A 71,689-nucleotide genomic window follows, 5' to 3' on the forward strand; every position below is an offset into this window, starting at 1 on the left:
TTAGCTCCAGTATGCATGAATGGATTGAGGTGAGATCTTACCGGTGACCACTGAAGAGCGTACGTCCTGGTGCGGCTGCAGGAGAGGGACGTTCGTCTGGACTCCGGAGGGTGGAGGCTGGCTGATCTCCGGCTCTGGTTTGGAACACGAAGGAAGCTGGAGTAGCAGTCTAGCAGAATGAAGGTGGAGGGGGAGGCCTCTCTCTTTGTGCCCTACACTAAACTACACTGCGCAGGTCAATAATTGGAACCGAAACTCTGTTTCAGCATTGCCACTGTTTTAGCGTGGCCCAGCAACCAGCATTCAGACTCGTTTCTAAACAACAAGAATAATGTTATCAACCTACTGTTACGATAAGATCCGTTGTCCCACACGGATCTACCTACTGTTAATCAGCTCGGCTCCTAGCTCCACAATGATATTTATAAGAAATAATGTTATCAACCTACTGTTACGATAAGATCCGTTGTCCCAGGCACCTAGGCACCATGCAGGTAAGGCCCATACGATTGATCACTTTCCAAATATTGTTGAATACCATACCTGCCATAATAATGCATGTTATTATAATACCTTGCAATTTATTTCCATCTATAAAATGGCATCCTAGTTTCCTTATAAATATGTACGCATTATAATACCTTGTCTATGCTCTCTTGCTTTTGCCTTGTATTCGTAACCGGAATACAACGCGCACACACATATGCTGCACCCATCTTTATATTTTGGCTACTAAAAATAAAAAGATACTGCCATGCATGTAGAAAGATTTTTGTCCTAGGTATCATATACCTAACACTAAGAATTTGTGTACATATAATAGTAGGTATATAACAGAAACATATAAATGATATACCCAAGGTACGATTGAGAGAAATGATACCTAAGAAATATATATCCAAAAAACATATACCCCTGAATGATAATTAAAGTATGACAATGATAAATATATTTTTAAGTGCAAACTCAAGTCCCCGAAAAAAATATATATGTGCAAAAAAAAGTATATACCCATAAGTACATACTCAAGTCCTCGTAAAATATTTTTAAGTGTATATACCCATAAATGTACGTACCCCAACGTGAAATTCATGTGTATATACCCATAAATGTACGTACCCCAACGTGAAATTTATGTGATATACCAAAATGTAAAATTTATTTGTACATACCCAACGTGAAATATATGTGTACATATCCCGGCGTAAAATTTATACGTAAATACCTGACAGAGATGTATCCAAGGTATGATACTCGAGGAATATGATACTCGATAAATTATTCTACCATGAATTATGATATGTTGTTCATTGTCTTTGTTTCGGCGGCGACAATGACAGCGCTGAATAAAGATTCTTCGGATCCTTCCTTGACATGGCCATCGGTCCTATGGTTGGGGATGGATTTGGAAACCAGTCTGTTGAAGCAAGGATGGCGTGGCGGCGGCGGCATCCTCGTGGTGGACCTGTGTCCTCGGGCTCCGCCGTTGCGACGACGTTTGCTCCAGCATCGGCGCGGAGCTTGGGAGGTAGTCCAGGAGCGGATGCAGATTGTGGTCTGCATCGACGACATCTGGAAGACGGAACATGTGCTAGGTTCGTGGTTCGTGAATGGCAGGTATGGTTTCCTTCTGCGACGTCTTAGTCGCGGTGGGGTGCCATATCTGGAGTTCGATGGCGTGTCCGGAGTGTTGCCCCGGTCTGATTCGTTCAACGGTAAGGGCTTCACTTTTGGTGAGCCACCTTGGAGGTCCGCAAAGCTGCATATTAGCGATGAAGCCGCGTCGAGCTCGGGTGAGGAGGTGATCCATCATTCTTTTCTTCGGTGGCTGCTGTCGTGGTGCCGGAGGCAGGTGATGGGCGTTGGTGTCAAGCTCAGATATGTTCTGCTATCTTTTTAGTTTTGGCATGTCGGTCCTTTCGTGACTTGTACTTTAATCTTTATGATATGAATGAGACACGTATTACCATGCAAAAAAAATATTAATAGGCCAATAATTATTAAGTATTTCTCACATACCTTACTACACGTTCATGCTTTGAAATTAGGAAGATTTAATGCATTGATGACTATCCATTAATTTAAACTATAAATGGTTGCTCCAATCTATATTACTTGTCGCAGCTTTACTTTACTACAACTTTCTACCAAAGCTGAACTAAAGTTAAGACAAGTATATGGAATGGAGGGATTACTATTTTTTGCAACTAAACAATAATTTTACCTCAAAAATTGATCCTTATACTATGAAAATTTATGTACGCTCACTTGGGGATTAAGCCATTGACTTTCGCGGTAAGGAATGCCGAAAGCAAGAAGTGTCACAAACATGGGGCAAGTGGCCCAAGGTACCCTGGCTGCTGGGCTGATGCGTGGCAGGGACGCGTTGAAGGTGTGTTGCCAGTTATGAGAAGAACATTATGGCATCATAGTCAAAGAACTCGGGGATGCAAAACTCGTAGGAGTGGTACATTTGCAAGTCTTGCGCTCTTCATTGCAGTTCAGCTCAAGAGATGTGTCATTTCAATTTTATTTGAAGAGCAACAAGAGACCTTGGCAGAAAGACTTTCATGCCAAGGACATTGGTAAAATTCAACTAGCAAAAGTATTGTTAATCGAACACTCAAAAGATAAAAGATGCATTCTATCATTGTTCATCTGCACAAGGCTCCTTCTGACCCTCCACAGAGCACATTATGGCATCGTCACCAAAGGCATATATTTACACATAACATTAGCCTCTGCTTAATTAACCCTCGGGTGAGCCGAGAGCTTACAGAGATACTGTACAGACAGCCATGGCACACAATGCAGACAAATAGTTGCTGCTTTATTATCTTGCTACGGTTGATCTGATGGTTTTAGGAAATTGTGGCATTCCAGCTGCTGCATTTCTCCTCCATTGACTGGGTCAAACTGGCACCGGTAGAAGCTGCAAGCCAAAAAAAATAGATACAAAGACCAATTGTTGGAAATCTAATCTTTTATTTCCAGAATTAGAGTTTAATTTCATGTATGTACCTTCCGTCCATGCCAACAACTGCCACGGTATTCTTCTCATGGCCAAATGCGACGATGTATTGCTCACCCTCATGGAGCCTGAATTGAGCAACAGACCACTCCGAGTGGAAATATTTAGGTAGCACACCTGCCATCAATGAAATAGACATGCTTTAGTAATAGATGAAAAACTGAAAAGTGTCTTCAGCACTTCAATCTCAAGATCCAGGTCAACTTCATGCAATCCCACTCGCACCTAAACATGCACTCAAGACCCAAAAAATATTTAGTTTGTGCATGCTCTAAACCATCAAAATACAGAACATAACCAAATGCAAGACACCAACAAGTGCAGACCAATCATGCTATGCTCATTTCCAAGCTTCAAGCAAAAGAACATATCAAAAGATATGTAAAGCAGTAACTTGGAGAAAGATAAGGAGTACGGGGCAAAAATTATCATGGGAACTAGAACCTAAAGAACATTTATGTATACTAACTACACAGTAAACCAATCAAGCATTATACGCAGTGTCAAACATGCTCAGAGAAACAGCTAACCAAAACGTTTTTCAGTACCCTTCATTTAAGTAGAAAATGCCACAAACAAATCTGAAAAGCTAAAAAGCTTGTTGTAATGGGGAAACTCCGCCAAAAAAAAGTGTATTTCATTATTGGACGTCAACAGTTCTTTAGTCTTACTTGCAATAGAAAGAAAGGAAATACATAGTATGCAGCAGTGAATACGGTTGATACAGCATTTGCTACAATTTAATTCATAACAGGAGCAACTCACCATTTATACGTTAACTATAAAAGCTTAGTTCTTGGTTTGTAAGTTATGAAGATGATTTTTTCAAGCGAATTACATGTAATGACATTAAACACACAAGAAGCTGAGAATAACTTCATTATTGCAAACAAGAAGATGTATGCAACTCAAGATATCTGAATGATTAGGAATTTACCTTTAATAAAGGAGAATGATGGACTCATGTGGGGAACATCAGCGTCTGGAGCTGGCAGAGGCTTATCATTTGTGGTCAAACCAACATTTATCTTTAAATTGAACACATGAATTGTTCCTTTATCACTAGATACAGCCAAATACTGTAAATTATTTGAGAAAGCCAAGCTATATATCTCTGCTCTGTCAGCACCTCTCCTTACCTGCAACAGAACAAAGCAGACAATAATTAAATGCTATATCCCCAGCAGCAAAAGGTAAGGTCATGTGAGAGACTTCATGCATCATAAGTTTCCCACTAATTAGGAGTTCGCAAATTATAACTTGATATGTGGTTACCAACTCAGTGTCCTTCGTCATCATAATTTGGCAGTAATTTCAGAGTTCCACAGCCACAGGCACAACTTTGGTAAGTTAAATATTTTTAGATCAAAATGTGGGAAATCCGGTGGTTCTTTTTATCTGACTGATCTCGGTACTTGCTTCAATTATTTGAGCAATTTGGTGCTTGCAATACATGATTGCAACACCGGTTAAGTAATGATATATTACAAACAAGCAATGAAATCAAATCACCCAAATCATCGAATGCTCTGAAATCTTTACAAAGCAACAATTAATAGAAACAACAAGAAATAGCTTTAACATGAGGCCTGGTGTGTTTACAAGGCAACTTCATGATGGTGCGAAGAAAAACAAAAAAATGGATATTGGGGTGGACGGCGGGTGATGGTGCTATATTTTTTTTTCTCTAATACAAAAAGGAAGAGCATTTCCGATCATAAAACCGTCCTATATGACAATAAGTTGCATACTACATTTTTTTATTAATCTATGGCCAACAGATTATACCAAGTTAACAACCCTTCAAAGATACACAAGAATGTACAGATCTTCACACCACCAAATAATGGGTACGGTTTCCCCAGTTGATGTGGAATCTGTACTGCAGACCCTCCAACCTCAACAATGCTAATTGTCCAAGGTTTCTAAGGAGAATTATGAGAAATTGACTACAGAGCATCCAATGTCGAGAATGTTTTTTGTGACCAAGATATCCAAGGGCATTATGAGAGACGGTCATGTTCAAAACCAGGGAATTCGCTTATTAGGTATCTTCCAGTTTTCAATACTAATCATGACAAATGAGTATAAGCAAAGCAAACCAAATGGTGTATGAAAGCGACATTATAGAGTACTGACCATGATGGACAAACAAAGAAGGATCACAATGTAACACTTCCAACGATGTTAACTTCCTATTAAACATTTCCTTCATTGAGAATTTCAAGGATTCATCATACATCAGTGCTAACATTTGATCCCAAGTGTCAGCAGCGATGTATGAGATGTACGTATTTACTTTACTAAGCAGATGGTTGGCATCATACTGCCAGATAAATGTTACACCCATAATTATAGGACAAATACCATTTCTGGTGTCAGTTCACAAATGGTAGTTGAATCGGTATGGGATAAAACTGGAAAGCACAATAAGGAATAAAGATCATCACTCTTGAACTAGAAAAGTATCAAGAGTTACTTTCCTTCTTTTAAGATGATCTTTATTATGAAGTCCCTGATGGGTCAATCAATCAGGTCCAGGTTGTTTAAGGTATACTCCCTCCGTTCCTAAATATAAGTCTTTGGGGAGATTCCACTATGAACCACATACAGATGTATGTAGATGCATTTCAGAGTGTAGATTCATCCATTTTGCTCCGTATGTAGTCCATAGTGGAATCTCTACAAAGACTTATATTTAGGAACGGAGGGAGTAGAAAAATCCACCAAAAATTCTAGGGAAGAAGTTCGATTTATCCCATATTCAATTTTGTTTCAATTAAAAAACGACACTGGATTTTGAAGAACAAAGGAAAAAAAAACATCAATAAGGGCTGATTGCTAACCAAGCAAGACTAATAAAGATCATGAAAACAACCAAACTAACTATCCAAAATATATAGTCCTACTACTAAGGCAACGGAGTACTAAACTTCTGCTCTGTCACATTAAATGCGGTGTAGAAAACGTAACGACACATGGTTTAATTTGTACTAATATCTTCTTCACTGTAAGTTTGACTGCACAAAAAATGTTAAGCTTACAAAGCTTCAATTTGGATGCTCATTGAAATCCTTCTAAACTGAAAGCTGTAAATTTCATAAACTCAGTTTGGGGAGCTTCCTTGTGTAAGATATCAGTAGAAGTAATCACTAATGCAATTTCAAACTTTCAATAATTGCAATTGCCGAACAAAATGCAGCATTGGCAGAATAGGTAGCACTTTATTGTTCAGTTGAAAAACTAACCAATGTTACAACATGTATTCCACCAAGAACGAAAAGAAAAGTTAAGCCTGTGATTGTTGTTCTAACAACTTAAGTCACATGGTAAGTGCAAAGCCAAACCTTTTTATAGCATAGTTGCCGCGTACTAGCACAATTAATCACAGACTAGTCCTACAGCTCTTACAATAATCATCCAGAAAATTCTCAAAGTAGCAGGGTGAACCGAACATCTGATTGCATCAGTCAAATATAAGACTCCCCATCATTTATCAACTTGTATCCTACGCTAAACACCGATGTATCATGGTTCAATTTGGACAACTATATTCTACGCTAAACACCGATGCGGCCATGCATCATGCATTACAAAACTTCAATCTGGATGCTCATTCAAATCCTTCTAACCTGAGAGTTGTAATTTTCGTAAACTCTGTTTGGGGGGCTTCCCTATGTAAGATATCAGTACAAGTAATCACTAAATGTGGTTTCAAACTTTTAGATTATCATCCAAAAAGTTTCTCAAGTCAGCAGGGTTTTTCCTTTTTCAGTTAACCCAACATTTGAATGCATCAGTTAAATATATTACTCCCCTATAATGTATCACTTGAATGAATGTATGTTGAGAAAACTTACTTCCTGGAGAAGGTTGCCCTCGGCAGCATTAAAGATCCTCACAAGTGTCCCCTTGGTGCTTGCGGTGGCAATGAGCCTCCCATCCTGGGACAACGCGAAGCACGCGACACGGGAGGCATGCGCATTGATAAACTTGGTCTTCCTGGCACCATAGTGCTCGACCCTGATCTGCCCCTTCTGCGCACCAGGGCAAACCAACACAATGGACCCAGGCTGCTGCGACACAGAGCACAGGCCCTTGGGGTTGGGCGCTGTCTCAATCTGCTGCACCAGCTTGAGGTCGGCGAAGTTGTAGACGAAGATCTTGTTCTCGAGCACGACGACGATGCGGTCGCGGCGGAGGCGGACGCCGCGCACGGGGGACTTGAAGGAGAGCTCCCCGATGCAGCGGCTCTGGTGGTCGTCCCAGATCATGACCTTGTTGGGCGGGTAGTGGGGCGCGTCCCCGCCCCCGACGAGCGCCAGTATGTTGCAGCGGAAGAGCATCTCCACCACGCCGATGCCGCCGCCGCCCCCGCCGCCCGCGACGGGGGGCTGGTGGAGGGCCTGGGCGGCCTCGGGTTCGTTGGCGGCGGCGGGGGAGGGGCCGAGGTCGCGGCGGAAGATCTCGCGGAAGGGGTCGCAGTTGTAGATGCGGAAGCCCGTCTTGGTCCCCGCCGCGAAGCAGCCGTAGTCCTGGTTGTAGGAGATGTGGAGCAGGTCCGTGGCCGCCGGGAACGGCCTCTCCGTCTTGCCCCCCGTGGCGGCCGCGGCGGCGGAGGCGTCGGTGGCGGCGGTGGCGGAGGAGACCGAGGAGGTGTCGTCGGTGTCCTCCTCGCCGCCGGACGGGGTGGGCTCGATCGCGTCGGTGGGGAGGGGCGGCGGCTCCGGGCCCTCGTCCTGCTCGGGCTCGGGCTCCTCGGGCGCGTCTTCCTCCGGATCCTGCGCGGCCGCCGCCGGCTCCCGCGCGTCCGGGTCCCGGACCTTGGGCTTCCACACCTTGGTCTCCCGGCGCGGCTTGGGCTCGGGCGGCAGCGGGTGGTCGAGGAGCGGGCTAGGGTTTGGTAGGGCGGGCGTCGCCATGGGAGCGGATTGGAGGGGAGAGGGGAGAGTCGGGGGACGGAGAGAGGAGAGTCGGGGCGGCACGATAACTCTACCTCGCCTGGTCTGTTCTGGTCTGGCCCGCGGGGGTCGGAAGGAATAGTTACACAACTAGGAGGAAGCAGCCTAGGTCACTGGCAAGCGGGGCCCGCCGTGCCATTTGGGCCCTGGGCGCGAGCCCGCACCCGGCAGCGTAGCTTGTGCAGTGACGGTACCGGCGGGTCTGGGTTGGATGGCGTGGAGGGGGAGGCAAGGCAGCGCGTGCCTTTCGTGCCGTCCGGGCTATACTGTCTCGTGTACACGTACACCTGAGGGCCGTCTTCAACGCTGAACTGCAAATTTGCTTGCGCAGACAGATGACCAGCCTATCGACACGGACGCCGAAGATCGCCATCTAACGCTGTCCGCATACATTTCTATTTTTTTTTAACTAACCAGACGAAATTCATGCAAACACGAGTATTTCATAAAAATCGGACGAGAGTCATGCAAATACGACGAATTTTCATTGCATTTCGAACATTTAGAAATAAAAAAGCGTTCGACCATAAACTCATCCTACGGCGATGGTCGTCGTCCACTTTCTTTGTATTCCGCACCGACAACCAAGTCATGCATCTGTCCTCTTCATGAACGGCGACGGGGTTCATGATCCGTGAAGTGAAGGTGCGGTCTCCGGCGAGGAAGAGTATAACATGGGAGACGGACCTGCCCGCTTGGGACACAATGCCCTGCCACCTCTCATGCCTTTCCTTCGCATCCTTGGAGGAGTATGCGACATGTCCGTCGTTGCACTGATGGACGTGAGGTCGATGATGGATATGGACGGTCCATCACTGTCCACCTGCAAGGGCGGCCACCTCATGTTTCATCTTCGGCGACAGACTATCCCACATAGTGTGTCCGCTCACGGTCATGGCAGATGTGGAGCAAAGGAGGATGTGTTGCGGTGTGAAGTTAGCCGGGTATGACCGCCTTTAAATAGCGGATTCCAATGAGCCCAAGAGTCTGGGTGCGTCAACACGTGGCGTCAGAGTTGGCTCCTCCGTAGGCGAGCCTGCTTATTGGCGGCATACGGACAAACGGGTATTGAACGGGCGGGATAGATATACATCATGTCCCATGCAGCAAACATCACTCTGGCTTTGAACAGACGTTGACACTGGGGACACGGCGCAAGCGGCTCTCTAGGCCAAGGCGACGCTTCAATGCCGACGCTAGTGAGAGGTCGGTCTGCTATGGGTCCGCGTCATTGCGGAGCGGCCGCTCTACATCGGCATGAATGCAAGTAGCGAGGGAGGAGTGTTTTGGATGGGTCAGGACGGTCAGAAGCGGGCATGGCAGCGGTCGAGACGCCCACAAAGCCCACTCCTCCCATTTATGGGACAAAGCACATCTGCCCGTTGAGCGAACCGATATAAGACCGTGTTAGATGACATAACATTGCAAGAACCGTACAATTCGAATATATACATGCGGTTTGAGGGTTCGCTTGAAGATGCATGAGGAGAGAAAGATAAACGGGCGTGCACGAGCATCGTCGCGGTTCAGCAAGTGTGGACGATGTCCGCAGAGAACAACCGAACAAGTCTGAAAGTAAGAGCAGCTGAACAAGTGTGAAAGGTTGTCCCCCGTGGAGGCCTGGACACCGACCCGGCAGTGGCCGGAGCACGCAAACGTGCACGCACGGTGTGTTCCACTTCCGCGTCGGCTCTCTTGTTCCGAGGTGGGTAGTGCTCCGACACATCCGACGAGACAGCCAACAACCCCACCGCCACCCTATGCTATGTGCTATGCTGATGGTTTGCCCACGTCGCCGCCGCGAGTCAATCAGTGCGTGATTGCTTTGCTTCCATCCCGTCGTCGGCCTTCTCTCCCAAGAAACAATCGGGTGGTGGCTGCCAACATGGTGGGAACACGGCTCGCCGCCCGGCCGGCGACAGAGATAATGGCGTGGGCCGGGCACCACCTCGCATGTCCACGTTGTTGGGCTTGCTACATTTTTGGATCCATACAAGTCATTCGTTCCTTCACATCGTTTCGGTCATGCATGTGGATGCAACGACCACGAAAATGAATCACATTTATGCTTCAAAAATCTTCTTATAATTATATTTATACCTAATAATAAAGCAAATTGGGTTTCCTTCGTCCGTCATGGCATGTTTCAGAAAAGTCCCTCTATTTTAGAGAATTCAACCCGCAGTCCTGTTTTAAGTTAAAACGAATTGTTATTTTTGTATTTTACATAAAAGTCCCTGCCTTTTTTCGAAATCAACCCGCCGTCCGGATTTAAGTCACAACCGAACCGTTATTTTACATTTTTTGAAACCCCCCTGATGTTTTAGGTAATTCATCCGCGGATCATATTTAAGTCAAACAAATGCTTTTTAAAATCATCCATATCTTTTAAACCGTAACTCCGATTTGAACATGTTATATATGAAATTTAATTAGAAAAATATGTTGAATATGAATATGAGATTATTTTTACCTGTTAAGTATTTTAAATATTATTTTGGAATATATTTGAGTCAACCAAATGACTTTCTAAATTATCTGTATCTTTTAAACCCTAACTTCGATTTTAACATATTATATATGAAATTTTATTAGAAAAATGTGTGGAACCTAAATATGATGTTAATTTTACATGTTAAATATTTTTTAAATATTGTTATGGAAGCAAACTTATAATTTATAGCGCAACATTCGTTTTTTTTCATACCGGCGGCGATCCGGATTGCAAATAAACACCCCACTATAACCATATACGGAAAAGAAAACATCGATAACTACATCCCGCACATCGAGGATGCATCACTTATGGCTGAGAAAGAGAGCTGGATGTCGAGAAGACTATAGGCAGGCGGTTTCCTTGACGCGTTGTTTGTTCTACAATGTTTCTTGGCGATTTATTATATCGAGGGTTTTGTGTTTCTTCATTATATTTTTCGTGGGACGATCCATGTATTTGTTATTTTTGTCTGGTTTCATCTTTCTTGCTACCAACCAACAAACATAGCTTGTACTCACTCTGTAAAGAAATATAAAAGCATTTAGATCACTAAAAAAACATTATATACTTTAGTGATGTAAATGCTCTTATATTTCCTTACAAAGCGCAGAATAAAAAGCCTATGTGAATTAGACTGGCCCAAATAGAAAAGGCAAGAAAAATAACATAAGACACAGTGAACAAAACTATCACCCAAAGGCCAACCATAGAGCGAGGAAGCAACCACGGACCGAGACACCATCAAGATTAGGTGGTGGCTAGCACATGCACCTGCGTCGGAACATGGCTCACCAACCAGCGAAAAATTAATGTGTGGGAATATTGTGGTGCATGTTGTTTCCGGATATTGCAATACCTCACACCCAAATAGTTCTACATCTGTATATTTTATAGTTCAGCCCAGAAGGAGGTCAAAAAAAAGTTCAGATCAGAAGGCCCTTCAGAGGTTTATCACTACTATTTTGTTAACTACCTTAGGGAGTACTATGTGTTATTTTTCTTTTATTTAGGACTCATGGTGTTGCACGTGCAACACACCATTTCCTTAGTGTACAATATTCAAACTAAACCTTTCCACTCCGTAAAATAGAAGTATATCCACAATGATAAAACAAAGTATCATCGCGGAACAGGAAGTGCCATCTTGCAAGCTGAACAACATATCTACTAGAAAAAGCCTTCAACAGTTGTCTTGTTACCAAACCACCATTCTAATTGAATTACCGTCATGTTATTTTCACCCGATTTAAATTTAAGAGAAACTCATGCTTGAAAAATTACCAAACTACACAATGGTTTATAGAAAGGAGCCCTTGCTTTGCTTGAAATCTGTTTACTTTGTTTAGAATCAATCAGCGAATCTGTTGTCAAATTTTGTGTGATTTGACATTGAACTGACAATTCAAACATTATAAAAACTAATTATATACTTAATGTCTTCCAAATTTAGACATCGTGGCGAGCCATTAATGGAGATCAACGCGGCGATTTTATTCCCCGATCAGCTTTGCTTTCATTCTCTTCTATCCTGACTGATTTAGCTTATAGGTCAAGCCACCTACATTCATAGTGAGATATATCTAGGTGACTTTGTTTCCTTTGTTGACCATTTTTACCCAACTTTTTTGGTGACATTTCTTCTTGAAAGTATATTACTCTGATAGTGATGAAAGGAAGATAAATAACGAATCGATGAAATGGTAGAATCCCCAAAGGGATTAATTGATAAATTTTCCGGATCTAGTACTCTTTCGAGGGATTTGCTATAATTGTCCATAGTAAATGGTTGTATTTCTCTTGATCGGTAAATAGTTTGTAGTGTTAGTTTTAAAATCCTAAGATGAACGACCTATGCTATGTATTTGATATTTACTCTTTTTTTAGATACAAAATTTTGTGTGTCAACAAGGCCCCTTTCTCTCGTCCAACCCTTGCCCCGTATATTTCTTGGCAAGCAATATTATATTTTGATTTATTTTCATGGGGTCATCTTTTTTTTTGGAACTTTATTTCTCTAGCTATCGACCAACAAAACTAGCTGGCAACACCAAAAAATTCTACCTAAAGTAGGCGAACCAAAATAGAAAAATATAACAGACAAACATAAAATTCACAACTGGTAGCAGGACACCTATGGGAGATAAACCGCGATCTCTTCTGACACCCTTCTAGCGAGCCAAAAGCACTAGAGCACACTACCAACCCTTATCAAACACAACAAAAAAGGACCACATATAAACAAAAAGAGGAGCACACATTAACAAAGAACACACACATGTCAGAAAGGAAAGGACAGTATAAGCAAAAATACAATTCATTCACTTATTTTCTCTAAAAGAGCAGGGAGCCCTAGTAATTCACACATATCCATCGTTTGTAGCCATGTGATTCTTTTTATACGGATACTAGGACCATTGAATTGAACACATTTACACTTCCATCTTTTTATTAAAAGGTAGTACTCCAGCAATGTACAGTGACAAGGAACGAGGAGACATGCAGATGCTGCAATGAATATAATATATTCTCAAAGAGAGAATCAGCACAGTCCAGAAATTAGATATAAAAGACATTAATAACGTTTCAACAGAAATATCATAATATCCATAACTCAGAGTAGCTGGGTGCTGCAACTGCATGGGCTGCTAAGTGTCATGAATATATACAAGTACAAAGACACGAGCGCTGTCACGAACATAACTGCAATATCCAGGATATGAGTGTGCTCAAGCTACAACAAAACTATCGCAACTTCATGAACATCTACCCAAGTCAATGCTGCCCAAATCCAAGAATATCCAAAACATTAACATGTGCATCATGGGCGTTCACTGGCTGCATCCACGTCGGATTAGCTACAGTAGAAGACAAAGAGGTTTACTTCGAGAAGAAAGAGAGAGAGCGATTGGCCAGCGATGAGAGAAAGGGATTGGCCCCCAGTCCCCATTCCCCGATTTCTCTCCCTCTCCCTCTCCCTGCAGCCGCCGCCGCCACCGGCGACCTCCCTGCAGCCGCTGCCATCAGCCACGCCCTCCCCAACGCCTGACTCTCCCACCACTTTTCTCCTCCCCTTAGCTTCTCCTCACCATCGGCGACCTCTCCTTCCCTCGCACCAGATCGAGCAGCATCTCGGGCAGGGCAGAGCGGAGCGGCGATGGGAGGAGACGAGCAGACGGCGGCGGCGGCGCCCTCCTCGCCCATCGGCGCGCGACACCTGTCAGAGCCCCGTCGGCTCCGTCGATCTGCCAGACCTAGGTCGCCGGCGTGGCTGCTGTCTCAGGCGAGAAGAGGAGTGGTCGCGTTAAGACGCCGGGAGGGGAAACAGCCAACCGTGCTCAACGCCGTCCGCGGCAGCTGCAAATCGAGGCGGCGGCTGCAAATCGAAGGTCAGTGCGCGGCGGCCCTCTCTCCTTATCATCCCCTCTCGCTCGAGCCAGAGAAGGGGAGAGGAGGGCGAGATGAAGAGAGGAGGGAGATGGTGAGTCCATGGAGAAGGGCCACCGGGAGCAGATCCGGCCATCAGCGGCAAGAAGGCCACGCCCCCCTCTACCTCCGTGCCGTCACCCAGGTACTCATCCATCTTCCTTCTCTACCTGCTAATGGTTGTTTAAGTGTGTTTCATATACGCGTGTTCTGGTGTCATGTGGTATTAGGTTCAGGCATAGCATACTGATGCAATTGAGGTGCATCCGCTGGTGCCGAACAAACAACATAAAAGCCATCTTCAGCACCAAACTATCTATGCATCGATTGGTTAACTGAGAATGGATTTTCAACACCCGTGTGCCTAGGCACCCGGTTATTGTTAGTGTTATAATATAAGTCATGTACCCCTTTGTATTTATCCCGTTGTATAAGGAGTTTCCTGCATATGTTCCACACCTGTACATGTATATATATCGGCCTATGGCCTCATGGGAATATAAGTTGCTTATTCCTAACATGGTATTAGAGCCCTAGGGTTTTTTTCGCACGCGCAACTCGTGCTCTTCGATCCAATTTCCGGCGTCGATTGCCGCTGCTCCTCTCTCCGGCCGACTGCTGCTGCTCATCTGTGTACGCACAACCACAACTCTCTTGATCGCTGTTGTGTTCGTCCGCACCCGATTCTCCGCTGGCCGCTGCTGCCCCGATCCATCGGCCTGTCCGGATCGGGTCGCGCCCTCCAAATCGGGTCGCCTTGATCCACTCCCCGCCTGCTGGGTCACCCGCCGCAGCCCAAGACGTGCAGTCTGAGGTGTTCGTCCGCTGCTGCCGTTCATAGCCTCCAGCCCCAGCTCTTTTCTTCGTAAAAAACAAAGGAGCGTACTGCTCCTACCTGGTGCTGCTACGTGCTACTTGCTGCTACGTGTTGTCTCCTCAGTTCCTCTCGATCTGGTGGTTTACGTGCTCCTACGCGGTGCTACTACTGCTCCTTGGTGCTGTGTGGTGCCTCAGCTGCCGATTGTCAGTGCTACTAGGGTTCCGATCGGTTGCCTGCCGCTTCCGGATCCCGTCCCGATTGGAAGCTCTCTCGTCAGATTCTGTTAAAAAAATGTCTGCTGCATCGGGCTATGTTGCTGTCCCTCGCTGTCCGGTGATCTTCGATGGTACTATCTACACCGAGTTCGCTGGCTTCATGCGCATTCACATGCGTGGCATCCGTCTCTGGGGTGTTCTTTCTGGCGAGGTCTGCTGTCCGCCACGTCCGGTTCCTCCGGTGGCCCCTACTCCGCCGACTCCACCGGTTCTTCCTACGGACGCTAATCAGGCCGCCAAGGATGCGGCTAAGCTTGCTGATGAGGCTACTGATCGTGCTTATGATGAGAGGGTTTTGGCTTATGAGGAGGCTCTTCAGATGTATCATGGTGCTTTGTCTGTTTACACCCAATGGCTTGATGATGATGCTCGTGCTGCAGCTGTTCTCACTGCTAGTGTTCTGCCTCAGTTTGCTTCTGAGTTTCTGGGTCTTCCTACTGTCTTTCAGATGTGGACCTGTCTTCGTCACCGCTATGAGCCCTCTGGTGATGCCTTATACCTTTCTGTGGTTCGTCAGGAGCATGCTCTTCAGCAGGGTGACTCTACTATTGATGACTTCTATGCACAGAGTTCTGCTATCTGGCGTCAGCTTGATTCTCTCCGCAGTGCTGGTTGTCGTACTTGCCCCTGTTGCCAGGCTGTCCAGACCAATTTGGAGTTTCATCGCGTCTACGAGTTCCTGTCTCGGCTCCGTAAGGAGTTTGAGCCCCGGCGTGCTCAGTTGTTTGCTCGTGGCCGTATTTCTCTCATGGAGGCGCTTTCAGAGATTCGTGCTGAGGAGACTCGCTTACGTGGTGCTGGTTTGCTGGAGGTTCCCTCTGTGCTCGCTACTCGGGCTTCTTCCACTCCACCTGCTGCACCGACCCATTCTCGCTCGAGTGCTCCGCCGCTCTTGCCCACTCCTTCTGGAGGCTCAGGTCGCCCCCGTCCACATTGTGACTACTGCAACAATGATGGTCACATTGAGTCCCAGTGCTACACAAAGCGGAAACACCTGCGCAAGGCGCGATCATCATCCTCAGGGACTTCGTCATCTCCCTCGACAGCTTCAGCCATTGCTTTGACTGAGCAGGATATTCTGAGACTTAAGCGTCTGCTCGCGGCTTCAGGTTCTTCCTCGACGGGTACTGCTGGTTCTGTGACTGATGCTTCCCGCACTAAGCAACCGCCCTCTACACAGTCAGGTACATCCCCATGGGTTCTGGACTCTGGAGCTTCTTTTCATATGTCTTCTCATTCTTCCACTTTGTCGTCTCTTCGATCGCTGGATTCTCCTGTTCATGTCTTCACTGCTGATGGTACTCCACTTTCTGTTGCTAGTAGAGGCAATCTTTCCACTCCTTATTCTGTTCCTGATGTTGCTCATGTTCCCCGCCTTACCATGAATCTGTTTTCTGCTGGTCAACTTACTGATTTTGGTTGTCGTGTCATCCTTGACGTCGACTCTTGTTCTGTCCAGGACCGTCGCACGCACACTCTGGTTGGGGCTGGCCCTCGCCGCCGTGATTCTCAGGGTCTTTGGGAGTTGGACTGGCTTCATGTTCCTTCCGCTGCCACCACCATCGCCAGTTCCTCCGCTTCTGTCGCCTCTGTTACTGGTTCCTTCAAGCAGTGGCATCATCGACTTGGTCATCTGTGTGGTTCTCGGTTGTCGTCTTTAGTTCGTCGAGGTCTTCTGGGGTCTGTCTCAGGAGATGTCTCTTTAGAGTGTTAGGGTTGTCGTCTTGGCAAGCAGATTCAGTTGCCATATTCACATAGTGAGTCAGTGTCTAAGCGTCCTTTCGATTTAGTTCATTCTGATGTATGGGGTCCGGCTCCTTTCGCTTCGAAAGGTGGTCATAAATACTATATTATTTTCATAGATGATTTCTCTCGTTATACATGGCTTTATTTCATGACTTGTCGTAGTGAGGTGTTGTCTATTTATAAGCGTTTTGCTGCCATGGTTCATACTCAGTTCTCTTCACCCATTCGTGTTTTTCGTGCTGACTCCGCTGGCGAGTATATCTCTAAGATGTTGCGTGGTGTTCTTGCTGAGCAAGGAACTCTCTCTCAATTCTCTTGTCCTGGTGCTCATGCTCAGAATGGTGTGGCTGAGCGAAAGCATCGACATCTTCTTGAGACGGCTCGTGCATTGATGATTGCTGCCTCTCTCCCGCCTCATTTTTGGGCTGAGGCCGTCTCCACCTCCACCTATCTTATCAATATAACCTTCCGCTGCTCTACAGGGTGGTGTTCCTTTCGAGCGTCTTTTTGATCGTTCTCCCGATTATTCGATGCTTCGCTTGTTTGGTTGTGTTTGCTATGTTCTTCTTGCCCCTCGCGAACGCACCAAACTGACCGCCCAGTCTGTTGAGTGTGTCTTCTTAGGCTACAGTGATGAGCATAAGGGCTATCGTTGTTGGGATCCTATCGGTCGTCGGATGCGTATCTCTCGAGACGTGACTTTTGATGAGTCTCGTCCCTTCTATCCATGCCCATCTTCCTCGATTTTTTCAGTGGAGGATATCTCTTTCCTCACTTTTCCTGACTCACCTCTCACCCCCGTCGCGACTGTGCCTATTCGTTCCACTCCATCTGCTTCTCCACCTCTAGTCGATTTGCAGCCACCCTCTTCTCCGGTCTCCTCGCCTAGCATGTCACCGGATTCTACACCTTCATCTCCGGTGACTTCTTCGTCGCCACCCCCCGATTCTCCCTTGGCGATTCCTCCTTCTATTGTACCCTCTTTTCCTCAGCATTACACTCGTCGTTCACGACCTGTGGATGCCTCATTGGATGAGTCGTCCTCTTCTTCTCAGCCTACCTATGGCTTGCGTTCTCGTCCTCGTCCGCCCGTTGATCGCTTTGGATTTCCCATCGCTGGTGCTGCTGTTCTTGAGCCGACTTCTTACCGTCAGGCTGTTGTTCATCCTGAATGGCAGTTTGCGATGGCAGAGGAGATTGCTGCTCTTGAATGCACTGGTACCTGGGATCTTGTTTCTCTTCCTCCCGGAGTCCGTCCCATCACTTGTAAGTGGGTCTACAAGGTTAAGACTCGCTCCGATGGTTCTCTTGAGCGTCACAAAGCTCGTCTTGTGGCTCGTGGTTTTCAGCAGGAGCATGGTCGTGATTATGACGAGACTTTTGCTCTTATGGCCCATATGACCACTATTCGTACACTTCTTGCCGTTGCCTCTGCACGCCACTGGTCTATATCTCAGCTTGATGTTAAGAATGCCTTTCTTAATGGTGAGCTGCGTGAGGAGGTGTACATGCAGCCACCACCTGGGTATTCTGTTCCTGATGGCATGGTATGTCGTCTTCGTCGCTCTCTCTATGGCCTTAAGCAAGCCCCTCGCGCCTGGTTTGAGCGTTTTGCCTCTGTGGTCACTACTGCTGGTTTTTCAGCAAGTGCTCATGATTCAGCATTGTTTATTCACCTTTCTCCTCGTGGTCGGACTCTTCTTCTTCTCTATGTTGATGACATGATCATCACTGGGGATGACCCCGAGTATATTGCCTTTGTAAAGGCCCGTCTTAGTGAGCAGTTTCTTATGTCTGATCTTGGACCTCTTCGCTACTTTATTGGGATTGAAGTCTCTTCTAACTCTGATGGCTTTTTTATATCTCAGGAAAAGTATATCCAGGATCTTCTTGCTCGTGCTGCTCTTACTGACGAGCGCATTGTTGAGACTCCCATGGAGCTCAATGTTCACACTACTAGGAAAAGGGCTATAGATGGAATGGCCACTAATGGCGCACCAGACAAACGGTGCGCCATTAGTAACAAATTTTATTTATTTTTATTTTGCCAGACATACTAATGGCGCACCAGGACATAGTGCGCCATTACTAGTTGTAACTAGTAATGGCGCACCAGCAACATAGTGCGCCACTAAAATATTTTTTTTATTTTTTACTTTTTTGCAAAACTACTAATGGCGCACCTGGTGCAGTGCGCCATTACTAGTTGAAGCTAGTAATGGCGCACTGCTCCCCGTGCGCCATTAGTGTATATTTCATGGACACTTGATCTCGATCCCCCTCCATCTCGCGATCGCTATCCCACCTCGCCAGATCCGGTCCCCCTCGCCGCCGAGCACCCCCTGCACCCTCTACCCCGCTCCACCGGGCGCCGCCGCCGACCCCCCGCACCCTCCCCCGCTCCACCGCCGCCGACGACCCACCGCACCCTTCCCTGCTCCACCGCCGCCGCCGACGACCCACCGCACCATCCCCCGCTCCACCGCCGCCGACGACCCACCGCACCCTAGCTCCCCTGCTCCACCGCCGCCGATGACCCACCGCACCCTCCCCGGCCCGCTCCACCGCCGCCGACGACCCCCTGCACCCTCTCTGGCCTGCTCCACCGTCACAAATGAATGCTATAGCTAATTCCTCCCTCTCCCTCGCCAGTCCCCCTTCGTCCCTCTCCCCCGCGCCAGTTCCTCTCCGTCCGCTCCCAATCCGCGCCCCCGCCGCCTCCCTCTCCCCATCCTCCCCTCTGACCCTACCCCACTCTCGCTGGAGCAGCGCCGCAGGGCCGACACCAACCTCGCCCTCGCCCGCGCGCGCCGCAACCTCCGCCTCGCATTCAACAGCTACATATTCTACACCAAGGACAAGGACATGAAGAGCGATGGTTATCAGAACTCCGGGGTAACGATGGAATCCTACACCGGTAACGACAAGGACAGAGCACCCCCCCGCAACCCCCGACGACCCACCGCACCCTCCCCCGCTCCACCGCCGCCGAGCACCCCCCGCACCCTGTTTTTATAAAAATTATTACTGTTTTTATAAAAAAATATTACTGTTATGATTTAAACAAGTTTCAACATATTTAAACACAAATAAATATCAAACAGCATTTTAAATGCATTTTTTATAAAAATTATTACTGTTTTTATAAAAAAATATTACTGTTATGATTTAAACAAGTTTGAACATATTTAAACACAAATAAATATCAAACAGCATTTTAAATGCATAAAAAAATTGGGAAGCCTAGGAATCGAACCCAGGACCTCCTAGTGTGTGTGCTGCGTGCTGACCAGTCGGGCTAGTGGGCGTGTTCTGATGGAGGTAGGGTTAGGTGGGATATAACCTGACCAGTCGGGCAGTAAGTAAAACAAAATTCTAATGGCGCACCAGGGGGAGGTGCGCCATTAGAATCGACGTACTTATGGCGCACCAGGGGGAGGTGCGCCATTAGAATTTTTATACTTGTTCCCCTCGCACTGTCGCCTCCCTCCCTCCCTCGCTCGCCAGATCCCCCACTCCTCGACCCCAACCGTACGCCGCCGCCCCCTTGCTCCGCCCCCTCCGTCCGCCGAGCCTGCACGCCGGCGAGCGCGGCCCCGACGCGCCCATCCCGCCTGCCCCTGCCGTGCTCCGCCACCGGCCCCTGCTCTCCTTCGACCGCGGCGAGCGAGGACCCGGAAGAGCTCGGATCCCGACCGCGACCCCTTCGCCGACCCCAACCCCGACCCCTCCGGCGACCAGGTACCTCTCCTCCTTCCTCCTTCCTCCCTCTCTCCACCATTCCCCATTCCCTCCCACCTGTCCAGCGCCGACTCCATCACCATGGACTGACTCCCTCGCAGTCGAGATCCGCCCCGTCGACGTCTAGCAGCCCAGCTCGACCTCCAGCCACTCCAGCTCCCTGGTGCGCCAAAAAGGTGGCAGCTCGTAGGTAATAACACAGAAGCTCAAGGTGACCAGGGCTCAAGGTACTAACACAGAAGCTGACAATGGCCCATGCTCTAGTTCTGTCCATTCTCTACCACTTCGAGGGTAACTTTGAATTTCAGAAATTTCTGAAGAAACAAAATATGAACTGTATGATACAATATAGAGCAGACTTGGTGAGTCAAGTTTTAGCTCCTTTCTCCGAACTTCATCTCGTAGCTGACAGTAATCCAAGGCCTGAAATGTCGAATAATATTTTTCAGATAAGTTAAGAAGATCATAGGGCCTCTGTATTTGAGAAATGCACACACCCATATTGTGAAGACATATCAAACTAAAAAACAATTGCGAGCACTTTAAAAGAGGGTCCTCTGTTTCTGTTATTTTCTAATTCACTATGACCACTTTGCACACACGCAGATGTAATCAACATAACAACATCTGTATTCATCAACCTCTGATATGGATATCATACTCGTGTATTCAGTGATGGCCTAGTGTACACAAAAGTCAGTCACACACCAAACATTGGGAATGCATAGCCTATTGGAGTATTCCTTCTTGAGCCAGGCTCGTAGCCTCGTACATTGCTTTCAGTATGGGTGTAGAATGTCTAGCAGATAGTTCACTAGTATAACAACAATGGTCATTGTTTAGTATTTGGCACTTCTGTTTAGGTTAAAACAATGTTATTTTTTTGTTCTTTTGCAAAGATTAGAGTGCAGCAGCCTTGTAGATTGTGATTAATTACTATATGATTCAGTTCTAAATATTTTGTTTTATGATCCCAGTGCAAAGGAATTCATATTTTAGTTTACATCTGTCTATGTAGTGTGTTGTGAAGGCCAAGTTTGAGAAGTGGTGGTGTCGCAGAGCAATCCTCTCCCTTGACAGGTACAATGTCCACTCTTCCACATGTCTTAGTTTTTTGAATGCAATTGCTTCATTGCCATATTACATCATTAACTGTTATATATTCCAAATCGTGCAAAACTTCAATAGGGCAAACCTTATGTGATGATACACGTTGTTAGTTGCTACTAGAAAGTGTTGAGAGATATTAAAGCGGTGTAACAATTGCTGTCGGGTTTAGCAACTGATATCTTCTTCATCTCCTTTTGCACTGCTTACATGTAAGGTATTGTAGTTTAGGTGCTTCTTTCACCAGCTGCAAAACAATGCAGCTGGTGCTTGATGCATGTGTTAATGCATGCATAATGCTAGTAAGCTCCTGTTATGGGTCTCAAGCATGAATGTACCCCAAGATTTCTATTGGAACTGGACATGTGTTAATGCAATTAGGTGCTTCTTTCACCAGCTGCAAAACAATGCAATTTCATACGTTTTCACCAGCTGCAAAACATCATAAAAATACCATTAGGTACTTCCGTAAACACAAAAATAGAAACAATGCAAGACATGGCTTGTCTCTGATCCTCTGTTTTCTTTTTTCATTGGTTGCATTTTGATCCTAAATGTCAATCAATAAGTCTATTATTAGGAATCAGCAAAGTTGATTATCTATTCTACATAATTTCTAATCTGATGTTTGCATTTCCTAACTGTAGCATTTTTTTCTCAGACCAAGGCAAATGAAATCGACTAAAGAAAGAAATAGCATTTACCAATTACCACTAACCATGGCACTATTGTTTCACCTTAGATCATATGTTTGTTCTCTGATACACATGTGGGAAACCTTCTAAACAACAACCTATTAATGGTAGTTGTTCTTTGTATTGTGGAATACATCACATGTTTTATAAATGGGGTCAGATGTATAATTAGTCGATGTATAATCCTGGTACTAATTGGTCTCTTCTGCTGCTTATCAGAGATGGGGGGAAGCAGCCACCGCCGCTCTGCCTCACCGGAGTACGAGTTAGATGCTTTCGAGTTCTCCAGTATCATACTTGGGACTTCAGTATCAGCCACGAGGCAGGTATATAAAACGAGAGATCTCCCCTTCACCCATCTCATTATGATAACTCTGTTGTTTGCTACATCACTCCTTGTCCCAAATTGCAGAGGCTGCCTGACACTTTTATGAACATGCTGGGTGAAGATCCGCCACATAATGTGAAGCTCCGACAGGCCGGCAGCGGGGTTCGCAGGCTGTGAGACGTGGAGTTGGTGATCGAGGAGGGCCACATGTACCTGTGCCGTGGCTGGGAGAAGTTCTACAGTGCCTACGACCTACGGACCAGGTACTTTCTTCTCTTCAGGTACGACGATGACGCCACAATGCTCATCGTGAAGGTTTTCAACACGACTATGTGTCGCATGCGCTACACTGACGACGAAGATGCCAGTGCGTTCTGCCTCTTCTTATTCCTCTACATTTGGCTTTGTCTCACATCGATTGTTAACGACCATTGTTGCATTTGGACAGGCAATGGGAGCAGCAGCAGCGATTATGGTTGTAGCAAAAGCAACAGCGATTCTGGCTTTAGCGAAAGCAGCAGCGATTCTGGCAGCAGCAAAGACAGCAAGAAGGATGATCCGGACTAGAGTGGGGGAGAAGAGGAGCAGAGTGGGCCGCTGCAGGATGACGATGGGCATCAGGCTGAGGATGACCTAGCGCTGGTGGTGGCTGACCAAGGGCAAGAGATGGTGGTGGCTGACCATGGGCAAGAGATGGTGGTGGCTTACCATGGGCAAGAGATGGTGCTGGCTGACCATGGGCAAGAGATGGTGGTGGCTGAGGATGACCTAGCGATGGTCGTGCCCGTCCTGCCTGAAGGTGGCCTCGCGATGGTGGTGGTGCCTGACAATGACCACGCACCGGTGGTGGCGCCGGCGATCCCACAGCTGGGCGACATGACCACGCCAATTGTGGTAGAAGACTACATCCCACAGCTGCCTCCACCGCCTCGCCGCTCTTGGCGCATCAGGCTGAGGAAGGAGAAGGAGAAGAACAATGAGAACTGAACTATGTGAAACTTTTGTAATATGGTGTTGGATGGATAACGATGTTGGATGAACAATGTGAAACTTTTGTAATATGTAACGATGGAACTATGTGTTGGCTATGTATGTATATATGATGAAACTTGTGTGTTGGATATGATTGTTATATGGATGCTTGTTGTATATATAGGTGTTGGATATCTCATATGTGAAATAGTGACCTGAGATTAAGAAAAAAATGATTTTTTTTTAAAAAATGCTACTAATGGCGCACTTCCATCTGGTGCGCCATTAGTATACCAGTTACTAATGACGCACCTGTGGGATACTAATGGCGCACCCGTGGTGCGCCATTAGTATACCAGATACTAATGGCGCACCTGTGGTGCGCCATTACTAAAATATTCTAGTGGCGTGGTGCTAGTGGCGCACCAGTAGTGCGCCATTAGTAGGCAAAACTGGTGCGCCACTAGTAAGCCTTTTTCTAGTAGTGTCACCTCCGTGCTACTGATGGTGATCCTCTCCCTGACCCGACGCGTTATCGTCATCTCGTTGGCAGTCTTGTCTATCTAGCTGTCACTCGTCCGGACATCTCTTATCCGGTTCATATTCTGAGTCAGTTTGTCTCTGCTCCCACATCGGTTCACTATAGTCATCTCCTTCGTGTTCTCTGATATCTTCGGGGCACGATCTCTCACCGTCTATTCTTTTCTAGCTCCAGTTCTTTACAGCTTCAGGCCTATTCGGATGCTACGTGGGCTAGTGATCCTTCTGATAGCCGTTCCCTTTCTGCTTACTGTGCTTTTCTTGGCGGTTCTCTCATTGACTGGAAGACGAAGAAACAGATTGCAGTTTCCCGTTCGAGTGCTGAGGCTGAGTTGCGAGCCATGGCTCTTTTGACGGCAGAGGTGACTTGGTTACGGTGGTTACTTCAGGATTTTGGTGTTTCTGTCACTACACCGACTCTGCTTTTGTCTGACAGTACAGGTGCTATTAGCATTGCGCGTGATCCTGTGAAGCATGAGCTCACCAAGCATATTGGTGTTGATGCTTTCTATGTGCGTGCTGGTGTGCAGGATCAGGTTATTGCTCTTCTGTATGTGCCTTCCGAGTTACAGTTGGCGGATTTCCTGACGAAGGCCCAGACTAGAGAACAACATGGCTTTTATCTCTCCAAACTCAGTGTTGTTCATCCACCATAACTTTGAGGGGGGGGGGGTGTTAGAGTTATAATATAAGTCATGTACTCCTTTGTATTTATCCCATTGTATAAGGGGTTTCCTGCATATGTTCCACACATGTACATGTATATATATCGGCCTATGGCCTCATGGGAATATAAGTTGCTTATTCCTAACAGTTATCACCCCCGTCTGTCAAGAGAACAACAACTCGAGATCTGGACCAGGCCCTGTACCACTAGTTGTATTAGCAGGTCTAGGAATTCGTTAAGCGCGGACTGCAAATATTTGGAAGGAAACTGGGCCTAGGTGCCTAGCTGCTCGTGAAAGCTGAATAAAACTATTGCTTATTGATTGATTTGGTGCGGCATACAAGAGTATATAAGAGGGTACAAACCGACTTGGGGTAGGGGTACAAAACTGACTTGGATTAGAAGTCGTATACCATAATGACTACTCTAACATCCCCCCGCAGTATCAACGGCAGGCTCGACGACGTTGAGACTGAAACAGATATCTTGAAACGGCTTAGTAGGCAGTGCCTTGGTGAAAATGTCAGCAAACTGAGCCGTAGAGGGAACATGAAGCACCCGAACCTGACCAAGAGCAACCTTTTCACGAACAAAATAAATATCAATCTCAATGTGCTTTGTGCGTCGGTGTTGAACTGGATTGCTGGTCATGTAGACTGTTGATATGTTGTCACAGTAGACAATAGTGGCCTGCTCAATAGGCCTGTGTAGCTCGGAGAGTAACTGCCGAATCCAGATTGTATCTGCAACGGCATGTGCCACAGCGCGATACTCAGCCTCGACCGACGAACGTGAGACTGTAACCTATCTTTTCGAAGACCAATAAATCAAATTGTTACCAAGAAAAACACAAAAACCGGAAGTAGACCTTCGAGTGTCAGGACAACCAGCCCAGTCTGCATCAGAGTATGCGGTAAGCGAGTTTGGAGAAGAATTATTGAGGTGGAGACCATGATTGAGAGTTCCTTTTAAATACCGAAGAATGCGTTTAACATGATTATAGTGAGGAACCCAGGGATCATGCATATAGAGACATGCTTGTTGAACAGCAAAAGAGATTTCAGGACGAGTAATGGTGAGATATTGGAGAGCACCTGTTAGGCTACGATAGAGAGTAGGATCGGAAAAGGGTTCACCGGTAGCCGAAAGTTTAAAACTAGTATCGACAGGAGTGCGAGATGATTGACAGTCAAGCATACCAGCACGATTAAGAAGATCAAGAATATACTGGCGTTGGGAAAGAAAAAGGCTGGAGGAATCTCGAACAACAGCAATGCCTAAGAAATGATGAAGGAGTCCTAGGTCAGTCATAGAAAATTCAGATCGAAGAAGAGAGACAATATGATCTAAGAACTTTTGAGAGGAGGCGGTAAGAATGATATCATCCTCATAGAGAAGTAAATAGGCAGTGTCAGAAGTTTGATGATACACAAAAAGAGAGGTGTCGGAGAGAGATGGAGTGAAGCCTATTGTTTGAATGAAGGAGGAGAAGCGTTGAAACCAAGCTCGTGGGGCCTGTTTAAGACTGTAGAGAGATTTCTGAAGAAGACATACATGAGTTGGAAAGGATGGATTTTCAAAACCCAGAGGTTGCTGGCAGTAGACAGTTTCCTGAAGGGAACCATGGAGGAAAGCATTTTTAACATCAAGTTGGTGAATGGGCCATGAAGAGGAGACAACAACACTAAGAACGGTGCGAATGGTGCTGGGTTTAACAACAGGAGAGAAGGTTTCTTCGTAATCAATTCCTTGTTGCTGAGAAAAGCCACGACAAACCCACCTGGCTTTATATCGTGAGAGGCTCCCATCGGAGTGGAACTTTTGGCGAAAAATCCATTTGCCAGAAACAATATTTGTATTGGGAGGACGAGGAACAAGTTGCCAGGTGTTGTTTTGAAGTAAAGCATTATATTCTTCTTGCATGGCAGCGGCCCAATTGGGATCAAGTAGAGCAGTTTTGTAATTCTTTGGAAGAGAAGTGAGAGATACGAAGGTATGAAGGTTTAGGCGATCTTGGGGTTGATGAAATCCTGATTTGGCCCTAGTACGCATGCGATGATCATTAATCGGGGCTGCTGTAGGAATAGCACGAGGGGGTAAGGTGGGTACTGGTGAGTCCGGCGCAGCGGAAGAGTCGGACGAAGGAGTAGGGCTGGGTGGTGGTGTGGGAGCAGGGCTGGGTGGTGGAGTGGGAGTAGGGGCCGGGGGTGTTGGGGAGGGAGCAGGGGTCGGGGGTGTTGGGGACGTCTCGGGTGGGGTGAGTGTATGGTTGGGATTGGCTATGGTGGGTGTTAATGGTGGTGGTGAGAAGTTGTGTTCGGCAGGTAGGGGAGTATATAGTTGGAAAGGACGAGGAGAGGGGGTGTTTGCGGAGCTAGGGGTGTTGGATGGTGTAGTAGTGCGTTGTGAGAAAGGAAAAATGTGCTCAGCAAACGTGACATGACGAGAGACATGAACGTGTCCGGTGTGAAGGTCGAGACAGCGATACCTTTGTGCTCGTCAGAGAAGCCGAGAAAAGCACATGGGATAGAGCGTGGTGACAATTTATTTGCAGAAGTGGCGTAGGCATTGGGAAAACAGAGACAGCCGAAAACACGAACCGCGGAGTAGTCGGGGTGGGAAAGAAAGAGGGAATAATAGGGAGTAGTGTTGGGTTTAGTTTTATAAGGTCGAATATTTAGAAGGAAGGTGGCCATGTGTAGGGCTTCAGCCCAAAACTTGGGAGGCATAGATGATTGAATGAGGAGAGTGCGAACTATATCATTGAGGGTGCGAAGAGAGCGTTCTGCTTTACCATTTTGAGGGGAGGTCTAGGGACATGAGAACCTAAGCAGGATGCCATGTTGTAAGAAGAAAGTACGATTTTTAATGTTATCAAACTCGCGACAATTGTCACATTGGATAAAGCGAATTGGGAGGAAGAAGTGAACAGACACATAGCGTTGAAAATTAAGGAAAAGAGAATGGACCTCGGATTTGTTGCGTAGAGGAAAAGTCCAGACAAAGTGGGTGAAATCATCTAGGATAACAAGGTAGTATTTAAAACCCGAAACACTTGCAATGGGAGAGGTCCATAAATCACAATGTATTAATTCAAAGGGATAAGTGCTACAAGAACTAGAGGAGCTAAAGGGAAGACGCACATGTTTGCCTAATTGACAAGACTCGCAAAACACAGAATTATGAGAGTCCCTATTACATGGTATGGTAAATTCACTAAGCATAGAAGCTAAGACAGCGGGGTTGGGATGGCCCAGGCGACGATGCCAGAGATCGACGGAGGCCAGCATGGATGTTGGAGGGGTGGCGGCAGGAACTCCATTAAGAGAATAAAGATCACCGGAGCTATTGAAGCGAGCGATCTCGGCCTTGGTCAGGTAATCCTTCACAGATAAACCAAAAGGGTCAAATTCAGCCGAAACTAGATTGTCGCAAGTAAATTGGCGAACAGAGATAAGATTTTTAATGAGGGCGGGTGCAACTAGAACATCGCGAAGTAAAAGAGGTTTGGTGGAAGAGGGAAGTTGAGCCTGACCAACACAATATATAGGAATAGATGATCCATCTCCAAGGATAATGGAAGGGAAAGGAGATTTAGTGCAAGAAGATAACCAATTACTAGATGCAGACATATGACTAGAGGCCCCTGAATCAAAGATCCAATCCGTACCTGAGTTTCCTTGTGCAGCAAAGTTATTCATGGCCTGGAGAAAGGCAGCTTGATCCCAGCTCGGCGTCGCAGGTGAGGGTGGCGTCGGAAGCAATGCCGGCGGATACGATGGTGAAGGCAATAGGGCCGGCTGGGGAGTGTAGTAGGCATTGACCGGCTGTGGTGGGGGTGGCGTCGGGAGCAGGGCCGGCTGAGGTGTGTAGTAGGCGCCGCCGTCGGTGGTGTAATGACCATAAGGAGCATACGTCGGGGCGGCGTGATAGGCATTGGCCGGCTGTCGGGGGTTGAGAACCCCGAGAGCACCAGTAGGCGGCCGAAGGCCGGGTTGCCAGGCACCTGAGTATGCCGGCGGAGCACCGAGGGTGGACGGAGCGGACCAGGGCATGGGCCATGCTTGAACAAGCCCCGTCCAAGGATCATGAGGAGGCCGCCATGCAACCGCAGATGGAGCACTGGTGGGTGGTGCAGGACTCGGTGCTGGTGATGTCGTAGGCGGAACTGAACGAGTCGATGGCGGCCTGTAGATAGGGTTTTTGCCGCGGTAGTTCGGACTAGGACGCCAGCCTGGGGGCGGTTGAACAGATGATGATGCGGACGGCCCGGCGGCAGGAGCCGGCATGGAAGGCGGCGCTGGTGGAGACGACAGAGGAGGACGAGCCGCAGCATGAAAGACCTTGGGGCGAGAGTCCTTGCGAGCTTGTGTTTCCGCCGCGAGTTGTAGCAAGGAACGAACTTCAGCGAAGGTAGGAGGGGGCCGTATCATCGGTATGAACGAGGCTTTCTTGTCAAAGTCTTCGCTGAGGCCGACGACGACGATATTGATTAGCTGTGAGTCGCTAACTGTATCGCCGAGTTCGCGGAGCTCATCACCAATGGTCTTAACGCGCTGGCAGAACAGGTTCACCGGGGCATCTCCTTGCACCATATTGCGAAGCTCGGTGTGGAGTGCGTTTTTCCGAGCGTCGGTGTTGCTTTGGAAGAGCTGACGGAGGGAGTGCCAGATGTTGGCAGCGGTGGCGCCGTCGTGATCGAGCATGTTGAAGATCTTGGTGGTGATGCGGGTGTAGAACCACTGGACGATCGCGAGATCGTCTTTCAACCATTGCGGATCGTCGGGGCGGGGAAGACAGTTGGCGGCGACATGCGAGCGTAGGTTGCAGCGGCCGAGGTGGAGATCGAAGAGATGTCTCCAATGATAGTAGTTGTGGGCGGCGAGATCAAGAACTATGGGGATGTAGGGGCTGACGTCGGAGATTGTGTCAGCAAGAGATATTGGTGCGGCGAGGATGGGTGCAGGGTAGTTTTGTGGAGATATGGTGAGGGCCGAGAGAGAAGCGGCCGCGGCGTTGGCAGCCTTGGCGATGAGTGCGGCCCGGCGCTCGAAGTAGCCGGGCGGCGGCGGCGGCGGCGGCGGTGGCGTTGGCGGAGCCATACCCTAAATCCTGGGACCGGTATCTGATACCATGAAAGCTGAATAAAACTATTGCTTATTGATTGATTTGGTGCGGCATACAAGAGTATATAAGAGGGTACAAACCGACTTGGGGTAGGGGTACAAAACTGACTTGGATTAGAAGTCGTATATCATAATGACTACTTAGCAGCTCGCACTGTTTATCGTAGGGAAGAATCCACACCGTGCTTGTCTACATCTGGATTGACATGTCAGCTTGCTATCAAGAAAAGAGATACACCGGTCGGCCCTTGTAGCCCGCCGTCGCCCTCAACCACATTCACCACCCTCGCCCCCTCCTCACACAGAACCGCACAGATCCGTCGTAGCTGACCATGGATTCCGCTAGACCACCTGAGATGACATGGTTGCTGGACCCGTCGAACTCCACCACGGGCATGCATCGCCGATGGAAGGAATAGAGGAGCCTGCAGCCGCTCATGGTATCGACCTCTAGCGTCAATCACCACCGATCTGGATTTGGAGGCAAGCTTGAGGTTAGTGTCGATATACTTTATCGAATCCAGTTGCAATAGACCTCGTTTCTCACCTAAGCTCTTTTATCGGTCTGATTCCCCGCCCCCCATTTCCTGATCTGGAGTGGTAGACGGTAGCTCCACCGATCTGATTTTGCATGCATCTTCGGCCACGGCAACTCAAAGTCTGGTCCATGCCTGAATGTTGGAAACGCAGGTTTGCAGCCGGGAAGCCGTCCTCCATTCAAGTCTGCGTTCAAGTGTCCCAAAAATTAGCGGATTGTATTAGTTAGGATTCAGACTGTCAAGGCGTATGTATGGCACAATACTTATTCAGTTCTGTTCCACCGGGCGTATGCGTGATTGCAAGATTCGCTTCCTTCTGATACAATCTAGCTCGTTGTCCTGATGTTTTTTTCTTTTTTGTTGTCATAACTATCCGTTGAACCAGGAACCGAGCTCGTACTGGACGGCGGGGGCAACGCTAAGCAAAATGAGCTTAATGTGTTCAAGCAGAAGCACAAAGTAGTTTCAAGCCTGTATGCTAACGGGAACGCACAGTCGTCAATCATGAGTGAGCATTTGAACAGAGGGCAGTCCAATGAGTTGGAAACCGCATCAGGTAAGCAAATCAAGTGTGGTAGGTGCAAGAATCTAGGAGACAACAGGAAGAAATGCAAGGTTAGAGAGATGTAATGTTCCTCACTTGACCAGTTGTGGTTCCAATCTTCTAATTTTCGGTGATCATGTTTCCGATTTTGTTAAGCATGACTATACCAGGTGATCTTTGTTTTGGGACGTTCCTGTTAGCACCTCTTCGACGAACATCTTTTGTGTCATTTTGTTTAGATGGCATGATCAGTTGATCACGCGTCAGATGTGTTATGTATGATATATGCAATGGGCTTTCCCAGATATACATTGTCTTTTCGTCACTCAGTGGTGTTTATGTTGTATTGTCTTCGCGGTTACAGGGATTAGGCGGACATAAAAAAACGCTTATACAAAGGGATTAAGTGTTTATCCAACAAAATGTTCAGAATAAAAAAAACGCTTATTTATTTTGTTTGCGGGGGAGAAAACGCTTAATATTACCTTTACCGGGTAGTGATCATGCGTGTTTATGAATTTTCTTATGACTCAACGCTCGGCAGGCGTGAAACAGTGTGCTGCTATGGGCAGAGCGGCCTTGACTCTGACTGGCCTGATGTGACCTGACGAGCAACTGTATTCTGTGTGAAGCGGAGCTGCGACAGAGGCGTGCAAGCCGGCTGTGATGGTGGCGTGCTCTGCTCCCTGAGTCCCTGTCGGCTTCGACCTCCAGCTCAAGCCGTATTTATTGGATGCTTGCTCATAAATCTATAACGCCAGTAAGCCGCCCAGCATGTCGCATGCATCGACGTGATTACACGTCTTTTGCTCATTGTGCCCAGGCGCGTCCCCACACATTTGATTTCCGTGGCTTGTAGATGCTCTTGACACTTGTACCGGGTACATATATATGACCGGGTAGGTGTACCTGATACAACATGATGATTAGACCATGTCAGTATGTGTTTCAGGTACAAGTTATAATCGTGTTGAGCCCTAGCGCGCTCGCGGGCGTTTGAGAGCCCAAATTTGTTGTTTGTGGTTTTTTACGTTCTTAGCACTTGTAACAGGTACATATGAGCGTGCAGGTATTCCTGGTACAACATGATTAGAATGACACTAGGAGATCTTCCTAGGGCAAGTTGTGTCCGTGATGTCCCGGGCGCGTCCGCGGCGCTTGAGGGCCCGAATTTGTTGTTCATGGCTTGTAGATGCTCTTAGCACTTGTACCTGCTACATATGCCGATGCAGGTATTCCCGGTACAACATAATTAGACTGCGCCAGTAGGTGTTCCGGGTACAAGTTATGGCCGCGGTGTACAATCTTCCAGTTAAAACACGTAATCCTGTTGTAGATTCAAAACTCTGATTTAGATTCTGAACTCGTTCCATGAACAAACATCATTCTTACTCCAGGTGCATATCCGGCTCAATGGTGTTCGGAGTACATATTTGTGGTGAACTCTGAACTTGTTCCGAGAACGACAGTTGATGATAGAGGAGGTATATATAAGCCTCGGATGGTGTTTCGAGTACACATTTGTGGTGAGTTATGAACTTGTTCCGGAAACAACAGTCGCTCTTGTTCCTGGTACATATAAGCCTCGGATGTTGTTAGGGGTATTTATTTATGGTGAGTTATGAACTTGTTCTAAGAACAAAAGTCATTCTTGTTCCAGGTACATACTAAGCCTTGGATGATGTTCCCAGTACATTTTTTTCGTGAGTTCTGAACTTGTTCGGGGAACACACAATTGTTCTTGTTCCAGGTGCAGATAAGCCTTAGATGGTGTTCAGGATACATATTTGTGGTGAGTTCTAAACTTATTGCGAGAGCAACATTTCGTTCTTGTTCCAGGTACATATAAGCCTCGGATTGTGTTCCAGGTACATATTTTTGGTGAGTTTTGAACTTGTTCCAGGAGAACATAGTCATTCTTATTCCGGCTACATATAAGCCTGATGGTGTTCCGATTACACATTTGTGGCAAATTCTGAACTTGTTCTGGGAACAACAGTCGTTCTTGTTCCACGTACATATAAGCTTCGGAATGTGTTCGGGGTATATATTTGTGGTAAGTTCTAAACTTGTTCCAAGAACAATAGCTGTTCTTGTTTCATGTACATATAATCCTCAGATATTGTTCTTGTTAGACATTTGTGGTGAGTTCTGAACTTGTTCCAGGAACACACAGTCGTGCTTGTTTCAGAAACATACAATCCCCGGATGATGTTCCGGGTACACATTTCTGATGAGTTATGAACATCATATGGGGCTTATATATACCCAGAACATCATTTGAGGGCTATATATACCTGGAACATCATGTCAGGCTTATATGAAACTGGAACAAGAACGACCGTGTGATTCAGGAACAAGTTTCGAACTCACCATAAATATCTATCAGGAACACCATCCAAGTCTTATATGTACCTGAAACCAGAACGACTGTTGTTCTTGGAACAAGTTCAGAACTCACCAAAAATAAATACCTCAACCACCATCCGAGTCTTATATGTACATGGAACAAGAACGACTGTTGTTCACCACAAATGTGTACCTAGAACACCATCGGGGGTTATATGTACCTCGAACAAGAACGACTATGTGTTCCGGGAACAAGTTCTGAACTCACCATAAATGTGTAACCAAAACACCATCCGAAGCTTATATGTACATGGAACAAGAACGACTATTGTTCTCAGAACAAGTACATAACTCACTACAAATATGTACCCCGAACACCATCTAAGGCTTATACGTACTGGGGAACATGAACTACCATGTGTTCCTGGATCAAGTTCAGAACTCACTGTAAATGTGTACCGGGAACACCATATGAGGCTTATATGTACCTGCAAGAAGTTCATAACTCATCACAAATAAATACCCTGAACAACATCCGATGTTTATATGTACCTGGACCAAGAATGACTGTTGTTCCCGGAACAAGTTCACAACTCACCACAAAATGTGTACCTGAAACAAAAGCAACTGTGTGTTCCTGGAACAAGTTTAGAACTCACAACATTTGGGAAGTCAAGTCAATGTGGGAAGTCAAGTTCACACCAATATGTGAGGCAACCAATTACACGACAATAGTTTACTTAAATTAGACATAAAGAAAGACAGATAAAACCTAAAATTTACTACTTTTTGGATGAAGTACAATCTTCCAGTTAAAACGCATAATCCTGTTGTAGACTAAAAAATCCGATTTAGGTTTTGAACTTGTTCCGCGAACAGAAGTCGTTATTACTCCAGGTACATATCCGGCTCAATGGTGTTCGGGGTAGATATTTGTGGTGACTTCTGAACTTGTTTCGAGAACAACAGTTGATGATAGGGGAGGTACATATAAGCCTCGGATGGTATTCCGAGTATACATTTGTAGTGAGTTCTGAACTTGTTCCGGGAACAACAGTCGTTCTTGTTCCAGGTGTTGGAAATATGCCCTAGAGGCAATAATAAAATGGTTATTATTATATTTCCTTGTTCATGATAATTGTCTATTGTTCATGCTATAATTGTGTTATCCAGAAATCGTAATACATGTGTGAATACATAGACCACAACATGTCCCTAGTGAGCCTCTAGTTGACTAGCTCGTTGATCAACAGATAGTCATGGTTTCCTGACTATGGACATTGGATGTCATTGATAACGGGATCACATCATTAGGAGAATGATGTGATGGACAAGACCCAATCCTAAGCATAGCACAAGATCGTGTAGTTCGTTTGCTAGAGCTTTTCCAAATGTCAAGTATCATTTCCTTAGACCATGATATTGTGCAACTCCCAGATACCATAGGAGTGCTTTGGGTGTGCCAAACGTCACAACGTAACCGGGTGGCTATAAAGGTGCACTACGGGTATCTCCGAAAGTGTCTGTTGGGTTGGCACGAATCGAGACTGGGATTTGTCACTCCGTATGACGGAGAGGTATCTCTGGGCCCACTCGGTAATGCATCATCATAATGAGCTCAATGTGACCAAGTGTTTGGTCACGAGATCATGCATTACGGTACGAGTAAAGTGACTTGCCGGTAACGAGATTGAACAAGGTATTGGGATACCGACGATCGAACCTCGGGCAAGTAACGTACCGATTGACAAAGGGAATTGTATACGGGATTGATTGAATCCTCGACATCGTGATTCATCCGATGAGATCATCGTGGAACATGTGGGAGCCAACATGGGTATCCAGATCCCACTGTTGGTTATTGACCGGCGAGTCATCTCGGTCATGTCTGCATGTCTCCCGAACCCGTAGGGTCTACACACTTAAGGTTCGGTGACGCTAGGGTTGTAGAGATACTAGTATGCGGTAACCCGAAAGTTGTTCGGAGTCCCAGATAAGATCCCGGACGTCACGAGGAGTTCCGGAATGGTCCGGAGGTGAAGATTTGTATATAGGAAGTCCAGTTTCGGCCACCGGGAAAGTTTCGGGGGTCACCGATATTGTACCGGGACCACCGGAAGGGTCCCGGGGGTCCATCGGGTGGGGCCACCTATCCCGGAGGGCCCCATGGGCTGAAGTGGGGAAGGGAACCAGCCCCTGGTGGGCTGGTGCGCCCCCCTTGGGCCTCCCCTGCACCTAGGGTTGGAAACCCTAGGGGTGGGGGGGGGCGCCCCACTTGACTTGGGGGGCAAGTCCCCCCCCCTTGGCCGCCGCCCCCCTTGAGATGGGATCTCAGGGGGCCGGCACCCTCCCTGGACCCCTATATAAAGAGGGGGGAGGGAGGGCAGCAGCACCCAAGCCCCTGGCGCCTCCCTCTCCCTCCCGTGACACCTCTCCCTCTCGCTGTGCTTGGCGAAGCCCTGCCGAGATCCCCGCTACTTCCACCGCCACGCCGTCGTGCTGCTGGATCTCCATCAACCTCTCATTCCCCCTTGCTGGATCAAGAAGGAGGAGACATCTTCCCCAACCGTACGTGTGTTGAACGCGGATGTGCCGTCCGTTCGGCGCTCGGTCATCGGTGATTTGGATCACGACGAGTACGACTCCATCAACCCCGTTCACTTGAACGCTTCCGCTCGCGATCTACAAGGGTATGTAGATGCACTCCTCTCTCTCGTTGCTAGATGACTCCATAGATTGATCTTGGTGATGCGTAGAATTTTTTTAATTTCTGCAACGATCCCCAACAGTGGCATCATGAGCTAGGTCTATGCGTAGTTTCTATGCACGAGTGGAACACAAACTTGTTGTGGGCGTAGATGTTGTCAATTTTCTTGCCACTACTAGTCTTATCTTGTTTCGGCGGCATCGTGGGATGAAGCGGCCCAGACCGACCTTACACGTACGCTTACGTGAGACAGGTTCCACCGACTGACATGCACTAGTTGCATAAGGTGGCTAGCGGGTGTCTGTCTCTCCCACTTTAGTCAGAACGGATTCGATGAAAAGGGTCCTTATGAAGGGTAAATAGAAATTGGCATATCACGTTGTGGTTTTGGTGTAGGTAAGAAACGTTCTTGCTAAGAAACCTATAGCAGCCACGTAAAAACTTGCAACAACAATTAGAGGACGTCTAACTTGTTTTTGCAGCATATGCCTTGTGATGTGATATGGCCAAAAGGATGTGATGAATGGAATATATGTGATGTATGAGATTGATCATGTTCTTGTAATAGGAATCACGACTTGCATGTCGATGAGTATGACAACCGGCAGGAGCCATAGGAGTTGTCTTTATTTTTGTATGACCTGCGTGTCATTGAACAACGCCATGTAAATTACTTTACTTTATTGCTAAACACGTTAGCCATAGAAGTAGAAGTAATCGTTGGCGTGACAACTTCATCAAGACACGATGATGGAGATCATGATGATGGAGATCATGGTGTCATGCCGGTGACGAAGATGATCATGGCGCCCCGAAGATCAAGATCAAAAGGAGGAAAATGATATTGGCCATATCATGTCACTATTTGATTTCATGTGATGTTTATCATGTTTTACATCTTATTTGCTTAGAACGACGGTAGCTTAAATAAGATGATCCCTCGCAATAATTTCAAGAAAGTGTTCCCCCTAACTGTGCACCGTTGCGAAGGTTCGTTGTTTCGAAGCACCACGTGATGATCGGGTGTGATAGATTCTAACGTTCGAATACAACGGGTGTAAGCCAGATTTACACACGCAATACACTTAGGTTGACTTGACGAGCCTAGCATGTACAGACATGGCCTCGGAACACGGAAGACCGAAAGGTCGAGCATGAGTCGTATAGAAGATACGACCAACATGAAGATGTTCACCGATGTTGACTAGTCCGTCTCACGTGATGATCGGACACGACCTAGTTGACTCGGATCATGTTTCACTTAGATGATTAGAGGGATGTCTATCTGAGTGGGAGTTCATTGAATAATTTGATTAGATGAACTTAATTATCATGAACTTAGTCTAAAATATACAATATATCTTGTAGATCAAATGGTCCACACTAATGTTGCCCTCAACTTCAACGCGTTCCTAGAGAAAACCAAGCTGAAAGATGATGGCAGCAACTATACGGACTGGGTCCGGAACCTGAGGATCATCCTCATAGCTGCCAAGAAAGATTATGTCCTAGAAGCACCGCTAGGTGACGCACCCATCCCAGAGAACCAAGACGTTATGAACGCTTGGCAGCAGCGTGCTGATGATTACTCCCTCGTTCAGTGCGGCATGCTTTACAGCTTAGAACCGGGGCTCCAATAGCGTTTTGAGCAACACGGAGCATATGAGATGTTCGAAGAGCTGAAAATGGTTTTCCAAGCTCATGCCCGGGTCAAGAGATATGAAGTCTCCGACAAGTTCTTCAGTTGTAAGATGGAGGAAAATAGTTCTGTCAGTGAGCACATACTCAAAATGTCTGGGTTACACAACCGCTTGTCTCAGCTGGGAGTTAATCTCCCAACTGACGCGGTCATTGACAGAATCCTTCAGTCGCTTCCACCGAGCTACAAGAGCTTTGTGATGAACTTCAATATGCAGGGGATGGAAAAGACCATTCCTGAGGTATATTCAATGCTGAAATCAGCGGAGGTGGAGATCAAAAAGGAACATCAAGTGTTGATGGTGAATAAAACCACTAAGTTCAAGAAAGGCAAGGGTAAGAAGAACTTCAAGAAGGACGGCAAGGGAGTTGCCGCGCCCGGTAAGCCAGTTACCGGGAAGAAGCCAAAGAATGGACCCAAGCCTGAGACTGAGTGCTTTTATTGCAAGGGAAGTGGTCACTGGAAGCGGAACTGCCCCAAGTACTTAGCGGACAAGAAGGCCGGCAACACCAAAGGTATATGTGATATACATGTTATTGATGTGTACCTTACCATCACTCGTAGTAGCTCCTGGGTATTTGATACCCGTGCGGTTGCTCATATTTGTAACTCAAAGTAGGAGCTGCGGAATAAACGGAGACTGGCAAAGGAAGAGGTGACGATGCGCGTCGGGAATGGTTCCAAGGTCGATGTGATCGCCGTCGGCACGCTACCTTTACATTTACCTACGAGATTAGTTTTAAACCTCAATAATTGTTATTTAGTGCCAGCTTTGAGCATGAACATTGTATCTGGATCTTGTTTAATGCGAGATGGCTACTCATTTAAATTCGAGAATAATGGTTGTTCTATTTATATGAGAGATATGTTTTATGGTCATGCCCCGCTGGTCAATGGTTTATTCTTAATGAATCTTGAACGTGATGTTACACATATTCATAGTGTGAATACCAAAAGATGTAAAGTTCATAACGATAGTCCCACATACTTGTGGCACTGCCGCCTTGGTCACATTGGTGTCAAGCGCATGAAGAAGCTCCATGCTGATGGACTTTTAGAGTCTCTTGATTATGAATCATTTGACACATGCGAACCATGCCTCATGGGTAAGATGACCAAGACTCCGTTCTCCGGAACAATGGAGCGAGCAACTAACTTATTGGAAATCATACATACTGATGTGTGCGGTCCAATGAGTGTTGAGGCTCGCGGTGGCTATCGTTATGTTCTCACTCTCACTGATGACTTGAGTAGATATGGGTATGTCTACCTAATGAAACACAAGTCTGAGACCTTTGAAAAGTTCAAGGAATTTCAGAGTGAGGTTGAGAATCAACGTGACAGGAAAATAAAATTCTTACGATCAGATCGTGGGGGGGAATATTTGAGTCACGAATTTGGCACACACTTCAGGAAATGTGGAATAGTTTCACAACTCACGCCGCCTAGAACACCTCAGCGAAATGGTGTGTCAGAACGTCATAATCGCACTCTATTGGATATGGTGTGATCTATGATGTCTCTTACCGATCTACCGCTCTCATTTTGGGGCTATGCTTTAGAGACTACCGCATTCACTTTAAATAGGGCTCCGTCGAAATCCGTTGAGACGACACCGTATGAATTATGGTTTGGGAAGAAACCAAAGCTGTCATTTCTAAAAGTTTGGGGATGCGATGCTTATGTCAAGAAACTTCAACCTGAAAAGCTCGAACCCAAGTCGGAAAAATGCGTCTTCATAGGATACCCTAAGGAAACCATTGGGTATAACTTCTACCTCAGATCCGAAGGCAAGATCTTTGTTGCCAAGAACGGGTCCTTTCTGGAGAAAGAGTTTCTCTCGAAAGAAGTAAGTGGGAGGAAAGTGGAACTTGATGAAGTACTACCTCTTGAACCGGAAAGTAGCGCAGCACGGGAAGATGTTCCTGTGGTGCCTGCACCGACCATTGGGTATACCTTCTACCTCAGATCCGAAGGCAAGATCTTTGTTGCCAAGAACGGGTCCTTTCTGGAGAAAGAGTTTCTCTCGAAAGAAGTAAGTGGGAGGAAAGTGGAACTTGATGAAGTACTACCTCTTGAACCGGAAAGTAGCGCAGCACGGGAAGATGTTCCTGTGGTGCCTGCACCGACTGGAGAGGAAGTTAATGATGATGATCATGAAGCTTCAGATCAAGTTACTGCTGAACTTCGTAGGTCCACAAGGACACGTTCCGCACCAGAGTCGTACGGCAACCCTGTCATGGAAATCATGTTTTTAGACAACGGTGAACCTTCGAACTATGAAGAAGCGATGGCGGGCCAGGATTCCAACAAATGGCTTGAAGCCATGCAATCCGAGATAGGATCCATGTATGAAAACGAAGTATGGACTTTGACTGACTTGCCCGATGATCGGCGAGCCATAGAAAATAAATGGATCTTTAAGAAGAAGACAGACGCGGATGGTAATGTGACCATCTATAAGGCTCGACTTGTCGCTAAGGGTTATCGACAAGTTCAAGGGGTTGACTACGATGAGACTTTCTCACCCGTAGCGAAGCTGAAGTCCGTCCGAATCATGTTAGCAATTGCCGCATTCTATGATTATGAGATATGGCAAATGGACGTCAAAACGGCATTCCTTAACGGCTTTCTTAAGGAAGAATTGTATATGATGCAGCCGGAAGGTTTTGTCGATCCTAAGAATGCTAACAAGGTATGCAAGCTCCAGCGCTCCATCTATGGGCTGGTGCAAGCATCTCGGAGTTGGAACATTCGATTTGATGAGATGATCAAAGCGTTTGGGTTTACACAGACTTATGGAGAAGCCTGTGTTTACAAGAAAGTGAGTGGGAGCTCTGTAGCATTTCTCATATTATATGTGGATGCCATATTGGTGATGGGAAATGATATAGAATTCTTGGGAAGCATAAAGGCCTACTTGAACAAGTGTTTTTCAATGAAGGATCTTGGAGAAGCTGCTTATATATTAGGCATCAAGATCTATAGAGATAGATCAAGACGCCTCATTGGTCTTTCACAAAGTACGTACCTTGACAAGATATTGAAGAAGTTCAATATGGATCAGTCCAAGAAGGGGTTCTTGCCTGTATTGCAAGGTGTGCAATTGAGCACGACTCAATGCCCGACCACGGCAGAAGATAGAGAAAAGATGAGTGTCATCCCCTATGCCTCGGCCATAGGGTCTATTATGTATGCCATGCTGTGTACCAGACCTGATGTAAACCTTGCCGTAAGTTTGGTAGGAAGGTACCAAAGTAATCCCGGCATGGAACACTGGACAGCGGTCAAGAATATCCTGAAGTACCTGAAGAGGACTAAGGATATGTTTCTCGTTTATGGAGGTGATGAAGAGCTCGTCGTAAAGGGTTACGTCGATGCTAGCTTCGACACAGATCTGAATGACTCTAAATCACAAACCGGATACGTGTATATTTTGAATGGTGGGGCAGTAAGCTGGTGCAGTTGCAAGCAAAGCATTGTGGCGGGATCTACATGTGAAGCGGAATACATGGCGGCCTCAGAGGCAGCACAAGAAGCAATCTGGGTGAAGGAGTTCATTACGGACCTAGGAGTTATTCCCAATGCGTCGGGCCCGATGACTCTCTTTTGTGACAACGCTGGAGCTATTGCCCTTGCCAAGGAGCCCAGGTTTCACAGGAAGACTAGGCATATCAAGCGTCGCTTCAACTCCATTCGTGAAAGTGTTCAAAATGGAGACATAGATATTTGTAAAGTACATACAGACCTGAATGTAGCAGATCCGTTGACTAAACCTCTCCCTAGAGCAAAACATGATCAACACCATAACTCTATGGGTGTTCGATTCATCACAATGTAACTAGATTATTGACTCTAGTGCAAGTGGGAGACTGTTGGAAATATGCCCTAGAGGCAATAATAAAATGGTTATTATTATATTTCCTTGTTCATGATAATTGTCTATTGTTCATGCTATAATTGTGTTATCCGGAAATCGTAATACATGTGTGAATACATAGACCACAACATGTCCCTAGTGAGCCTCTAGTAGACTAGCTCGTTGATCAACAGATAGTCATGGTTTCCTGACTATGGACATTGGATGTCATTGATAACGGGATCACATCATTAGGAGAATGATGTGATGGACAAGACCTAATCCTAAGCATAGCACAAGATCGTGTAGTTCGTTTGCTAGAGCTTTTCCAAATGTCAAGTATCATTTCCTTAGACCATGAGATTGTGCAACTCCCGGATACCATAGGAGTGCTTTGGGTGTGCCAAACGTCACAACGTAACCGGGTGGCTATAAAGGTGCACTACGGGTATCTCCAAAAGTGTCTGTTGGGTTGGCACGAATCGAGACTGGGATTTGTCACTCCGTATGACGGAGAGGTATCTCTGGGCCCACTCGGTAATGCATCATCATAATGAGCTCAATGTGACCAAGTGTTTGGTCACGGGATCATGCATTACGGTACGAGTAAAGTGACTTGCCGGTAACGAGATTGAACAAGGTATTGGGATACCGACGATCGAATCTCGGGCAAGTAACGTACCGATTGACAAAGGGAATTGTATACGGGATTGATTGAATCCTCGACATCGTGGTTCATCCGATGAGATCATCGTGGAACATGTGGGAGCCAACATGGGTATCCAGATCCCGCTGTTGGTTATTGACCGGAGAGTCGTCTCGGTCATGTCTGCATGTCTCCCGAACCCGTAGGGTCTACACACTTAAGGTTCGGTGACGCTAGGGTTGTAGAGATACTACTATGCGGTAACCCGAAAGTTGTTCGGAGTCCCGGATAAGATCCCGGACGTCACGAGGAGTTCCGAAATGGTCCGGAGGTGAAGAATTGTATATAGGAAGTCCAGTTTCGGCCACCGGGAAAGTTTCGGGGGTCACCGGTATTGTACCGGGACCACCGGAAGGGTCCCGGGGGTCCACCGGGTGGGGCCACCTATCCCGAAGGGCCCCATGGGCTGAAGTGGGGAAGGGAACCAGCCCCTGGTGGGCTGGTGCGCCCCCTTGGGCCTCCCCTGCGCCTAGGGTTGGAAACCCTAGGGGTGGGGGGCGCCCCACTTGACTTGGGGGGCAAGTCCCCCCCTTGGTCGCCGCCCCCCCTTGAGATGGGATCTCACGGGGCCGGCGCCCTCCCTGGACCCCTATATAAAGAGGGGGGAGGGAGGGCAGCAACACCCAAGCCCCTGGCGCCTCCCTCTCCCTCCCGTGACACCTCTCCCTCTCGCTGTGCTTAGCGAAGCCCTGCCGAGATCCCCGCTACTTCCACCACCACGCCGTCGTGCTGCTGGATCTCCATCAACCTCTCCTTCCCCCTTGCTGGATCAAGAAGGAGGAGACGTCTTCCCCAACCGTACGTGTGTTGAACGCGGAGGTGCCGTCTGTTCGGCGCTCGGTCATCGGTGATTTGGATCACGACGAGTACGACTCCATCAACCCCGCTCACTTGGGCGCTTCCGCTCGCGATCTACAAGGGTATGTAGATGCACTCCTCTCTCTCGTTGCTAGATGACTCCATAGATTGATCTTGGTGATGCGTAGAATTTTTTTTAATTTCTGCAACGATCCCCAACACCAGGCACATATAAGCCTCGGATGGTTTTCGGGGTATTTATTTATGGTAAGTTCTGAACTTGTTCTATGAACAACAATCGTTCTTGTTCCAGGTACATATAAGCCTTGGATGATGTTCCCGGTACATTTTTTCGTCAGTTCTATACTTGTTCCCCCCGAACACACAATTGTTCTTGTTTCAGGTGCATATAAGTCTTAGATAGTGTTCGGGGTACATATTTGTGGTGAGTTCTAAACTTATTGCGAGAACAACATTCGTTCTTGTTCCAGGTGCATATAAGCAGGATTGTGTTTCGGGTACATATTTGTGGTGAGTTTTCAACTTATTCCAGGAGCACATAGTCGTTCTTATTTCGGCTACATATAAGCTCGATGGTGTTCCGATTACACATTTATGACGAGTTCTGAACTTGTTCTGAGAACAACAGTCGTTCTTGTTCCATGTACATACAAGCTTCAGAAGGTGTTCGGGGTATATATAAGCTTCGGAAGGCTATATATACCTGGAACATCATTTCAGGCTTATATGTACCTGGAACAGATGGTCATTCATGTTCCAGGAACAAGTTTAGAACTCACCATAAGTGTCCGTCAGGAACACCATCCAAGTCTTATATGTACCTGAAACCAGAACGACGATTGTTCACGGAACAAGTTTAGAACTCACCAAAAAAAAAATACCTCGACCACCATCCTAGTCTTACATGTACCAGGAACAAGAACGACTATTGTTCACCACAAATGTGTACCTAGAAGATGATCCGAGTCTTATATGTACTTGGAACCAGAACGACTGTTGTTCTTGGAATACCATGTCAAAGTATGTTTGTGTTCGGTGAATATATTAGGTCCAAGTATGGATGCGTCCTCTGAATATATTAGGTCCAAGTATGGTTGTATCGGGTGAATGCACCAGGTGCAAGTACAACCCTCAAAGAAAAGTACCAGGTACATGATATGGACCAACAGACGCCTATGTAACATGCTTGGACCTAGTACATTCAGCTGGCACAACCATACTTGGACCTAGTACATTCAGTGGACTCATCAATACTTGGACCCGGTACATTCACCGAACACAAACATACTTGGACTTGGTACATTCAACTGCCTAACTGTACTTGGACCTGGTACATTCAGCCGACGCAACCATACATGGACCTACTACATTCAGTGCATACGATAGAAATGATTGCGCATCATGATTTGCCGCCGCCGCACAAGCACCTTGATTCATTTATGTCGTGTGGTCACCGAATAGTTAGTTTATAAGATAGATGCCACCAATTTAGTATCACCTTGGTTACTGACCTCGTGAAGAGTAGATGTGAGGACTATATAAGACCGTGCCTGGACATGTGAATGTTAGATAATGCAAGCGAGACTAACTAACATGCTACGTGATCGACTGCTTGTATGGTTGTTCGCTCAAATATAAATGTGTGTTTTAGTTCAGTTATTTCGGTATAGCGTTCGGTTCTTGTAGTTGTAGATACCAAAAAATAAAATAAAAAAGATAATAAAATTTCATACCAGATAAAAAAACATAAATTTGCTTTGGTTCTATTTAGGTACGATATGATTTTTTGGTTCGGTTTGAAAATTTACAGATTGACAAGCAACACTAGGGTCTTTAATTGGGGCCATGGTTTTAATAGGGCAATCAATATTAGCGGTCAAACAAGTATATTTATTATGATTACACCCTCTTATCACCACCGTCCGTCCAGAATTCAGGAGGTAGTTGATCCGCAAAAAAAAAGGACGTAGGGATCTGTACCATGTACAGTAGCACAAATTTAATTAGCAAGTCAGCGGTTTGCTATGCGTGGGGAGGCTGGACATATTTCATATTTGAAACGAATCTGGCCTAGTGTGGCACTGTCCATACAGCAAAATATTATGTGACGGACGTAGAGAACAATGTTGCATGTGACAAACATACAAAGAGGGAACGACAAATGACGAACAAGAGAATGAAAAAAACGAGCAACATCACTCGCACGAATGGACATGCACGTACCTGGGTGAACAGCACCACGCCGCATGGTTTGACCAGTGATGTCCATTCAACTGTGGCCCGCCTGGGCTCCTGCGATCCTGCCAGGCCTACCCTTGAATTTCCTGTGATGCTAGCAGCTCCGGTGACCCATAAAGCTGAAACGATAGACCAATGTGAAGAACACGTGGCGAATGCATGGGAATCTCTTGTGATGCTAGTGGGCGCATGCACTCTCTATATGTTGTCACTTCACCCATCTAGTGGACCGCGTAGACCTATTGCCATGGCTAGTCCTGCCAGGTCTATCTCTGCATGCTGCATGCTGTTTGTCTGCTTAACAAAAGCTGTTAATTAATCTAAACCTGCAAATTGTCTGCAACCGAACAGTAGGTAGCACGAATCCTGAAACCGCTGTACTACCAGGATAAGAGGGTGCCGCGACCCCCGGGACCTGTGGCGCCTTTCCGTTGGTTAATTATCAAGTGGTCTTTGTCTATCAGTTTATTTGTTGTTAGTCTAACATTTAGTGAAGTGCCAAGAGTGATTATTAATTATTAATTAGCAACGAAAAACTTCATGTTTATATGTATACTTTTTTATGATCGACACCAACATGTTTGTTTGCGTCAAATTCAGCATCATTTTCTTACTGGTAAGTCTCCATCTTCTTCAAACTATATAACACAATCAGATCTTTACTTTCAACATTCACCCAACTGGGCACCGTTATTTCTATTGCAAAAAAGAAAGGATTTTGTCGTGGAATGTTCAATTGTTGAAATGTACTGAAGAATATTTTGTTATGGACACTCCCTTTTCCTATGTAGTAGATGCCTCTGGTAATTGTGGCACACGGCTGCATATTACTCATGCATCTAGAAGTTCATTTGTGCGATAATGTTTGCTCATGTTTACATGCCCAGTTGACAAATATTCCAAAACTTATATAGGGTGTTACTTTTCCTTGGTTGCTCAGTGACTGAATGAACTGGTGCGCTCTACTATGGCTGGAAGTAGGCAAGGTGGACTAATCGCAGGAGCTTCGGCTGTAATGATGTTTGTTGGATTGAATGGTAACGATTTCATTCTCATATCCATCAGAATGGTAGCATTTTTTCGGAGTTATGTATTAGAACTACATTCCTGATGTGGCCTGGCTCTGTTGCTTGTTTTCCAGGTTACTTGGAATGTACTGGTCAAATCATGGAAGTCTCGAAGAAGATACTAAAAGAGTAAAAAAAACACTGTTTGATTATCGTGCTTGAAAGGTTTCTAAAAAGTACACACCGATCTGTATAATGACCGACGCTAGCAGGGGTTTGCCATTTTTCCTGAGCATTTTCCAAATAAAAATGTTTCTATACAAGTAATATGTGTCCTTCTCGTAAATGTGCTGCAACTGGATCCTTACAATTCTCTATTTTTTCAGTTGTACTAACAGTAGTTGTTTGTGCAAAATGAAGGCCTTTGTGATGCGGGTTGAGGAGGAAGATGACTCGGAATAGGAAGATCATAGATCACGAGCTATACAAGACTAATCCATGGTTGGTTCACATCATCCTCTTTGTTTTTTTATGCTCTTATTTTCAGATTTTCCCCCATGTATGGTTGCTTCCCTAGTGATCCTGTTTGTTGTGGTTGGTGCTTAGGGTTTGCTCCTACTCCCCTCTTCCACCAGATTTTCCCCAGTGAATCATGTAATGGAGGACCAGTGCTTCATCGAGTCCATCCCGCCCCTTGGCACTGCCTTTGGTGTCTTCAACAACCTCGTTGGGTACGATGTAGCATGCTTCGACGTATAAAGTAATTTGTGCCATCATCTTTGCCATCTATTTATGTTTAGGACTGTGACATGTTACTACTAACTGATTATGCATGTTGTTAGTATATGATCTGTACAAGATCAACGCCTAAAAGGGTGTCTACATCGCAGTTGAGTTGGATACCTGAAGCTCGAGTATGTTTAAGTTCTTTCCTGTGCAGTTTCTTACTGTTGCAGTAACACCGGAGCCTTTCTTAGGCTGTGTTTGGTTGGACAGATTGTCCCAACTTCTGCTTTTTAGAAGCTAAAAGCTAACCAAAGGGATAAATTATCAAAGTAGCTTCTAATAATCTGTAGCTTTTACGTAGTATAAATTTCACAGCTGAGGTACCCCAACTTTTACAGCTTCTAAACCAACCACTTTCAGCTGTCTCCATAATAATTGATGGTATTTACCCACCAATGCCACTCCCAAGTCATACCTGTTCAATCTCTTCTTCTCAACTCTCGCAGAAGGCAGGAACGAAGCAACAGATCGATCTAGGGTTGGCCGCCACCACCGCCCGCCAACGCCGCCGGCTCCGGCGATCCTCCGCCGCCGCCTGCTCCGGCGAACCTCCGCTGCCGCCCGCTCCGTTCCAAGGTAAAATTTCTACAACCTCCTCCCTCCTCCATGCTCCTCCCTCCCCTTGCTGTTACCGGCGGCCCAGCTCCGGCCGGCCATCCCCGCCGGCGCACCGGCCACTCCTAGTACCCCCAAGTCCCTCCTCCCTCCTCCCTCCTCCCTCCTCCACACTTTATCCATCCTTCGTCTATCCTCCTTCCTGCTCGCCCCTTCTGGCCCACCTGTTCCCGGCGGCCTAGGTCCGGCCGGCCGGCCGGCGGCGCCAGCTCACCGGCCTCAGTCCTCCTAGCCCTCTCCCCAATTCCCTGCTCCCTCCCCCTCTCCTTCCTCCTCACCCTCCCTGTTTAGGTTTCCTTTGAATTTTTTGCACAATTTTATTTATGTAATGTTTAATTGCTTGTATACATGATATGTACAGAAGCTGAACATGATATACCTATTTTTTTTGTGTGATGTATAAGCTTGCATGACATGCCATCTAAAAAGACAGCAAACAACATTCACAAAAATTTCTTGTACATAGATATTATGTTTGCTACTTGTACATACTATTTGAATACTTGCTGCTATTATGTAATGCATTATTCTTGATACGTGCTTTTCTCATATTGCTTTATTGAAGTATGACTGAGAAGGCGGTGTGGGATGATGCCCATCTCAAGAAACTCATTGAAATATTGAGAGAAGAGGTTGAAAAGGGGAATAGGCCATTAGGTTATTTAAACAAGAGGGGTTGGGAAAACGTTTTGGAGAAATGGGAAGCTAGAACGGGAAAGAAGTATCCCAAGGATAAATTCAAAAACAAGTGGGATGCCATAAAAAATGAGTACACTTGGTTCATGGAGTTGAAAAATGAAGCAACTGGGCTTGGATGGGATGATGCGAAGAGAACCGTTGATTGCTCTAAAGAATGGTGGGATGAACATATCAAGGTAGGACTAGCCATTTTGTTTTTCATTTGGCATGGTTCTATATGGTTGCATTATCTCACTTGTACATTAAAATCCATTTCAGAGATGTCAAGAGAGTACAGGAAAGAAATGCAATCATATGAAGTTCAAAAAACAGGGACCAAAGCACCTTGAAGATTTGCACATCATATTCGACAAAGTACATGTTACTGGGGCTAGTGCTTCTTGTGCTGGAGATATATCTTCTGATGAATCAAGTGATGATAATGCGGTTCCTTTCGAGAAGCCCGATGGTAGTGCTGAAATGAAGTTGGCATCTTCGAAGAAACCAAAACCAAGCAAGAAGCGCAAGCAACCTTCTAACGCAAATGAGGAGAAGGAAGAGAAGAGTCCATTCTTACGATTGTACAAGCAGACATGCGAGAAAATAGAAAGTGGAGTGGAGAAGATAACTTCAAGTGTTGAAGCATCATCCGCTCCTCTCACAAACCATGTTCCCACCATTTCAGAAGTAATGAAGATGGTCAAAGAATGTGGTGTGAAGGAAAAAACTGCTCTCATGCACACAACCCTCACTCTTATAGTGAAGCCCGAGTTTAGGGAAATCTTCAATGTTCTTGAAACAAAAGAAGGGAGGTTTGATTTTTTGGAGAGGGAGCATGAGAAGGAGATGTTGAAGCACGTGTAGTGAATCATATTTGTTTATGTTATAGACATATATTTGCTTTCATTGTGGACCAAATTTGGTTATTTGTGGACCATATTTGCTTTCGTTGTGGACGTAATTGCTTTTGTCGTGGACCATATTTGCTTATGTTGGTTTACCATATTTATGTTGTGACAAATATTTACTCCTGTTGTTTACCATATTTATGTTGTGAGAAATATGTGCTCGTGTTGTTTTACCTTATTTATGTTGTGAGAAATATTTGCTCGTGTTGTTTACTATATTTATGTTGTCAGAAATATTTGCTTGTGTTGTTTTACAATATTTATGTTGCGAGAAATAATTGCTCGTGTAGTCTGGTCATATTTATGTGATGCCCATGAATATTTTAACATTTTTATATTGTTATGTAGATGGATGCAAGAATGCAAGAAGTGGCCATAAAGGGGCAGGAGGGAATGAAACTTCTAGCTGAACTTGCGAATCAGGCTGCTATCATGGGAAACCTAGGTAACCTCTATGTTGAGCGATACTTGAACAAAACATACAGAGTGCCTCAGCAAATAGGACTTCAATGGGTCATGGAGTGTTACGGTCGACCTAGATACTTTTATAAAATGTTTCGAATGGGCAATGATGTTTTCATGGGACTTCATGATTTGCTTGTCTCTACATATGGTTTGACGTCAACCACTAATGTTTCATCAATTGAGTCACTGGCCATGTTCTTATGGATTGTTGGAGGCCCTCAATCATTTGCTCAAGCTGAGAACCGTTTTGTACGATCACTTTGGACAGTTCATACAAAGTTTAAGGAAGTTTTGTTATGTTTGCGCAAGTTAGCGAAAGATAACATCAAACCTAGAGATCCTACTTTTAGGCATGAGCATGAAAAGATTAAGGAAGAGCATTTCTGGCCTCATTTCAAAGGCGCTATTGGTGCCATAGATGGATCACATGTGCCAGTTTCAGTGCCTGCAGATGATGCGGTTAACCATAGATGTCGACATGGTTTCACATCTCAGAATGTGCTTGCAGTATGTGACTTTGACATGAGGTTTACGTTTGCGGTTGCGGGTTGGCCGGGCTGTGCACATGATACAAGGGTCTTGAATCATGCATTAGCACACTTCCCTTCATTTCCTATACCACCCAAAGGTATAATGTAGTAACTGATGTCATCATTAATTGTATTCTTATGTGTGACGCTAACTTTGTGTTCTTTTTCAGGGAAATACTATCTTGTCGATTCTGGGTATCCAAACCGAACGGGATACCTTGCTCCTTTTAAGGGGAGTACATACCATCTGCCCGAATTTCGTCTTCGCCGTCATCGTCCACCTGAAGGGAAGTACGAGTTGTTTAACTTTTCACATTCATCCCTTCGAAATGTTGTTGAGCGTGCTTTCGGGGTACTCAAGCAGAAATGGCGCATCTTGAAAGGGGTCCCAAGTTTCTCACCTCGTACACAGAAGCATATCATCATTGCTTGCATGGCATTGCATAATTTCATTCGTGATAGCAAGTTGAGTGACAAAGTTTTTGATAAATGTGATGCTGATGATGAGTATGTACCTCCAGTGCTACGAAAGGAGGTGGCACCAACACAAGCGGATCCCGTTGAAGAAGAGGAGAACGAAGATAGCATGAACAATATTCGTAGTAGGATAGCTGATGCTTGTCTTGCCATGGCAAGATAAGTTAGTTATGTCGATGAAGGTCATCATCATGTGAACCATATGTGTATCTATCTGTTTGGATATATGAAACATCAAACCATAATCGTTAAATTGCATATGTGTTACCTATGAGTCATCTTAATTGTCATAATTTTCCTTTGCAAAATGGACGTTCAATTGCCTACCATATATGTATCACTGCTCTACGGTCAACAAGGAAATTAACATATTTCACTATGGCCTAAGGGGCATCATAGAACATTCACAGTCAAATCTACAGTTTCACAGTTGTTTCAACCAAACGGCTTCCAGCTTTTCCACAGCAGAATGTTCACAGCAGCTTTTTCACAGCTCATAGCTCACAGCAGCTTTTACAGAATCTGCAGCTCAACCAAACACAGCCTTAGTAGTGCCTAACATTTGATTGATGTGTGTGCATAAAACTTGAACTTTTGGGATTGATACCATAAGTTTGTCTGTTAGGTAATTTTTCTCTTAGACACTAAACTGTTTAATATAGGTTTTAAACAACTACATCTTTGAATAGCAGTAGCTCCTCACAATTTTTGCTTATTTAACCGAGTATTTGGAGCCAAGATCCAGTTTGCCTTGCTGTAAGTTAATGTTGATTACTATTTCTCTGCCTCAAGTGGGTAGTCTTGTCTTTTCCTAGCCAGTGTATTGCTTCTTTTGAATGACTCATTGTAAATAGTACTCCTTCCGTCCCAAAATGTTTTTTTGTACTAATCCATTGATCCTCTGTTTCATTTCAGGGATTAGGGTGCCGACACATCGTCGCCAGCCGCAGGGTTGTGACACCTTGCTAGGTGCTCGCCGTGTCCTACATCTCTGTAGGAACACGTCAGGCAGGAGCTCAGCCCCACATCCTGGCTCAAGTTTTGTCCTCATTCCTACTTGGAATTAATGATAATTGAACATGGAAACTGAGGAACGTTAGAGCAGCACAATCTTCATAAAGAAAAGCAATCTTAATTTAGGCACGGATATTGATCTACAAATTTGAGGTAGAAAAATATTTGTTTTCCTAGGTACTAACTCGCAAGTGTTCTACAAATTCAGTGAATAAAAAAATGTAGATCAAACATGAGATCCTACTGACAGACACCACCAATTATATTGAATGAAGTGGCATCCTTTTGTGGGCAGGTAAAAGAGCAGCCCTATTTTTGGTAAAGCTTGCTTGCCTTTCAGTATTTTTGGTTACATTGTGTGCTTCCAGTTCCTCTGTTTTGCTCTGATTTGTTGATCTTCTGTACTGCCTCTGTATCAAAATACCCTCTCGATCTCAAGATGTGTTGATTTGATTGGGCTGCTGTTCGATTCAGTGCTTCCGAGCGAGGAAGACTGCGAGGGGTTGGACGTGCAATGGCCTAGCGGAGTTGTCTGCGCCGCGACGCCGCCGGTATGGAGGCCCGGGCTCGGGCTTAACTCAGCAAGCTTTAGTGCTTATTTGTTATTAATCGTTGGTTCTGACCATGTCAGTAGCGTCCCCTCGTCGTCGACGGCGGCTCAGGTGATTGATCTATATCACAAGTGATTAAGCTGGTCTTACATGAGCTTGCAGTATACAAAATCTGATTTTTTTTCATCATGTTCTGCACTAAATAGGAGGACCTAAGATGTATTGTATGCATTAACTAGATTAATTAACGGCAAATAAAGGATTTATTGAAGTCAAGTTACTAAATATTCATGATGGTATCTTTTTCCCTGAACATCTTATCAGGATCAACTGGGAGTTGAATACTTAAGTGGTTCAGGAAAGCTTCAAATGCAATAGTGGCAGACATCTCCATTGATGCTACAAAGCATCTCGATGATTTTGAAGCGAATCTCCATGTTAATTAGGGGGGCCACTACACCACGTTTTTACAAATAATTAAAACCTAAGCTTGCATCTTTGGAACTTGGCTGAGTTGTATATCCACTCAACGAGGCAATTATGATAGGAGCAAAGTGGTGTTGTGAATTCAATAGAAATGACGCAAGCAACAATATATGTCAATGTAGTAACAAAGTTAAGTCGGTGCAAAAAGAATAGGATGTGAGAGCAATAAAAAGACAAGTTACAATGGAAGTGAGCGAGCCATAAATTGAGCCATTTTTTATGAATACAAATGGAGATTATGCAATCAAAATTATTGAGGCAAAAATCCTATCATGTCGTGGCGAGGAAAAGCTAAATAAGTAGTTGATGCCTCAAAAAATACCCATACAAGGTAGTTGAATGGTTAATTACGTACCTAATATGTTCGCTTAAATATGCTGTAAGACATGATGATGACTGTCAAATTGACATTTGATACAGTAGGAAATGATGGTTTCTTTCTACCCCTTGAAAGGGAAATTGAGGAAGGAGGCGAGTCTGTCCCACGGCGTCGCTGTCGGGGAGCACTAAGGGAGCTCCCTGTCTTGGTTTGCAGCAAGTATGTTCTGCACGCCGCCGCCAGCCACAAGCATCACGGCGAGGAGGACAAAAGTGAGAATGGTACCTTCGACAAATCAATCTCATTCCCCCCTTCTTTGCGACGCAGATAGATCACACTGATTCAACAAGTATGTCCTATTTGTTGTTCACAAATTAAACATTAAGGCAATTAGGATCTGGATCTTTGAGATGTTTAGCTTTACATGTTCATTAGGGATTTGTTGTTGCTGAAAGAGAGCAAAATAGAGGGAATATCCTTTTCCAAAAAAAGTTTACATATTGAGTTGCACGCATGTACTTTAGAATGTAATCTTGGTGTTCAAACTGCATTATACCATTACTAAAAAGATTTGGAATTTATCTTGTATGTGATTGGTTTGTAGGGCTGTAGGCTGGTGAGGTCTGGTTATAGCACAATGCTTCAGACTAATATCAAAGGAATAAATTGATCAATAAGTTTCAGCCATGGTTAGCCTCTCTTGCAATTTTGTGATGTCAGGTTTTAGCCATACTTTTTGTGTCAACGGATGCAGATTAGGTTGGTAGCCTACATCTATTTCTTTGCCGTTTTTCCGTGTTGTTTGGCTAATAGTTCTACTCTGTATCATCTCCAAACAAGGGTTAGTTAGCTATCTTTAGCTCTACATGCAGCAGAAACATTGCATGCATTTGTACATATATAGCAGGATTTAGATCCCTTTGTTTTTACATGGAAGAACTACCACTATGTGTGTTATTAGCTTGATTCACTATGGGTAGTATTCCATCAATTGTCTCTCTTTGATTCTTTCTCTGTGAAATCTTAATTTCTAAGCTGCAAGTTAGAATGTGAAAACTGACTGTTTTCCTTACTGGTTAGGGTTCTCATTACTAACCTGCATTTCTTAATTTAGTTATAATTTTATCAATAATTCATTGTTCTTATTCTATGATTTGAAGTGTAACATTGCCTTTTTACTAATAATTTGTTGCAGACATTGTAGTCTGGGGTTGTACTGTCTGTTTGCTTCATAAAATAATAATATTGAAAGGTGGTTCATGGATATATGTAGCTACCTAACATACCATGATGTCATGATCTTGCTGTAAACTTAGACTGGCTATATTTATTTATTTTTCTATCAAATGCTAGAAGTACTGAGATGTCTGTCAATTGACAAGGTGCTTATACTTGTCAATTTGTATGCTTTAAGTAGAGTAATACAATCTGGATAAAACATTACTCACATTTCAGTTAAGTTTATTAGGATCCACTTACCGGGAGAAGATATTATTGTTATTTTTAGTTGTTACCCGTTTCTATCTTATCATGGAGGGTGTAAGTGGTGACTTGTATATATTCGTCCATGTTGAAGCAGAACAAGGCATCCACATCCACAGAGAAGGTCTCAATTTGTATTTTGATATAATGATTGGTTACACTGATGCAGTTTTAGAAACAATAGTGAAGGTGAGTTATCGAAACTCGAAAGCTCGAAACCTTTTTTGACATGTAATCGTTGTCCTCAAGATAGATCACACAAAACTTACATGTTGTCTTATAACTGAAATATATCCTCTGTTAATTCCATAATTTTGCATTCTTATTTTGCGCTACAAAGACTCCCATTTAAGCTTAAAACGAGAAATCAACCTTGTTATTCAGGTTGAGGCAATGGAGGGATTGAATGATCTTTATTATTATTTTGCATATAACCTTACATGTTGAGGTTTTTCCTTTGTGTCCTTCGCTAGCTCGTGCATGTATGTTAGTGATGGACAACCACCAAGACTAAATGCTAATAGGGTTCTATTTATTACTCTGATCTTGTGGTTTAAAAATGGTTTGTGTAAGCCACACTTTGAATATTAAGATATTCATGATGCTATTATTTTTTAAGCATGCATGATTCTTTACATGTCTTAGTCAAAGCATAAAGATTTCGTTGAAGTTGCACATGACAAAGCTGTGCTGCTACGTAAAATGGACGCATAGAATGAGCCGAGGCACTCAAACAATGCAAGTGTCCAAAAATCGTCTCAAGAGGCGCCACCAGGTGGTGCCCCAGCCACTAGTCACTAGAAAGGTGGACAATGGTGAAGCTGTGTTGCGCAAGCAAGAGTGCAAGACATTTAGTATTCATTTGCCAATGACTCGGAGAACAAGCGAACACATGAATAAAAAGGAGTTTTCCGCTCCCAGTCAGCCCCTTCAACTTGACAATCAGATCCAAGTTGACATATAAAACATAGCTCCATAGAATCCATGCCATATGACATTAGTGTGTTGTCCTCCCCACAGACCATAAAAAGCATATTGCGTTCTGGGTGGAATGAGATGACATTGTAATGCTTTGCAAACGATAAGTACTCTGCTCCAATGGTTTCAGGTTGCTGACATTGTGCTTCACGGTCCAGTTTCCTCTATCGTAGTCCTCAAGAACCCAAACTGATAGTTCAGAACCATTGAAACCACCAGTACTGTTTGCGAAATACAATCGCCTCCGTGATGGAAAAACATCATTGATAGAATCATCATTATAGTATGGTCGCACAGGAATCTCAATGATCCACAAAAGATTTCCTTCCACGTCAACAGCTACTACACAATTATCAAAAGCAGCCAAATGAAGGAACCCATCTCAAAAATCACTTGGGGTCCGACCCTTCCGTCTCCTCCCATTTCATGTGTGTGAATTCATAGTTGATGAGACCTTGGGGGTGTGCCCCTTCCCTCCCTCGCGTCGACCCTCGGGCGACTCGCGGGCGATCAGATCTCTCGCCGCGCCGCCTCCCCTCATCCCCTTCTCTCCCTCGCCGCCACCGGAGACGGCCGTCGGCAAAGCCCGCACGGGCGCCGGGGAAGGTGACGGCGGAGATCTCGGCGCCTGGATCGATCCTGTCGGCCTGCAGGCTGGAGTATCGCATCGGTGGCCCGCGGATCCTTGGGCGGCAGCCCTGTCGGCGAGGCGGTGTCGTCCGGCGGCTGGCGACGTTTGTAGGCGACGCTGGCCAGCGTGCTCGGCCGCGTGGGCGCCTGGTCGCTGGTGCAGTCCGGCCGTGGCACGGTGCTCCGTTGCGTCATATCGGGAGGTTCCCCTTTCTCCTGCTGCCTCTCTCGTCGTCCCGGTGGTTTGCGGCTGCAGGCTCCGGTGATGGTGAGCCCTGGGGGTGTACTTTGGGTCCGGGGGAAACCTTGGCCGGTCTGGCCGGCCCGGCGGTGGCGACGCCCATGGGTGCCGCTTTCTTTCATGAAGGCGCGGCTGAGGGCCCAATCTACCCACCCCGATCCCCGGCCGGGTGAAAACCTTCATTTCTCTTCGGATTTGGCGGCAGCGGCGCTGTTCGTGTCGTGACCTTCCTGGAGGTGTCATCAGGGGAACTGGGGCTCGGTTGGGAGTGTAGAGGAACTGCATGTGGAGGGGATGAGACCAATGGCAGCAGGTGGTGTTCGCGAAGGAGTCTGACACGTCAACAACGGCGGGTCTCAGCGGCATTTAGCAGTGGCGTCTCGCTACTAGGCATGTGTTGATGGACGAGCACATGATGGTGGCGTTGTCTGACGTCGTGGTGGCATCAACGGCAGCTAGACCGGGCAAGGTTGATGCGTCAGTACAGCTCTGAAGATGGAGTGGTGGCAGTTGGCAGCGGCGGCCTCTGAGAGTGCGCCGGACCGGTGTGTGCACCATACCCGACAAGTGGCTTGGTTGGGGTCTCAGGTCTTACATGTTAGGCTTGGCTGCGAGGTCTGTTTCGTATTAGGCCCGAACTATCAGCATCCCTTCATCAACTAGGTAAGAGTAGCAACAGATGTTGCCTAGACGGTGGCTTCGGACTTACTGTTGTACTTGTTTGTAAGGTCATTTGTGAATAATTAATAAAGTGATTGCATGCATCGCCCAGATGCAGAGGCCGGGGGTCTTCCTCCTTTTAAAAAAAAAAGTTGATGAGACCTGGGGTGTGATGAGGATGAGCTAAGCGGTTGCAATGGACGCATTGAGAAATTGGCGATCTACTCATCCAAAGCTGGAGTAGGACTGTCATGGCGGTAACGAAACAATTGAGGATGATGTTGAATCATTTGCGATACTCTGGAATTCACTCGCTGGACCAGTTGATGGGAGGAACGACCACCCATTTCTCGGTCGTAGGATTGCACACAATGTAATCCAGTGTCTCAGGATCAGTCGCCTTCCAGCAGCGGCAGACGAGACCATTGCAGCAGTCCAGAATGTCTAAGGCTCTCCTATTGGAGCAGCCCCCTTGTCTGCGCCCCTGCCTAGTAACTCACACATATCCATCGTTTGTAGCCATGCGATTCTCTTTATACAGATGCTAGCACCATTGAATTGAACACATTTACACTTCCATCTTTTTGTTAAAAGATAGCATACAACAACGATCTAAAAGATAGTATGGTCTTGATTTAGGCTTTGTAAATAATTACTGTGCACCCACCACACCAACCTGCAATCATGTTATGTAAATATTAGAGATGTGCTACCTTCAATCTTAACTTGATATATATCTACCTTGTTGTCGTGGTGTCTTCTTCCTATGGCATCCTGCTTACACCATCTCTCAAATGCCGAGACTTAAGAGGAAGAAGCGCCACATTAATCTAGAAGTTACACAATGTAACTTGTTTGGAATAGTAGGCATCCACGAATATGTTCATTCCTGTGCTTCCAAGACTTGTGTAACCGTCCTATTTAAGGCCGCCACTTAAGATACCACACCTAGACAAAAGTTGTCTAGGTATTTGATTGAGGCATCGTTCAGGACGAGAACACACAACCGTAGGTCGAGACGACCAGAAGCGGTAGATGCACACCTTGCGGCGTCATCTAGCCTGTACTATTTCTCTAGCTGTCGTTTTGTTATCCAAGCGTTTTGTAGTACTAGCAAGATGTATTATGCACTAGTCATCCCCTCTTTAGTGTTAGCACGTAGTGCATCTGATTTGCAGGCCAGGTCTGACTTTATGATTTCCCGAGGCAATTGACTTTCCTTTCATTCACGTAATTATCGCATATCATGGATCGATTAGAACGTGAAAGATTAGTAACAGCCCTAATAAAATGGAAATCTCCCTCGTATTTTACAATTTACAAATGGTCAGCTTCAATTAACCTAGCCATGTGAGACCGAACGTTTGAGAAAATACCAAAGGAACTGTGTACACTGCACACAATGATAGCACAAAACAGTAGATGAAAATAAGTCAACAGCGAACAGAACCAACATATAAATATGAAATTCTGGAAAATAGAGTAGGCACCATACAAGTTCACAGGCAGAACACCACTGCCACTGGCTAGTTATATTTAACGCTTCAGTATAGTCCCAACATGCTCTAGAGTGTAGCGATAGCCATCTTTCAGTATGTAAAACCAACATACAGAAAAGGCATGTGCTATCATCCACTACATACTATTCCCTCCGTCCCATAATATAAGAGCATTTTTTACCCTTGTGTAATGTCAAAAACGCTATTATATTATGGGACGGAGGGAGTATGTGATTATCTAATATTGCAATAACTAAATTATGCAATTGAATAAATAAATAAACTTGCAAGAAATGGCATAAGTCCAGTTCAAGAGGCAATTGACTTCCCTTTGTCCATATTATCGCATCTCATTAATCCATTACGACGGTGAGAGTAGTAACAATCCAAATGAAATGGAAATCTCCTTCTTATTTATCCACACCAGCTTCAATTTTAAAATGCAACTCTCCATTGCTCAATCATGACCCTCCTCGCCCAATATGTTGGCTGGAATAAGCCGCGGCGACGGATCGGGCACGTCGGGCGCGTGTATGGGCGCGCGCCGGGCGTGTCGGGCACGTCAGGTCCGCGGCGGGGTCGTGTGTGTGTGAGTTAGTTAGCGACTCGCGCGGGGGTGTGGCCACGCCGGGCGCTGGACCCAGTCGCGTCCCGTACGCGTACATGCCCATCGGGCGCGGGAGCTGTGGAGCGCGGGGCGTGGCGAGTGGGCAGTTGGGCTGCGTCGGGAGCGCGACGTAGGCGTTGCAGCGTGCGTGTATAAACTCCCGACCCCTGTGTGTTGTAGCTCGCTGAGTATTGAGTACGTGCTCAAGAAGGACGCCGTTCGAGCGGCGGGTGGCGTACGTGCGCTAGGAAAATACTTGTGCCTCTGTGTCCTTCCTCCTCCAGTCTTCTTCTTCCTCGAGTGCAAGGCAAAGTGCAGAGAGAGAGAGAGAGAGAGTCCAGTGAGAGGGAGGCGAGAGCGAGGGCAAGGGCACGGTAACAACAATTGGTATCAGAGCCACAAGGTTCGAGGGGCGGCCGTGGTGTGCGGCGGCGTCCGCGGCGCGCGCGGCGGACATGGAGGCATCGGCTGCGGTGCTTAGCGAGTCGAGCAACGGTGGTCGCGGAGGACCTGCGTCGTGGCGCAGAGGCCGCGGCGGCTCGGCGCGACGGCCGTGGAGGCGAAGTGGCGCGTGGCACGGAGACGCAGCACGGCGGCGCACGGAGCTGCGGGCTTCGGCAACGGCAGCGAGCGGCGGCATCTCGTGCCGGAGGCGCAGCAGAGGCTTCCATGGCGCCGAGACGACGACGACGAGGCAGGGCGGCACAATGGCAGGCGCGGCAGCGACGTCCTCAGGGCGGTGGCGGCTACAACGACGATGCCGACGACGACGGAGCGGCGGAGCGCGCGCTGTTGGCGGACGGCGGCGTCAAGGACATCGAACTCCTCTGAGCCGCGGCTTAGGGGGTGAGTGTTGGCTGGAATAAGCCGCGGCGACGGATCGGGCACGTCAGGCGCGTGTATGGGTGTCCCGGCGCGTCGGGTCCGCGGCGGGGTCGTGTGTGTGTGAGTTAGTTAGCGAGTCGCGCGGGGGTGTGGCCGCGCCGGGCGCTGGACCCAGTCGCGTCCCGTACGCGTACGTGCGCTGAGGGAGTCCTGGATTAGGGGGTCCTCGGACATCCGGACTATATCCTTCGGTCGGACTGTTGGACTATAAAGATACAAGACTGAAGACTTTGTCCCGTGTCCGGATGGGACTCTCCTTGGCGTGGAAGGCAAGCTTGGCGATACGGATATATAGATCTCCTCCCTTATAACCGACTCTGTGTAACCCTAGTCACCTCCGGTGTCTATATAAACCGGAGGGTTTAGTCCGTAGGACGACAATAATCATACCATAGGCTAGCTTCTAGGGTTTAGCCTCTACGATCTCATGGTAGATCAACTCTTGTAATACTCATATCATCAAGATCAATCAAGCAGGAAGTAGGGTATTACTTCCATCGAGAGGGCCCGAACCTGGGTAAACATTGTGTCCCCCGCCTCCTGTTACCATCCGCCTTAGATGCATAGTTCGAGACCCCCTACCCGAGATCCGCCGGTTTTGACACGACATTGGTGCTTTCATTGAGAGCTCCACTGTGCCGTCACTGTAAGGCTTGATGGCTCCTTCGATCATCGGCAATGACGCGATCCAGGGTGAGGTTTTCCTCCCCGGACAGATCTTCGTGTTCGGCGGCTTCGTACTGTGGGCTAACCCGCTTGGCCATCTGGAGCAGATCGATAGCTACGCCCCCGGCCATCAGGTCAGGTTTGGAAACTTGAACTATACTGCCGACATCCACGGAGACTTGATCTTCGATGGATTCGAGCCCATGTCAGGCGCGCCGCACAATCACGAGGAGCATGATTTAGCTCTGCCATCGGACTGTGTTCGGGAGATCACACCTGCAAATACTCCGGCCCTCAATCCGGAACAAATTGCACCATCTGTGGAAGGGTGGATGGACCCCGCCACGGAGGCCGCACACTCAGTGGCGATAGCGCCGAATATTGACCTTACCTCCTACGAGACCCGTGTTGCCGAACCGTTGGATTCGTCCCCGGCCACGGACTCCGAGCCGCTTGTGTCCGTGCCCATCGAATCTGATTGGGCGCCGATCATGGAGTTTACCTCCGCGGATATCTTTTAGCACTCGCCTTTTGGCGATGTGCTAAATTCATTAAGGTCTCTCTCCCTGTTAGGAGACCCTTGGCCGAATTATGTCCGGCTAGAATGGGATGCGGACGACGAAGAAATTCGCGCCCCACCCACCACCCACTTAGTAGCCACTGTCGACGATTTAACCGACATGCTCGACTTTGGCTCCGAAGACATCGACGGTATGGACGACGATGCAAGAGACGAACAAGAACCACCGCCCATAGGGCGCTGGACGGCCACCTCATCGTATGACATATACATGGTGGACACCCCCAAAGAAGGGGATGGCGACAAGACAACGGAGGATAATCCCTCCAAGAAGCAACCCAAGCACCGATGTCAGCGGCGCCGCTCTAAGTCTCGTCATAACAAAAGCAGCGATACCGGCACAAGAGACAATAACGCTCCGGATAGTGCCGAAGACGACGATAATTCCCTCCAGCCAGGCCTCGAGCGGGAGGATGAACAAGCTAGCCCTCCGGAACAGGCAGCAAACGGAGAATCAGAGGATGACAATTACATGCCTCTCTCCGAAGACGAAGTGAGCCTCGGCGACGAAGAATTTGTCGTGCCTGAGGATCCCGTCGAGCAGGAACGCTTCAAGCACCGGCTTATAGCCACGGCAAACAGCCTGAAGAAAAAGCAACAACAGCTTCGAGCTGATCAAGATCTGCTAGCGGATAGATGGACTGAAGTCCTGGCAGCTGAGGAATACGAGCTCGAACGCCCAACCAAGAGTTACCCAAAGCGCAGGTTGCTACCTCGACTCGAGGAGGAAGCATTAAAACATACACCACCAACGTATGATGCGGCAGATCGGCCACCTCATGGCCGAGACAGAGAGGCATATCAGCCCGAAGTCCAGCCCGCACCCCGCCGCCACTCAAACAAAAATACCAAGGCCCGGGGCAACACGCAGGACCTGCGAGACGTATTGGAAAACAAGGCAAAACATGCAAGATCGATCTACGGATCACGGGGGCGCGCACCAACACGTGACGATGATCGTCACGCCGGATACACTAAAAGCAAATCCGGCCGAGCCGAACACAGCAGACAAGACTCATATGAACTGCGTCGTGATATAGCCCGGCACAGAGGCGCCGCACACCCCCTATGCTTCACTGATGAAGTAATGGATCACGAATTCCCAGAAGGGTTTAAACCCGTAAACATTGAATCATATGATGGTACTACAGACCCCGCGATATGGATAGAAGACTTCTTCCTCCACATTCACATGGCCCGCGGGGATGACCTACATGCCATCAAGTATCTCCCGCTAAAACTCAAAGGGCCGGCTCGGCATTGGCTCAATAGCTTGCCGGCAAACTCCATCGGAAGCTGGGAGAGCCTGGCAGAGGCATTCCTGGACAATTTCCAGGGCACTTATGTGCGACCGCCGGACGCTGACGATTTAAGTCATATAACTCAGCAGCCAGGGGAATCGGCCAGGAAATTCTGGACCCGGTTCCTAACCAAGAAGAACCAAATAGTCGACTGTCCGGATACAGAGGCCTTAGCGGCATTTAAGCATAATATCCGTGACGAATGGCTCGCTTGGCACCTCGGCCAAGAGAAGCCAAAATCCATGGCAGCCCTCACGACACTTATGACCCGCTTTTGCGCGGGCGAAGATAGCTGGTTGGCTCGTAATACCAATACAACAAGCAAACCTGGCATATCAGAAGCCAGGAATAGCAACGGCAAACCACGACGCAACAAACACAAGCGCCGCAAATATGGTGAAAACGCCGAAAATACGGCAGTTAATGCCAGGTTCAGGGGCTCAAAGTCCGGTCAGCGGAAAGGGCCACCCAAAAATAAAAATCCGGGTCCATCCAGTCTGGACCGCATACTCGATCGCCAATGCCAAATTCACGGCACCCCAGAAACGCCAGCTACCCATACCAATAGAGAATGCTGGGTCTTCAAACAAGCCGGCAGGGCAGGCGCCAAAGACGAAGGGGGGTCTCAAAGCGACGATAGCGACGAAGAGCCCAGATCACCGAACACAGGAGGGCAAAAGAAATTTCCCCCGCATATTCAATCGGTGAATGTGGTAAATACCACCCAAATTACCAACTCGGACCGGATATGCACCCTTAGGGATGGCAACTCAACGGAACTAGTCGTCCCACAATATAAACTAGGGCCGGTCACCTTCAACCGCACGGATCGTCCGGTTAACGCCAATCAGGGCAATACAGCCGCACTAGTTCTCGACCCAATAATAGATGGGTTCCACCTCACTCGAGTCCTTATGGACGGAGGTAGCAGTCTAAATCTGCTTTACCAGGACACAGTGCGCAAGATGGGCATCGATCATTCGGCGATCAAACCCACTAAAGCCACTTTCAGAGGCATTATACCAGATGTGGAGGTTAGCTGTACAGGCCCCATTTCCCTTGAGGTAGTCTTCGGATCACCAGAAAATTACCGTATCGAAGAGTTAATCTTCGAAATCGTCCCTTTCCGCAGTGATTATCAAGCACTGCTCGGACGAACCGCGTTCACTCGATTCAACGCGGTGCCACATTATGCCTACCGTAAGCTCAAGATGCCCGGTCCACGCGGCGTCATCACGGTTCATGGCAAGGCCGAACCTTCCCTCGGCACCAACAAATACACCCACTGCCTTAGCAGCAGAAACAACGAGCAGCACCTCGCAGCCGAACCTCGAGTCGACGTCCAGGCTCCCGGACACCGTCAAGGTTCACCTTTGCGCCGACCAGGACGGGCTACACGGAGGCAGCTTGAACGCGTAAGGGAATCCTTAGACATTTCCCACAGTGACCATCCGACTATATTACGGATCCGCATTCAGCCTCTCCCCCCTGGTCTCAGCAGGTTCCGCAATCATATTCCTTTTTTATCACATTACTTGTACCCATACGCATAGACGTACTATTCAAATACAACATGTAGATTTATATGACGTTTGCCTGTTGTTATTTCTTATTGAAATCATTTTGTCAAGTGGCATCCGTACATAGCGATATGCCTTAAAATATGCCAGGGGCTTCGTTTTACCCATAACACGGCAATAAAGTCCGAACACCTTCACGGAAGTTCGGCACCCCGAACCTATAGCATTATATGCATCAGCTCCGAATCATGTCTTGGGTCAATAGTTGGGTGTGCCCGGCTCAAATGTTTTGGTACCTTACGTTCCGCTATATCGGCTAAGGTAGCACTGGGAGAACTACTGCGATTGTGTCCCGGTTCTTCCGGACGAGCACCTCAGTAGAGAAAGCCGAAAACTAACTGTCATGATACGGTGAGAGCTGGTCAGCTGTTCGTGAGGTCACAAAATCTTTAAGGATTTCTCCCGCATAATGCCATAACCAATGCAGCGTGCGATGGATCGGTTTTTTCTCCGATCAGGTGCTTATAGAGCCCCTAGTGCGGTCTTCCGAACACCAGGGGCTGCGCCTACCATACTAAAGCTCCTATGGCTAAGTAAGAGTGATAAAGCCCTATAGTCCGATTGCCTGGTTCGTTGTGCTGAGCACCTCCTTCGAAGGACCCAAAACTGGGAAAAGAGTGCTCAGGTTTATCCCGAACACCCCCGTACTTCTTACGTGGGGGCAGAAGCCGACGATTGGCCAACTCTCAGGTTTAACATATAAAACGGCTGCACAGGAGGGTAAACTTTTATATAACAGGCGACAAATAAATGACCTTGTTCAAACATTACAAAGGACAACATGATTGGCATACATGATTGGCATTCATGGAAATATAATGTCCTTGGTGCATAGCTCCGCGGCAAGGTAGGATCCTTTCAGGACACTCTCATAATATAATTCGGGCTTGCGGTGCTCCTTCCCCTCTGGCGGTCCGGCCGTCATCAGCTTTTCGGCATCCATCTTCCCCCAGTGCACCTTTGCCCAGGCGAAGGCCATTCGCGCACCTTCTATACAGACCGACTGCTTGATGACGTCAAGTCGAGGGCAAGCGTTTACAAGCCGCTTCACGAGGCCGAAGTAGCTGCTTGGAATCGGCTCGGCAGGCCATAGCCGGATAGCCAAATCTTTCATGGGTAGTTCCGCCGCCTTATGCCGTTCGATCAGCTATTTCAGTTGATCGGCAAAAGGCACCGGATAATTCGGTGCCAAATACTGCGACCAGAAGAGCTTATCCGCAGTGTTCCTTTCTTCGGCCCGGTAGAATTGGGCGGCATCCGATATGCTGCGGGGCAACTCCGCAAATACCCCTGGAGAAATCCGGATTCAAAATTAGAAACACAATTTTCTCCTCAAATACTTGCTTTACATGGAAAAAGCCTTACCCGCTGCGATCTTCCTCGCCTCTTGGATCCCCTGCAGGGCACTTTGGGTTTCCCCCCGGGCATCGCTCGTGGCCTGATGCGCCTTGGTGAGTTCGGATTCTTTCTCCGTTAAACTCTGCTCCAAGGTCTCGCATTTCTTCATGGCCTCTTGCAGCTCCTGCTCAGCTTTAATAACCCTGGCCTCGTGCTTCTCACGAAGAGCCTGCTCAGTGGTTGCCTTTTTCTCAGCCTCGGCCACAGCCTTCTTAAGAGCCTCGACTTCGGTGATCATCCCTAGCGCAAATCATGAAACATATTTCATCATACTGAAAATTCACTCGCAATAAATGCGAACAAGACTTGCGCATACCTTGTTTATCTCCCAACTGCATTTTCAACTGGCCAAGTTCTTCTTTGGCCCGCTCCAGACTTTGATTCAGTCTGGAGACCTCCACAGTATGAGAGGCAACAGCCGCTACAAACGCCTTCTTATAACAGAAGAGAAATAGATGTCATCCAGTGAGTCTTCCTGCGAACATAATTTGATCCTCTGTCCGGTTCTTTCTTTCACCGAACAGTGTATCAGGGGCTACTATCCATACCATGACACTCTTCGAAACCTCATAAAACATACCTCAAAACCTTTTATAAGGCTGATACAGGCTTCATTCAGTCCACTCTCAGCAGACTGAATCTTCTCAATCACCGCACCCATAAGGGCACGGTGTTCATCGATGATGGAGGCGCTCTTCAACACCACCAACAAAGCATCCGACACCTCTGGTTGGACAGAGGTTGCCGGTGGAACATGCATGCCCCCTCGAGCTGAGAAAGGCTGCCTGCTTGATTCTGGAGCCGTATTGGTCTCCGGAATTGCATCCGGCTCGGTGCCGAACTCAATATGGCCCCCGCCGTCAGCTCCCATGGGAATTTTCTCCCCCATGTGTTCGGCCCCTGAAGTTTGACCTCCAGGCGCTGCCTTCACGGTCTTTTCCTCTCCTCCTTGGTCGGGGTCCCTCTGGGACGAAGCCTCGGTGTTATGCACCTGTTTGGAGGAAGGGGCCTTTGGGGGCGTCCCTCTCTCCATAGCGTTTGAGCTCAGCAAGTCCTCTGATGAGGATTGTTTGGTACGGGACCTCGCCGGACTACAAAAATATGGCTTAGGTTAAAATACTAAGCCACAATGAGTCCGGACGCCTAAAACGTACTCGGATTTTATATACTTACGAGTTCACCAGGGGCTGGGCCCTGGGATCCCATGCCGGGCAGCTATTGACGGCGGTAGTGGACTCCTCCAGAAGAGGAACCTTTCCCCTTTTAGGCAGCTCGGCCTCCAAGTGTGCGGAGGCCGTCCTCTTCTTTCTTCCCCTCGCAGGGGATTCATCTTCCTCCTCCTCCTCTTCGGAGGTGGAATGGGCATCGGAGCCTTCGGACATTGTGTCCGAAGTGCCGCGGCGACGAAGGCCGCCCCGGGTCTTTTTGGCCTCCTTCTCGGCCGTCTTCTTCGGCACCTTGTAAGGCGCCGGGACCAACATCTTCGTCAGAAGTGGGATGGCCGGTTCTTCGGGCAGCGGGGCCGGACAATGTATCCACTCCGCCTTCTTCGTCCAGCCCTAGGAGAGTTGTAGAAAACACATTAAGCGCTTCCCTTGGGTTATGCGGATAAAAAGTATGATGACTTACCGAACTTGCAGGGCGGGACAGTTGGTACCCGCGGTCTTCGGTGGAGTCCGGCCATGATTTGCTGGACTTGAAGAGGACCTTCCAGATGTCCTTGTGCGAGGAGCCGTAAAGCTCTCGCAGGGTCTGGTGCTTGGCCGGATCGAATTCCCATAGATTGCAAGTCCGGTGTTGACAAGGCAGGATCCGGCGAACCAACATCACCTGGACTACATTGACAAGTTCAATGGTCTTGTCTCCCATATCTTTAACGCGCGTCTGGAGCGCCGACAATTCGTCGGATGAAGACTAGCTCAGGCCCTTCTTGACCCAGGATGTAAGTCGCAGAGGGGCACCGGATCGAAACTCGGGAGTAGCGGTCCATTCCGTGCTGCGCGAATCGGTGATGTAAAACCACTGCTGTTGCCACTCCTTGACGGAATCGTTAAAGGTGCCTGTTGGCCATGTGACGTTAGGCATCTTGCTCACCATAGCGCCCCCGCACTCGGCGTGCTCGCCGCCCACTACCTTGGGCTTCACATTAAAAATCTTCAGCCATAAGCCGTGTGGCGAGATGCGGAGAAAAGCCTCGCACACGACAATGAATGTCGAGATGTTGAGGAAGGAATTAGGGGAAAGATCATGAAGATCGATCCCATAATAATACATGATGCCGCGAACGAATGGGTGGAGGGGAAACCCTAGCCCGCGGACAAAGTGAGGGAGGAATACAACCCTCTCGTGGGGTTCCGGAGTGGGGACGATCTGTCCCGCCGTCGGAAGACGGTGGCTGATTTTCTTGGCCAGATACCCGGCCTCCCGAAGCTTTTTGATATCCTTCTCCCGGACGGTAGAGGCCATCCACTTGCCTCCTAGTCCGGATCCGGATATTTTCGGAAGGCCTTTTGGGGTAGAGAAGATGAACGCTTGGGCGCTAGAGCTTGGGCGGAGGGGAATGGATCAGGAAGTAGAAAGCGTGGGTGCGAAAGGGAGTCATCATCCCCTTATAAAGGCAGCAGGGATTCTGCGCCTCCCCGCTTGCCTGGTAAAACCACTTATTCCCCAAGCGCCGTTATTGATGGCGCGGTTGGGTTACCCACGCCCGTATTGATGAGAATCCCGTGATAAGGGGACACGATCTCTGCTTCGACAAGACGTGCAAAGGAAACTGCCTCACGATATGTGCAGTGGCTGGTTGTGAAAAACGGTCCGAATAATGACCGGGCCGTGGTGTGATGTCATGCCGCAAAATGCGTCAGCAGATTAGAATTGTGGGAATAGTATTCTCTCTATGGTGGTATGTGGAATTTGTTTTGCAGAGCCGGACACTATCCTTGTGTTCAAAATTTTCTATGGAGTATTCGGAGGAGGAACCCGCCTTGCAATGCCGAAGGCAATCTGCGCGCCGGACTCATCGTCATTGTAGCCTAGTTCAGGGGCTACTGAGGGAGTCCTGGATTAGGGGGTCCCCGGACAGCCGGACTATATCCTTCGGCCGGACTGTTGGACTATAAAGATACAAGACTGAAGACTTCGTCCCATGTCCGGATGGGACTCTCCTTGGCGTGGAAGGCAAGCTTGGCGATACGGATATATAGATCTCCTCCCTTGTAACCGACTCTGTGTAACCCTAGCCCCCTCCGTTGTCTATATAAACCAGAGGGTTTACTCCGTAGGACGACAACAATCGTACCATAGGCTAGCTTCTAGGGTTTAGCCTCTACGATCTCGTGGTAGATCAACTTTTGTAATACTCATATCATCAAGATCAATCAAGCAGGAAGTAGGGTATTACCTCCATCGAGAGGGCCTGAACCTGGGTAAACATTGTGTCCCCCGCCTCCTGTTACCATCCGCCGTAGACGCACAGTTCGGGACCCCCTACCCGAGATCCGCCAGTTTTGACACCGACATGCGCGTCAGGCGCGGGAGCTGTGGAGCGCGGGGCATGGCGAGTGGGCAGTTGGGCTGCGCCGGGAGCGCGACGTGGGCGTTGCAGCGTGCGTGTATAAACTCCCGAGCCCTATGTGTTGTAGCTCGCTGAGTATTGAGTACGTGCTCAAGAAGGACGCTGTTCGAGCGGCGGGTGGCGTACGTGCGCCAGGAAAATACTTGTGCCTCTGTGTCCTTCCTCCTCCAGTCTTCTTCTTCCTCGAGTGCAAGGCAAAGTGCAGAGAGAGAGAGAGAGAGAGAGTCCAGTGAGAGGGAGGCGAGAGCGAGGGCAAGGGCACGACAACAACAATTGGTGTCAAAGCCACAAGGTTCGAGGGGCGGCCGTGGCATGCGGCAACGTCCGCGGCGGACATGGAGGCATCGGCTGCGGTGCTTAGCGAGTCGAGCAGCGGCGGTCGCGGAGGGCCTGCGTCGTGGTGCAGAGGCCGCGGCGGCTCGGCGCGACGGCCGTGGAGGCGCAGTGGCACGTGGCACGGAGACGCGGCACGACGGCGCACGGAGCTGCGGGCTTCGGCAACGGCAGCGAGCGGCGGCATCTCGTGCCAGAGGCGCAGCAGAGGCTTCCATGGCGCCGAGATGACGACGACGACGAGGCAGGGCGGCACAATGGCAGGCGCGGCAGCGACGTCCTCCGGGCGGTGGCGGCTTCAACGACGACGGAGCAGCGGAGCGCGCGCTGCTGGCGGACGGCGGGGTCAAGGACATCGGACTCCTCTGAGCCGCGGCTTAGGGGTGAGTGTTGGCTGGAATAAGCCGCGGTGACAGATCGGGCACGTCGGGCGCGTGTATGGGCGCGCGCCGGGCGTGTCGGGCGCGTCGGGTCCATGGCGGGGTCGTGTGTGTGAGTTAGTTAGCGAGTCGCGCGGGGGTGTGGCCGCGCCGGGCGCTGGACCCAGTCGCGTCCCGTACGCGTACGTGCGCGTCGGGCGCGGGGCGTGGCGAGTGGGCAGTTGGGCTGCGTCGGGAGCGCGACGTGGGCGTTGCAGCGTGCGTGTATAAACTCCCGACCCCTGTGTGTTGTAGCTCGCTGAGTATTGAGTACGTGCTCAAGATGGACGCCGTTCGAGCGGCGGATGGCGGACGTGCGCCAGGAACATACTTGTGCCTCTGTGTCCTTCTTCCTCCTCCAGTCTTCTTCTTAAGGCGCGGCGGCAAGCCGGGCGCGACCGGTGCGTGTTATGGGTGCGCACTGGACGCGTCGGGCTCGTCGGGATCGCGGGCGTGCGTACGGGCATGCAGATCACCGGAGAAGAACACGTCCAGCGGAGCGCAGGGCGGCCGTGTCGATCACGTCAGTGCGTGATCACGTGCGCGAGCCGGGGCGTGCAGGGCGTGGCGTCATGGAGGAGCTCGGCGTGCTTCGCCGAGGAGCTCGACATGGCCGGTGGAGAAGAAGCTCGGCATGTGATCGTCGAGGAAGAACATGGAGGCAGCGTCAAGCGTCGAGGAGGCCGTAGGAGTGGCCATGGCGCGACGTCAACGACGAGTCTGACATGTGCAAGGTCATGGCTTGGGGCGTGAATGTTAGCAGCAAGCCATGCCCATGTGTGTGTGTGTGTGTTGTGTTGGGTGCGCGCATGTGTGTGCATGCGACGCCCCGCTGTAGGGATAGGCCGTTGGCGACCTGGTCCAGGTGCGCGTAGAGATCATGGAGGGCTCGGTGCGATTCGTTGGCGTGCGTGCGCGGCGAGATCGCGGGCTGAGCGAGCCGATCGGGCGTGCGGATGGGTAGGAGGCGAGGGGATCGTGCCCCAGCGCCGGCCTGGTATAAAGCCCAAGTGCAGGTTGTTGTAACGGCTGTGGTCTAGGGCATCGAGTACGAGCTCGAGGAAATATACGCCGTATGTGCGGCGGTGGGCGTTCGAGCGCCCGAAAAAAAACTCTTGTGTCCACCCCTTCCATCCCTTCTTCTTCCTCGGTTTGTTACACAGCAGGAGAGAGAGAGGAAAGGAGAGCTAGGCATAGTCACGGTTCCAACAATTGGTATTCAGAGCCACAAGGTTCGAGGGGCGGACGTGGCGTGCGGCGGCGCGCGCGGCGAGCGCGGAGGACATGGAGGCATCGGCTGCGGTGCTTAGCGAGTCGAGCAGCGGCGGTCGCGGAGGACCTGCGTCGTGGCGCAGAGGCCGCGGCGGCTCGGCGCGACGGCCATGGAGGCGCAGTGGCGCGTGGCACGGAGACGCGGCACGGCGGCGCACGGAGCTGCGGGCTTCGGCAACGGCAGCAAGCGGCGGCATCTCGTGCCGGAGGCGTAACAGAGGCTTTCATGGCGTCGAGACGACGACGACGAGGCAGGGCGGCACAATGGCAGGCGCGGCAGCGACGTCCTCAGGGCGGTGGCGGCTACAACGACGACGACGACGACGGAGCGGCGGAGCGCGCGCTGCTGGCGGACGGCG

General features: G+C 47.6%; 4 protein-coding genes and 2 long non-coding RNA genes across 6 annotated transcripts in view; 4 read left to right on the plus strand and 2 right to left on the minus strand.

Moving 5' to 3' along the window:
- LOC109748418 (uncharacterized) overlaps nucleotides 1–261 on the minus strand; it is a 4,761-nt gene extending 4,500 nt beyond the window's left edge. The window contains exon 1 of the mRNA XM_020307446.3: nucleotides 42–261. The gene's annotated coding sequence lies outside the window, so the exon portion shown is untranslated. The remainder of the gene's footprint in view (nucleotides 1–41) is intronic.
- Nucleotides 262–2,608: 2,347 nt separating this feature from the next.
- On the minus strand, nucleotides 2,609–8,193 carry LOC109748416 (autophagy-related protein 18a). The gene is made up of 4 exons (XM_020307444.4): nucleotides 6,892–8,193; nucleotides 3,969–4,170; nucleotides 3,022–3,148; nucleotides 2,609–2,932 (listed from the first exon to the last, which is right to left on the minus strand). Exons 1-4 carry the CDS (start codon nucleotides 7,951–7,953, stop codon nucleotides 2,842–2,844), a joined length of 1,482 nt encoding a protein of 493 aa, XP_020163033.1. The 5' UTR covers nucleotides 7,954–8,193; the 3' UTR covers nucleotides 2,609–2,841.
- Nucleotides 8,194–13,855: 5,662 nt separating this feature from the next.
- LOC141042516 (uncharacterized) lies at nucleotides 13,856–53,918 on the plus strand. Its single transcript, XR_012205638.1, has 6 exons — nucleotides 13,856–14,057; nucleotides 46,330–46,426; nucleotides 46,531–46,621; nucleotides 46,817–46,897; nucleotides 47,003–47,127; nucleotides 51,771–53,918. It is a non-coding gene; the product is annotated as an uncharacterized lncRNA (long non-coding RNA).
- Nucleotides 14,960–16,734, plus strand: LOC123497900 (uncharacterized). The gene has a single exon (XM_073495981.1). It carries the CDS (start codon nucleotides 15,024–15,026, stop codon nucleotides 16,719–16,721), a length of 1,698 nt encoding a protein of 565 aa, XP_073352082.1. The 5' UTR covers nucleotides 14,960–15,023; the 3' UTR covers nucleotides 16,722–16,734.
- On the plus strand, nucleotides 30,078–31,337 carry LOC120976981 (uncharacterized). Its single transcript, XR_005773767.2, has 2 exons — nucleotides 30,078–30,423; nucleotides 30,854–31,337. It is a non-coding gene; the product is annotated as an uncharacterized lncRNA (long non-coding RNA).
- On the plus strand, nucleotides 48,309–49,526 carry LOC109781900 (uncharacterized). The gene is made up of 2 exons (XM_045235162.2): nucleotides 48,309–48,672; nucleotides 48,755–49,526. The coding sequence occupies exons 1-2, from the start codon at nucleotides 48,364–48,366 to the stop codon at nucleotides 49,337–49,339; spliced, it is 894 nt and encodes a 297-aa protein (XP_045091097.2). The 5' UTR covers nucleotides 48,309–48,363; the 3' UTR covers nucleotides 49,340–49,526.
- Nucleotides 53,919–71,689: the final 17,771 nt, after the last annotated feature.

This window comes from Aegilops tauschii, chromosome 3 (genome assembly GCF_002575655.3).
Source record: "Aegilops tauschii subsp. strangulata cultivar AL8/78 chromosome 3, Aet v6.0, whole genome shotgun sequence".
In the NCBI taxonomy this organism is placed as follows: Eukaryota; Viridiplantae; Streptophyta; class Magnoliopsida; order Poales; family Poaceae; genus Aegilops; species Aegilops tauschii.

Coding starts and splice junctions, on each gene's coding strand:
- LOC123497900 (XM_073495981.1), top strand. CDS start 15,024: ATGTCTGCTGCATCGGGCTATGTTGCTGTCCCTCGCTGTCCGGTGATC.
- LOC109748416 (XM_020307444.4), bottom strand. CDS start 7,953: ATGGCGACGCCCGCCCTACCAAACCCTAGCCCGCTCCTCGACCACCCG. Junction 4,171..6,891: donor AGGGCAACCTTCTCCAGGAA/GTAAGTTTTCTC, acceptor GTTCTGTTGCAG/GTAAGGAGAGGTGCTGACAG. Junction 2,933..3,021: donor GTTGTTGGCATGGACGGAAG/GTACATACATGA, acceptor TTTGGCTTGCAG/CTTCTACCGGTGCCAGTTTG.
- LOC109781900 (XM_045235162.2), top strand. CDS start 48,364: ATGACTGAGAAGGCGGTGTGGGATGATGCCCATCTCAAGAAACTCATT. Junction 48,673..48,754: donor GGTGGGATGAACATATCAAG/GTAGGACTAGCC, acceptor AATCCATTTCAG/AGATGTCAAGAGAGTACAGG.